This window comes from Acanthopagrus latus, chromosome 18 (genome assembly GCF_904848185.1).
Source record: "Acanthopagrus latus isolate v.2019 chromosome 18, fAcaLat1.1, whole genome shotgun sequence".
NCBI lineage: Eukaryota > Metazoa > Chordata > Actinopteri > Spariformes > Sparidae > Acanthopagrus > Acanthopagrus latus.
The window spans coordinates 26,646,422-26,710,478 of record NC_051056.1 but is presented as its reverse complement, the minus strand read 5'-3'; the positions used below and the strand labels follow the sequence as shown (position 1 = coordinate 26,710,478).

Below are 64,057 nucleotides of genomic sequence, written 5' to 3'. Positions count from 1 at the left end.
CTTATTGTCCTTTTTGATTAAAAGTCTTCTCTGATCTGCATCCTGCGTTTTGGGTCCACCCTCTGTACGTTCCTAACACCCAGGCGCTTTTGGACCGGTCTTCAGCTCTTAACTGCGCTACACAAACCTTCAGAGCGTCCTGTAGATTAAAGTGAAAAGAGGAACATTTCTTTGTGCTAACCGACTTGAACGGACTCGCTTTCACCATCTTAGCGACATTGATAACAACTTAAAATACGCCCATTCAAATAGAACTGGTACATACGAATAAATCGATCGTGAAAAGCAGTTTCATGTCATATTTCTGTTGAAACACTTATTAATATCCTTTTAAAATGAACGTACGCTTCAACAAATTCTCCCAGCTGTTTCGCTCTCTTCTTAGATTCAATTGAAAGAGGAAATCTTGGCGAAAACAGCTTTTAGCAGTAGCAGCAGGATTGAGCAGTTGACAAATGGCCTCACGTGAGGACATTTTATGACGTTCAGCTATACGTTTAATATCTATATATCACGAGTGGTGACAGGGGATGGGAAAAAAATGCAAGTTTGTACGGCAATTTTTATGCCCATGCTGTTATAGTGACACATTGGATGAGGTGTGCAGCTGGATCGGACAGACCGTTACTCAGCAGGAAGTGGACGGTAAATACGAGGGTGTGGCGGCACCTGCTGAGCGTTTTTCCCTGCCGAGCGTCACATCTCACATTTTGATTCAACCTCCGAGTGTTTTAACGATGACAATGGGAGTTTTGGGAGCACAGAGGGAGGGAGGGAGGGAGGGGAGGAGGAAGGAGGTGAGGTGGAAGAGCACACAAGCTCGACTCACTGGTGTCGATCCCGGTGCATCTTCCTCAAACACCAGCGGTCCCCTTCACTCCAGCATCGAGCGTGTGTGTGTGCAGCACGTTAGACACTCGTACGCACACACCTTCATGCTTCAGCCCCCACAGACCGGTCGCCTCCCCTCCGATAGCGTCCCCACATCTCACAGAATTATTCACTCTTGGCTTCTCGGCAGGCCCTTTGTTACCACGGCAACAAGACTCAGTGGATGTCGGTCCTGCAGCGGTCTCGAAAAGCTGCAGTTTTTTTTTTTTTTAAGGGCTCCGTGGCTTGACGTGAAAACAAAAAAAAAAAAAAAAAGTTGACCAGAGACAGAATTTTTGACGTTATTTTTAAACATTACAAGGCTTCAGAGGATGAGTTCACCCAAAAAGATGTTTATCTAACTGACCCTCATTCTGGAGCTTCACAGCAAAACCGTGTAGCAGCGTTCTCCTCGGGGTAAATTTGTACCTGTTTTAAAACGTAAAAAACAACTGAAAGAAATGTAAAATGGACCCAACCCAAGTCTGAGACTTTAACTTAATGACTTTATTCCAGATTTGATGGTTGTAATATGGTCAGCAGTTAACTTTTTATCAAGTTTTGTCTTTAAGTTTTTTAGGTGTTGGTTTTTTTTCTTTATTATCTGCTCCAGTTCGTCCAACTGCAAACAGAGAACTATGAATAGTTTATGCCTTCATATACAATTCAGCCTGTTCTTGTGAGGAGTCTTACCCCTTTAGCATAATGTTCTATAACCAGTGACGGATCAAGCGGCCCAGTTGACGGAGGGATGGAGTGTGTTTGCTTTTCTGATTCAGTTGTAGTATTCGTCTACAGTTCCAGCTAGACAACAACATTGATCATGTGTCAGCCGGAGCCCTCGGTGCCTATAGCCTCACCAAGGTAAATAATCACCAGCTGCCACCGAGGAACGGTCGGTGTCAAAAACCTGCAGACATGAGCACAGCCAGACACTTTAACAATTCATTCCAACAATACGTAACAAATCGTTCAAACTTTCATGTGAGGGTCCAATAACAACTCTGTCGATCAAAGAAGAATGGTGTTTGGACTTCATGTTGAAGGCCACATCTCAACATCACCATTACATGAGAGGCTTCCAGAACCACGAGTCCCTTCATAACTTAAGGGAACCAGAATCTACCTAAGTCTGATCTTTTTGTCTGTAAAATGTGTATGTTGGAAACCCTGAATTACAGTGGCGTTGGCCCTGTTAGCACCACTGTTGTTAGGTCTGTACGATGAACTACCATAATGCATAATGTTAGCCTGTTGGAGGAGCTAACGATTATTATAGCATAGATGGATGTTACCCTGTTGAGGAAGCTTAAAATGATGCTAGCCTGTCAGAGAAGTTAAAATCAATGATAAACTGGTAGACAAACTAATTATGTTAGCCTGTTGGAGGAGCTAACACTAAGTTTAGCCTGGTGGTGAAGCATAATTGATGTTAGCATAGATGGATGTTACCCTGTTGAGGAAGCTTACAATGATGCTAGCCTGTCAGAGAAGCTAACCTCAATGACAACCTGGTGGAGAAGCGAACATTATGTTAGCCTACTGAAGAAGCTTACAATGATATTAGCTTGTGAGAGAAGTTAACACAATGCTAGCCCGTCAGAGAAGCTAACATCAAGGATTACCTGGTGGAGAAGCTAACATTATGTTAGCCTATTGAAGAAACTTACAATGATATTAGCTTGTGGGAGAAGTTAACACAATGCTAGCCTGTCAGATAAGCTAACATCATGGATTACCTGGTGGAGAAGCTAACATTATGTTAGCTTGTTGGAGGAGCTAACACTAAGTTTAGCCTGTTGGTGAAGCGTGACTGATGTTAGCATAGATATATGTTACCCTATTGAGGAAGCTTACGATAATGCTGCCTGTTGGAGAAGCTAACGCCAATGAAAGCTTAATCGAGAAGCTTACATTGATGTTTGCCTTTTGAAGAAGCTAACACTGATTTTTGCCTGATGGTAAAGCTAACAGTGATATAAGCTTCGAGGATATGCTAACAGTGATATTAGCCAACCACTGATTCAATCCTGTTGGAGAAGCTGACATTGATTTCAGCCTGATGGAGAAGCTAACATCGATGTTGACCTGTTGGAGAAGCTAACATTGACATTAGCCTGATGGAGAAGCCGTCTTTTCTTGTCATTTACAGCAAGCTAGCTTGCCTGTGACAACCAAGAGTTTAGGAATTGCTTGCGTAATAACATTCAATAAGCTTTACAACACAATCTTTGTAGTCAGCAGCTGCTGGAGGTGAGGCTGCAGGTGGAGGTGCATGACACTACAGAAAAGAAGAGGGGTCATCAGCCTTTAGCAGTCTTGGTGGGGAGGTGAATGACCAGCAGTGGGAGATCAGATATTAGGACAGCAGGGGTGGACGGGGGGAGACCTCTCCACTGCACTCACAGTAATCACATCGCTGCAAGAGATCAGGAAAGCACTGAAAATGCCCCAGTGTTGCTGGACAGAAAGGAACCAGAAGCATGTGATGTATGGACCGTATGGTTTGAGCCAAGATGGCATCCTTGGTGGTGAAGATGTCCATTGTGGATCCTGGAGAACAGTCGGTGAGGACTGGTGAGGTCCTGACCTCATGCAGCTTTCAGCATTCAGGTCCTGAAGGTCAGAGTCCGTATGAATAAAAACTTCACCACAGTAACAACAACAAGAAAAAATACTGTTGTATCTGGAAGTTCCTGGAGAAATTAAACTTTCACAGTCAAAAAAAAATCCCATAAATCCCATAAAAGAAAAGTCAGAAAGAAATCAAGCCTCTTACAGAGAGTGAGGCTGTCAGACAGAAAGACACTGATAAATTGTTAATACCAAGGTCAATTTATTCGATTAAAATGTCTCCGCTCTGGGGTTTGAATATGCACACATTTTAGCAGGAGCTACATTTGCATCCATGTCTCGTTATCAGACTATTTATCCAAGAAGATACATCTCAGAATAGGAACAGATTGGAAAATCATATATTTTGTGAAACTCTTACTCTGAGGTCTGAGTGCAAATCAACGACAATTTCCAGAGCATACATTTTGAATATGTTTTAAATAGTACGTAGCATACGGTTGTATCATGTCCGAATGAAAGCTGACCCTCTGAAATGAGCCATAAAATGGTGTATAAATGATGTATATCAGATGTAAGAGGTCAAACTCTTTGCATGCATACTAATTCAGACCAAAAAAAAAAGTCAGGTAGAAGAATTAGCGGGCTGACAGGGTCCTGCAGGCACAGCCGTGCTTCTGACCCACCAGTGAAAACAAGCGAGATGAAGATGGAAAGGCTAACCTTAAGAGACATCACAAGCACTCATTATCATGCTGTCTTTGGCATTCTTTGAGACACGTGATATTTAACAAAGGGACTTTTCTTCGCCCCGCTTTTTAATTAGCACGGAGGAAGATGACCTTTTTGAATTGTACCGCAGCCCCGTGTCCCCTTCACAGACCAATTTTAATGTCTTTATTGGCATTATCGGCTTTAATTGTGCTCAGCTTTGCTGGATTTAAAACCAAATGTCTACATCTGAATCTGTGGATATTAGCGCCAGAGATTTACGTCAGTGCTCCACAGAAGATGGGTCGTACTGTGTCTCCTTCGTGTCCTGCAGTACATACCTTACTACGGTAGGTAGCATATGTAGCCGCATGTATTTTCACACTTACTGAAAGATTTTGCAAGTTTAACAGTCAAACTGTGGCTCCATCCAGCCTGTTGATAATCCCTGCATGATCTGCCCTGTGTCTCTTAGCTGCCGTGCAGGTACACGCTGTTCACCCAGTGTTGGAGTTTGAGCTCTGCTAAGTGAAGAAAAAGAAACAGGGATGTAATATTTAAGCTGCGTTGCCAGAGAAAGAAGAAAGTGTTGGCAGTTAACGGTTACTTCAAAACCCCGATATTTCTACAATATGTGTCGTACCACGTTCACATTACAGGTGAAGGGGATGGTGCTGCATCTCAGCGTGATATTGCTGGATATTTTTGAGGAGAACTCTTGTTTTCGTAAACCTGATCAAGTGGTTTTTGTGTCTAAACCTGACCAGTGAACTTAAAGTGCTTGTGGTGACAGAAGCTGAATGTTTTTGACTAAAGGTTGGAACATCTCCAGACACGATTGTGGTGCTCGAAACAGGAATTTTAAGCCAATACACAATGTTTTCCTCACCCTAACCAAGTGCAATATAAAACATAAAATTGCACCTGAAGAAACGTAAATTCGCAACATGAATTTAGAGAAGTAAGCTGGATGTGGTTAAGGATGATTTCTACAAACCAGCGAGTTTGGCTTCTTCTGTTCTGGATCATAAAGGATCAGCCCACCAGACCACACCAGGGGTTAATTGCACTTGACCACAGTTTGAGTTTGCTTTGTGGCATTTTTGTAAGCTTGACACCACTCGACTATTTTTAAGGAGACCTCGGGAGATTTCCAGCTGTGTTTATGGCGACCAAAACAGGCCAAACCATGATGTTTTCCTCAATCTAACCAAGCAGTATTTGCCTAACTGGAGCATAAGCACAGTGTTCTGATGAGAGAGAAATAGAAAATTGAACCTAAACAAGCATAAAGTTTCACTATGAAGTCCTGCAAAATATTCTGGCAGCTCGCTCAGAGGACCAAAAAGCCAAAATTTATTATATAAATAACTGGAGGCCTTTATGCACAAGGGTCTTTCAGAGAATTTTCTATTTTCTTAGTTGTTTGAGAGGACCAGAGGGTGTTCTGGCGAGCTGTGCTGTGTTGTTATCTCATGGAGAATACACCTGTCCTGCCTGGTCTGTGATGGCAGTGAACCAGAAGGTCCAGCAACACAGAGTCTGCAGGGACTGCTAGCCTGAAGTCAACCTGCAGGGCAAACACTGCTGTACCTGCAACAAAACGCTTCAGTATGGCTCTCGATGGAGGATGTAGACGGACGCAGTGGCTTTCCCTGGACTCAACAGACTCAAAATAACAGAAGAGAAAAAGGGATAGAGGAAGTTTATCATCAGTCGGAGGAGCTGAACTCACTGCTGCCCACCAAGACCGACCATCTGATATCATAAAACCCTTGAAAAAAGCAGCGCTGGCCACGAGGCGATCCGTGGTTAGTACAAGCCAAGGTGGGAAAAATACAAAAGGACTCAAAAATGAGCCCCTTAAGTCTGCAATGGTTAATTATTCTGTATAATATAAGTTTGCACTGCACCAAATGCCTCAAAAAAAAAAAAAAAAAACTTTCTCTATTGGGTTGCCAGATATGGAGGCAGCTGAGTCACACTGGAGTTGTCGATAAGAATTCTTCACACTGTAGTCTGGATGCAATCTGGCCAAAACGTACACACACACACACACACACACACAATAGAACAGTGAAAAGTCACAGCGACACAAATAAATTAAGCCTTTTGAACGATACGGGAGCCATTAATAAAGTGACCTTAAGAACAAAAAAAAAACAACAAAAAAACGGTGCTGGAGTGTGACTGCAGCCCTTTTGGCTACGGCTTCTTAAAATTCTGACACACCACTGAGAGAGAGCGAACCCAGCAACAGAGATAAGAGTGTTGTTTGAGTTGAAGAAGTGTTGCGTCAACCGAGCTCGTAAGATCCTCCTGGCTCTCTGCGCTCACACAGGAGGAGAAAGAGGTTTTTTTTTCTTTTTCCCCTCACTCGTTTTTTTCTTGTGATGAATATTTTCTCAGAGTAAACCAAAAATGGGCAGCATGGCCGTAAAACATAATCCCCCGAAACTAATTGAAAAGAGACATCAAACCGGCATTTTTATATGCACGCTTGCTTATGCCGAGCAAAGACGATGAATGAATTAAAAAAAAAAAAAAAACACAATCAAAGCACCAAAGTGTCGGGTGTTTGGTCTGACTGCTGGGCACGATCGATGAAAGTAATGCCTGTTTCGAGTGCAGTGAAGAACATGTTTGTCTCTATTTCCTCTCTGTGGTGAGAAACTGGGACATTTAGCTGCCTCGACTACACAAACACGCGCCTGTGCACACACACATGCATCGTCTCCCAGGGAAATGATTATTTCTCCCTCTTGGCTCACCTCTTCCCAGCCAACTCGCAGCACCGAATCAGTGTCAGAGCAGCAGAGGGAAAAAAAAAAAAGGGCTGCAAGCTGTCTGCCTCCTTTTGCTCTCTTGGGCATTCACCGTTAGTGTGAGTCGTGTCTGATGGACAGGGCAGAGAGAGAGGTGGAGAAAATCCTCTGTTTACTTTAAATAGGCCTGCGAGTAGCGCGGATCGAGGATGGAAGCAGTGTCAAGGAAGTCAGGAAGCCAAGAATCAGGGGCCCGTCCACACCGACCGACACTACTCTGTATTTATCCCACAGCTTCTTAACTACAGCTAGTCTGGACAAAGAGGTCCAAAGCTAACCGTGCTAGTGTGTTGCACCGCTAACTGAGCTAACTAGCTAAGTTAGCCCACTATTTCTTTTGAGCATGAATTCAACAGGTGCCTAATTTAATTACATATTGCACAAGAATGACATTTGTGAACATAAATCTATAGTCAATACACCTCCAATCAAGTTAAATTGATGTTTCCTTCCCATATGTCGCTCCAGCCATTGTGATGAAGTGCAAAATATAAGTCAGGAATAAAAAAGGTTGAAGTCCTCACCGACAGAAGCTCCCGTCTCCCACAGAAAGCACTGCTCCTGGAACGCCTCGTCGGGGAGTCGCACCTCGAATTTTGTGAATTTGTGAAATCACACCATATGTTCTGTTATTGCTCTGTTGTTGCTCTGTTGTTGTTGGCGGTGCTGCGTTAGGCATGTGTGAACTGACCAATCAGAGCAAACAGGGCTCAAAGTGACAGCAGCTGAAACAGGACAGTCTGACAAAACTGACGTGTTTTCTGAGCATTAAAGCACGTAAACACACTCCAGCTGTATCCCAAAATAACATCCTAACATCTCGATCGATAGAAGCAATCGTACTTGAACCTGCTCTGATTAGATTAATAGTTTCTGGCTGGTACAGATGACTTCCATCCACCATGTTGCTCCAGAACAAAGCTCGTACACATTTTATGGCGTCTTGTATGAAGAACTGCTGTCGTATCTGATTCAATTTTCAAGCCTCGGTTCTCTCTAAGAAATTCTGAACATGTTATAAAGTGAGCGACTTCTGAAAAGAAGTCTGACATAATTCTGATTGGTGCCTATTTTCTCGACAGAGGGATTGGGAAGGGACTAAGTCCTTGTTTCTCCTGTTTGCTCACAAAGGAAATGCAGTGTGCATATAGGTCTATAACCATTATCCACGTAAACCCCCCCGAGCCGCCGTCCTCCCGGCTGTAGGGCTTCTCTCAGATGTTGGAATTACAGAAATGTAGAGGCGCAGCGAGGGATTAGTGGAAATGAATCCACACAGGATTTTCTGTATAAGCATACACAGGATGAGTCTCTCAGCGCTCCTTGAAATGTAGGTTTTCCCTGCTGCGCTCTTGAAAGCATCATTTGAAGATGCGTGTTTCCTGATTGCGTTATTCAAATGAGACAAAAAGGGAAACAAACAAACGAGGATGCGGCGACTTCTGGAAAAGATGCAAGTTAGAAAAAACTTTAAATCCCGGAGTGCCTGTCTGAGCTTCTCGAGGAGAGAACCAACAATATCGGCTTCCTGGAAAACTCAACAATATTTATCCCAGTCACATTTTTTCCGATCCCCTAATTCCTCATTCCACTTCCACCACTCCGATCCTCAAATCTTGGCTTTTCATATGTCCACGCCCCCAAAACTGCAAAAACAAAAGGCTGTTGTGTCTTCGCTGAATCTCTCATGTCTTTGTTGTTTTTTGTTCTGTTTCAGTTTGTTTCTGTCTGGTCTGCCTCTCATTGTGCTGTGTTATAAACTGTCGTGTATTTCATTTGGTTTGAAACATGTATATAAGTTCGTGAGTAAAGCCTTGCACACTAACTTAGAGCAGTGTTTCTTCATTATCTGGGGATTTTGAGCCACCAGAACAGAACTCATAATGCAGTTTTTCAGTCCGAAAGCATCCAGTGCGGTTCCTGAAAAACCAGGACGGCTGATGATGGGGCTGTCAGAAGTTGCTGCTGTGTGTTCTGCACCGTTAGGACTCGGTGGCTTTTTGGCCATGTAGAAACAGTGTCAGAGCCAGCTGGTGAAAATAGAGCACGGTACCTCCACACCACTCGGATATATTCTCAATTACAGGTAACGAGAAGCGACAACCTGTCTTTCTTCACAGGTTTTGATGTTGGTTCAGTGTCTCTGGGTCTTGACTTGACTTTTGCTATATGAAAATCAGATCGAGGGCCTGCTTGAGCATCATGTTTCCGTCGATGCAGTCATGTCTCACATTCACTTCACTCTGCTCAGCATTCATGACCCTCATCAGAAACGTGACATTACCTCTCTTTTGGGTCTGAGTGCTCAGTTTCACTGATCATGAAGTTGATGTGTACCTTGATCTGCAAACATGTGTTCAAATGTAAATGTTCCCGCTGCCATTTGAAAAAACAGCCATGGATTATAAGACATGGGACCAAGATGTGTGATATTTACCTTCATACTGCTTCTTCAGAAGCTTGTGTTTACTTACGTTCATGTGAGTAAATGTAGGTTAAAGTCTGTTTATGTACCATGGGTGTCTTTTACATATAATCCATCTTATTTATAATTGTATTTTTAATGTGCAAACTAATAAACAAATTCCCCTAATGTACCGTAAATGCCACTGGAAACCCAGCCGACACAGGACTAATGCATGCGTGTGTGTAGCATTACAGGAATAGATCATTTAGCACCAGATAGACAGGACATTTGCATTAAACCTGCAGTAGAAGGCATTTAGAGTGCAAGGATATCCGTTTTTTTTACTCGCTGGGTGACATTCACAAGGTTTGCATCCATAATGCTGCGTGCAGCGAGCAGTTCCCCCTCTGTTTACACTCATATATTTAAAGGTGACATGTGTAGCATCGTCTCATTAATACATCACTGTCAAAAGAAACCAATATATCTCCCGAGGCTGCTATTTCTTCATCCCGCAGTTGTCTAGGCTACGCAGTTTCCTGGAGATGCAGGGATATTCCGATGTTTAGTCCTCTAGATACACTAGAGTAGAGTTACTTTTAATTTTCAGTATATTTTGCCTTTTGTTAATACTTCTGGACAGCCACATAAAAGCCCTGCATTTGTTATTAATAAGGTTTTATAGGTTCCTGTGCATGTAAAATGCAGAGCTGCAGTACTGGACAGTATGAGGAAATGAGCATGTACCCCCTTAAGATGTCAGTCAATCCATTGATTATTTTGCCAATTTTGTTAATCTTTAATAGATATTCAGTTTAAGGTCATAGAGGGGTAAAGAAACAAGAAAGAATAAGGCTTGAAACAGGATATTTTGACAGTTTTAGTCATACTGAATTGATCCAAATCGACAATCAGAGTAGTCTGTTGCAGCTTTTATAAAGCTGGCTCCCAAACAATCCTTTAAAGCAACAGAGGAGCGTCAACCACCACAAGGTAATAACGTGGTTGATGATCATCAAGTGTGAGAATCTTTCAAACTGTATTTGTTTAAAAAAAGAGATATTTCAATAACAAAAAAAATATCCTTGATTAATCGATTGGTTTCCTCCATGAAAACATCAGAAAATGGAGACGGTGGTGATGGTGATGTCTTCAAGTGTCCCAAAGATGTTCACTTTACTCTCAAAGTGGAGTAACGAAACAAGACAGTATTCACATTTAAGCAGCTGGAAACTGAGATATTGATTATGAAAATAGTTGGTGATTAATCGTTGCAGCTCTGATAAAAATGGACCAGAAATCAATAAAAAAAAAAAAAGCAAACAAGGAGGGGCAACAACAGCTGGACAACAGCTTCAAGCGACGAGAGAATCCTACGCACCGGAGTATTATTTTGGTGTCTGCGTTTCTGTTTTATGAGCCTGAAAGGTGAAAAGACGCCGGTGTTCTGAGGGGTCAGCAGTATTGATCGCAGGTCTTAGGCTGCTCCCTCAAAGCTCACACATCAGTTTTAGCTCTGGCACCGCTGACATTCAGCTGAAATGAGGAGGGGGGGAAAGCATGTTGATTACCCCCGAGGGAGACGGCAAGGACACGCCTTGGACATGACGACCAACAGCTTCATCAGACGTTTCTGTCTCCTCCTGCTCGTTGTTTGTTCATTAATACACAACACAGAAGTGGGTTTTTCAATTAAGTCGCAGGCAACATCATATCAGAGTCGTTAAGAGCCCGTTGGACAATGAGTATTTAATGTCCTCATTTGGGTCCGGTGGTTTACTTTATAGATTAGACAGTTTGATAGCTGGCTGTCTTTTTTTTTTGTCCCTTGTGACAGGAGACAGCAGAGTGTTTTCGTGACGGGATGCATTTGTCAAAATTCGTCACACTTTCGGGATTTTGTGCGTACAGAAAGTGCGTGGAATTTGAAGGGCTACGTTATTGGGATCTGTCAGCCTTCCCGTGTCATCGAAATAACGCACATTCTGAGGTGACATGCTGCTTTCTGGGAGAGGAAGTGAAGCGTAATGTGTCAGGAAAACGTTCTGCCTGTTTTGCGTGTCAGTCAGGGCTTGTGGATTTAGAAAAGCTCCTTATTTTGCCACAAACGTGCAGTTTTTTTGTCAGCACCAGTGAAACAATACCATTAATTAGTTACAGCGAAAGGAGATGTTAAGGAGCTGTTTTGTATATTTTTTTGGGACCATCAACAGTTTTTACATTCAACTTGCTCATTTAAGGAAGGAATCCATTTTGTTTCCATTCCATTGGATGGTGTCTATTCTATATTGTTATAATGTAATATTAATTGCTGGTAATGAATTAACAGATGTGTTTCGGACTTTCCAACGAGCTACCTGCTGCAGAAAATGGCAATTTTCTTAATAAAGATATTTTCTGGAAGATAAGTGTTGTAAAGATTCATCAGAGGTGTCTTTATGATCCTCTGCTACTACTACACTACTTTTTATTGGCCACATGTGAGCAGATTGTAAATGTGACATGAAAAATGGGACCTTCTCCGTCTTTCTCGGTTGCCTTTACAAGCCTTTGGGCGATTTTTGTTCAAGTTGCCTAACGCAGCCGGACGGTGGATTTCTACTGTGTAGGACTTGTGTTGGATTTCCTGCGACAGTGACTTTACATTCTGCTAACAGAGAGCAACAGTAGCTCATATTAGATGAGAAATGGAGCCTCCTAACACCAAAGTGTTTCAGTATGTCCGGCGTAAATTATGTGTCTGATTCAAGTTTTTCTATTTTGCAGCTGTTTGGGGCTCAACAGATGTGGGAAGCAGCGGCAGTGACAAGCAACACCCAGTCTCTTTGACGTTTGCATGCCCTCACACTCTGTTTTTTTTAAAAATCTAGTTAAGCCATCAGTATGAGGGACTTTAGTAATTATGTCACGCCACTTTCTCAGCTATCTGTGGCAATAAGTCGTCCCCTCCTGCACGTCTTTACTTGAAAAACACCATAAATCTTGTATTTCAGTCTTTCCTGCAGTACATTACGCTGTGATTTTAAGATAATACGGAACACTGGACACATAAAAAAACGTAAATCAATACAACAACAGTGGAAGGATAAAACAGAAACAAAAGGCACAGACACACACACACACACACACACACACACACACACACGTGCACACACACTCTTTTTCTCATTACCTGGGGAACCACACAATACGGCAGACTTGATTAGGATTGCCGACAAAAGGACAGTAGGCTCCAGCTGCCGCTCTGAATTCATTGTCATTAGCAGTGGAACACCAAGCCCTTTTCAAACTCATTAGTTGATAAAACAACCCTCTGATTTCCCATTAAAAAACCCATTCGTCCTCCCTCGCTGGCGATGCCTCCTCCTCCTCCTCCTCCTCCTCCTCCTCCCTCCTCACCACCACAGTCCTGCATTTCCACACCTTCACACTCCTCAGACTGGGAGAGAAATGTCTGTTTCTTTTTCTCGTAATGCATTTTTTTTTTTCCTCAAGGATTTTAGTTCAGATTCCTCCCGGATTGATCACGCATGTGTTCGGTTTCACGGCTGACAATTACAGTCACGATGATGAAAGAAAAAAGATTAAAGAAAGCTTCACAAAGAGCCACTGATGGGGACTGATTACTTATTTTGCATCTGGAGCATTTGCATCATCGCAGAACTGATTTCCACCTTTCCACATTTTGGTTTAAGTTTTTTTTTTCTCGCCCCCCCCATCTCTCTTTCCTCTCGGGATATGGAGCTGATGGGCTCTATTAAAGGCCTGAAATAGAAAAAGTAATTGTTTTTCATGCAGTTGTTCTGTGACTGGATTTTCTTTTTTGCCAAAGTAACCAACCGAAACTTGAAGCTTAAAGAGGAACACATCATTTCTGTTTCCTGGCAGAATAACAATTTATTTAAATTTAGACAAAAGGAAATACATATTTGTGCTTTGTGCAGTTTCATGAACAGCATATTTTATATACACTTATTTATAGATATATAATCTAAATTGAATGATCACCACCAATTGAATATTAATAAATATCAAAGAACCGCCCCTCCCTCCCCCTGCACCCATTGGCACCTATCGGATAAGTTAAAGGTGTAAAAAAAACCCATTATCTTGTTTTTTTCAAAAACATTCATTCGAAGATACGCAGTGTCAAAATTCAAGTCAGTATGTCTCTTCCAGCCAGGATCAACATCGACTTCTCTGAACTCTCATTATCTCAAACAAACGTCACAAACCCACAAGTACCAGCAGTGTTTTTGTCTCCGTTGTAATCCGCACGGGTCAAACCAAGACAGAAACCAGAGAGGGCAAATCACAAACAACACCAGCCTGAACCCCAGCGCAGCTTAACCTTGTCTCTCGGCTTAATCGCTCTTCGTCTGAGATCCCGAAGACGCACCTGAGCACAAAGTTTCTTAGCGACGTTTTTTTTTTTTTTTTTTTTTTTCCTTTTAAGAAGCAGATAACGCCTCTCGACACATTTCCTCATTGTAATGTAGATCTGACAGGCAGTTTTGGTTCTGAGAGAGAAGAAGAAAAAAAGAACTAGGGCAGGCGGAGAGCCTTTTACAAATTTGCATGGATGTCCTCGTGTCGCAGCACTTTATAGGTGATCCAGTAGAAGATGTTGAATATCAGGAAGCTCAAAGGGAAGACGGCTCTGGATATGGTGTCAATGCGCTTGGCCCGGTCCACGAAGCGCTTGTGGAGTACCTCTCCGTCGTACATGGTGACCGGAGGAGGAGGAGGGGGGGCGAACACGGTGGCGGCTTCCACGGCGGTTCCATCCTTGGTCTGCAGGCAGTGACCCAGTCCGTAACCCCGGAAGTAAAAACCGCGGCTCTCCCTCACCAGTTCCTCCTCCTGCGGAGTCAAGCATAGGGAAAACAGATTGGCCTCTTGCTGTCAACAAGGATTAGCTCAGAGCTTTTTCATATCTCCTCTCAGCGGCCTGTTCCCAAATGCGTCGGGGGAAGAGGAGGGGTGGCACAAAAGGGCAGCAGAGTGCAACAGAGTGAGAACAAACACAAGCGTGGGCAAACATCTGAAGAATTCAAGGATGAGGGTCTAAAAATACAGCAGATGATTTGTTCCTAATTGTGTGTAAAACAGGCGCCAGCACCAGTTTAATCCTCCCGAGTTGCCACTACAGTACATCAAGGTGACAGGAGTAACCACAAAGAGCCGACAAAGAGTTGTTCTTTTAGATATACTTGTTTTTTGTTAAAGGTTTTTTTCAAAATCCTCAACGACTCTGCAAACCATCTGACTGCACTGCAAGATTTTGGATCCGTCTCTCAACTTTATTTTCTCTCCCAGGTAGCTAGAGATTACATACAGTATGTGCTTTTGCTCTTTCGGTGCAACACAAGAAAATATCAACACATTCAATGTCTCACAATATATAAAAATAAGAACAAAATGTAGCCAATGTAGGAAACGTGGATTCGCACCTATATTTAGATTAGTTTGGGAGTACCATCAACATACAGGAAGTGGAGTTAGAAGGTGAAATAAATGACATTCATGTGATGTGAAATACGCCCTTTACAAAACATACTTTACTTAAGTTATCTGACCAACACCTAACCAAAGTGTAAACATTTGTTAACGCGAACAAGTAAGAAAGTCATAATATTTTAGATGCCTGTCAACGAGCTTTATTTTGAAAGTGTGACGGGATGTTGAATGTTACGTATCATTGGTCATGGTGCCTCTATTGAACTTGGACAAAAAAGTGCAATGGAGCGGCCATCCAAGTCAGAAACATAAATACAGATGATATCTCAGCAGTGTGGCGGCGCAGATAGTGATTTAATTACTTTTTACCTTTTTCATCAATTTTTAAGTCATGTGTTTGTTTGTGAAACATACAGTAAATACAATACAACAGTAATTTTCACTTTGTTCAGTTGATCTTTGAGATAATGTTTTTGGAGCTGACTCGTCCTGTTTTTTTTTTTGTTTTTTTTTAAAAGTGCAATTAACTGTTAAATCAGCTGCTGCAGCTGCTGGTGAGGTTTGTCATTTAAACATTTGGTTTTGTGGAGAGCGTCCACATTTTTCCGAGCAAATGCGCTGGTATGCTTTTAAGATTTCAAGATTCAGAGTTCGGACTAGCAATGGAACACACCATAACTGTTAGGGTTAGCAGAAAAAGGGACCCAAACGTAAGACACAGTGAGGCAGGCAGGTAACAGAACAAAAGGTGAGCTTAAATCAGATATAATACAAAAAAAAAAAAAAATCCAAAGTCCAAAAAGAAACCAACAGAACTGACAAAAACAAGTGGGGGGCAAAACCAAACAGAGTCAAAGAGAAATGGAGTAACCACAACGGAGAATGAGGAGGAGGAGACACTGGGGACAAAACTGGTGAATTGGGAAGACGAGGACTTAAATACACGGGTGACGACTAATTGAACACAGGAGAGCAGGAATACGGAGGGAACTCAGACAGAGAGAGGAGGAGAACATGGACCGAACACACAGGTGAAACTAATCAGGGCAGGAAGTAACACAACATGACAGAGGAGGAGGAAGTAAAACGTCTTAGTTCAGAGAAGAGAAAGAAGCTAAATACCACTTGACAAAGTTGTCTGCTGCTATAATAATGTTAAAAACACATCATATATTTTATCCTCAATGATCGCTGTGCATTCATTTTTCAGGAGAAACGAGCTGCTTACCTCTCTGATCTGAGTATCACGGCGATTATATGCAACGCACAAACGGGGGCAGAAAAAGGGACTCTCGCCTCAGATAAACTTTCCTTTAATCAATTAAGTTTTTTCCGAAGTTTCCGATGACACGACGAGGGGAAACAGAGGGCACCGTCATTAGCAGGAAGAGAGGAAATTATAATCCTGAAAGTTAATCAAAAAATTAACCTCCGTCTCTCCTTTTCAGCTCTTTTCAAAGTTGCCTATTAATAAAAAGTCATGATCTCAACCTCAACAAAAAAAAAAAAACCTGCACTTGGCATTATGCTTTGATGAATGGCGGGGGACTTTCTTTTCTTCTTTTTTTTTTTTTTTTAATACAGTGAATGAGACAGTGTTCCCGCCCTCTGAAGAGAATATTAATAGACATGCAGCTTAACTCTGACAGCCCTCTGACACTTTGAGAGATTCACTTTAGCAGGAGGAAAGTGAAGATGTGGGATCTAAATTGGATGATTAGTAGTCAGCGTGAAGTGCCCTGAAAGCTCTGATCCCTGTGTCCCCCCCTCGTCTCTTCTACCTCTGTCTGATCCTCTCTCACCGACCCTGGCAGCTCTCTGGTTCTCTGCCCAACCTCACATCTCTGTGCAGGACGGACCTGGCAGTGAGACCCCACCAGCTGCTGTCAAAGGTCCAATCCCACTAATGTATTTCGCACCTGTCTCCACCTGTCTCTCACTGTTAAAGTTCCCTGGCAGAGTATATTCATTTAGTCCTCTGAAAAAACTCTCCCTCCCTCTGATCTCTTGACGGCTCCCCTTTGCTTTCACCGTCGCCGTCGTTATAACTTCGTAACGTCTCCCTGGTTGTGTGACTAACTTTATGGTTACTAACTGTGTTGTCCCAGTGACAAATTGCACCATACAGCGGTGGGTATAGCGCAGCTTAATTATCCCTCCTACACCTTTCTAAACGATACAGTACATCACGAGCTGGAGTCTAATGGTGCGTTTCTCAAAAGATAATAGGTGCTCATCGCCGGGGCTCTCAGCGGCAGCTACACACTTTGTGATTTGTTGGCAGGAGATCAGTTGAGGCGGCGGCTCTGATTATCACATCAGGCTCTGTGGAGAATAAAGCTACTGTGGAGACGGTTGTTTTAGGGAGTGATCAGCGACGGACTGAGTTTCCTATTAGGCAGCGGTGGAACAAGTGTTCAAAGACGTATTCAGAGCCTCAGTGAAAATACTCTGCTAACAGTCCTCCATCCAAAAGCTTTCTTAAAGGGTAACTTCAGGAAATTTACACATTAAAGTATGTTTACAAGTCTTTGGGAGTGGAAAAAACCCCCACTGTAAAGCCTTTTGTGGCTACAGATGAAGCTGCGTGTAACATTATACATGTCCTCCAGTGATGTCACAGAGTAGCTAAGTTGCATTGTGGGTAAAGAAAAAGGACTGTGCTGGTATTTCTCTGCTCTTTATTTTGGTCATTTGTTTTTAAACTGTCCATAGTGAATGTCCTGCGGTGTTAGAAGAATGCAATGTTAGACCGGTGGACTGTTTTTTTTTCTTTCTTTTTTTCCCCTACATTACCCACAATGCAACGCAGCCACTGAGTGACATCACTGGAGGCAAATTATCAAGATACATTGTCACATTCTTTATTCACTTCCTTCACTCCCAGAGAACAAATTGGGGGAGTTACCCTTTAAGTAAGGTTTCTATTTTCTGGTTTGTATCTGTATGAAGCTAAATCCAAGATAAGGTTAGCTTAGCTTAGCATAAATACTATAAACTGTCCGAAGGTGACAAATGCGTGCATGTTTACACTTTTCTTTTCCTCCAGACTAAATAAAGAAGATGTAACCTGTGAATTTCTAGCTGTTTTCCCCTAGTTTAAGTCCTAATGCTAAGCTAAGCTAACTAGCGACTTGCTTCTGGCTGTGGCTTCAGTTTTTTACGGCACAGGCATGATGACTGATCTTCAATCAATATGCTCAACTCCTGTCAAGTAAGCAAATAAACTGATTTCTGAAGTCTCTAAATTTGACAGGTAGACGATTTGAAATATACAAACAAAATGTCAGCAGTGAAGGAAAGTGTCCTGTGAAAGAAGAGAACAAGAGGAGGACATATATGTTTCTTTAAAGTAGTCTTAAAAACAGCTTACACACTGGGAAAAGAATTTCAAGTTAGTAGTTAATGTTGGCACTCAGAGGCAGAAGGTTAGAACGAGGGCTGCAGTGACGGGGTGAGATCAGCACAAAGTGGGAACCGTTGTGGGAGGGAAACCGGGACACGTTCAGGTATGGAGTCAAAGTTGCATGACACAATCAGTCTGGAGGAGTGGGTGCAAGAGCAAAAATTGGGTTTTAAGGTCGGGGTGGGGTGCACACAGGGTTCAGCTATTTACCCTGGCACAGGCGCCGCAGTGCTGATTCATATTCCTGTAGGTTGAGTTGTTACCCGGGATGTCATTCACTTTCCGCAATGACTCAACACTCCCCGGCTGACTGGCAATCGCCTCCAGTGGAAAGAAAGGCAGACAAATCGCAGGAAAAAAAAGTTACTGCTCTTTATTTCACCTTTTGTCGTCAAACAAAACTTGGGTTGTCTCATTAGAGTGGAAAATATAATTAGTTTTGGACAACGTTAAGAGAATCCCCCCCGCCCTGCATCATTTAAATGAAAATCCTACCTGTGCCATGCCAGAATAATAAAGCGAATAGAGATGCAGACTTCAAAATCCAAACAACAAACTCGAGGAGACGTTCTCAGCTTTTAATTAAAGCGGCACTGCGAGTGTGATAATACAGGACATTATCTGTGCCTGTACGTTGAGGGAGCTGGCTTTTGAGGACTGCACATAAAGAATCCTCAAGGAGCCGGCTCAAGCTGTTTCTGTGAAGTCTATAAACGGAAGCTTTTATTTATCTTTTTATTTATTTTTTGATTTTGTCTTGTGTGGATATGCTCGCTATAGTTCCTTGGAAAAACACCAGAGGTAGTCGGACACAGAGCGCATTGATTAAAGCCGGTCAGTGTGGGATTTGTACACTCCATCAGACTCACAGCCTCGCTCTGGTACAACACACCGGTTCATGCGTCGATACCTCTCAGATGGATAGTTTGCGACCTCAAACTCCTCAGTGGGAGTAATTGTGCAAGTGATGTGGCCAGGGGAAGTCCTCTCCTCTACACACCATCATTTTATCTGTCCTGTATCGATGCAGGAGGGCAGACTGCCCAGTAAATCTGCCGGACTCTTCTGCCTCTTCAGGGAACTTTGCCATTGAGTCTTGGGAAGCTGCCCAGCCTGTGAGCTGTTTAATGGGATTTCTCAAGATGTCCCGTCTGTTCCTCTCGAGACAAACCTCTCGGTGTCACAAAAGGGCCTCTCACCTCTTGTAAACAACTTTATTTGTCATCTTACAAGCTGTTTGCCTTGGAAATTGTTGGGAAGTGTGTTTGGACGGCAAATGAAGCCGAGATAGACAAACAGCCATCTTTAAACCCTTGATTTGGATAAAGAAAAACTCCTTTAAACCAACATAATAAAATGACAGTATGGACATTTAGGATGACAGAATTATAGATGCACACACACATAAAAACAGATCCAGGAGGATGGTTGGAATGTCAGAAATGTTAATGAAGGTCACTAAAACATAATATTGTAAGAGCATTGCGAAAAATCTTGACACTTTATCAGAATTTTCAATATGCCGGCTTCATCTATCTGTTGAACCGATGGGTTTTTATCATTCAAGCCCAGGTGACGTTTGCGTTCATGTTTTCTCACGGCTTCACTGAGACATGACGGCACATTAACGGAGATATTTGCCACCTGGTGCACAAGAGGGAGCAGAGCAGAGGCCGGAGAGAGATAGAGGGAGAGAGGGCGTTGAGATAAAAATGTTGTGACGGCGAGGACGAGTGTTCTTTCACGGGCTGCGTCGCTGATGGATTTTAGGGTTCTTGCTGAGTGATTGGAGCCTACATCAGTGCACAATTTTCTGCCAAATTAAGAATGGTTTGGGTTATTTTACATGACAGATTTCTGTCTGTGCTGCGTTTGCTCTTCTCTCTGGCTTGAAATGGGAAAAGGGCTCAGCTGGAAAAAAGGGGGAAGCCACGCATCTCTGTGCACAAACTACGATTTAGATGAGCTCCGTGATTGTTGGCTCGTGTCACCAGGCGACTGTCGATCAAATCTGAATAATGTTTTCAGAAATGTTCGTTATGATTTTTGCCTTAGTTAGAGAAGGCTTTAATGCACGCCTTATCAGAAAGTGGTGTCAAAGAACGCTCTATCGGCTAACAATTCATCTGTATTTTAAGAGAAATGAACATCCCTTGCCTCATCCTCCGCTGTGGCAGCCTGTTCTTACTACCAACATGTCAATTATAGTCGTATAAAGAGCAAGAAAATACATCACAGTGGGTGTTTGGGGTGGTTGGGTGGGTCATTCTTAGGTTTTTTCTTCGAGGAGACTGAGGTTTGCATCCTGTGTCTGGCCAAGTTTCTTTTCTCAGCTGAAAAATGTTGTTATAACACAAAGCAAGATGTTTTCCTAAACCTAACCAAGCAGTTTTGTGGACTAAACCTAACCAAATGTTTTCTTCCCTAGACCTAATCAAGTTATTTAGTTGCCTTATTAATTACTAATTAAGCAGTAGTAGTTGTGTCCCCTAAACTGAACCAAATTGCAACCATTCGACAACGTTAATAGCGGCCCAAAGTCATAACAAGCCATGATATATGAAATGTTTGTCATCAAGCTTCATTTTGAAAGTCTAACTGTACATTGCATACAGTTTTTGTGCCTGACTTTACTGTGGAGCCCTTCACGTGCGATGTTGTTTCCAGAGTGGTGAGTAAAGAGTCATAGTTAGAAGCTTAAGGCAACTGACCAAGCTGCTGAATTCGATGAGCTGGGAGTCGGAACACGTTGCCGTTGGTGGCTGTCTGCAGAATCAGTGTTGGGTTTGTCTGTAGAAACACGGCAGTGCAACATAGTGGACCACGTGGAAGACGACTCACTCCCTCAGTAGATATAAAAGGCTCACGTGAAGGTAATGAAAGTCCTAGACACTGGACCTTTTGACTCATTCGAAGGCTGAAGTAATGTTACAGAACAGCAGTGAAAGATGCAGTTAAAGTGTGTCGGCCTGCAGATGCGTGTCAGTGTTGCGGTGTGAGGGGTTAGGGTTTCCCGGCGCTACAGGGTTGCTGTTGCTCTGTGTCAAATGCAGTGACAGAGGGGAAGGATCACAAAGGCTCTTCACAGGTCAGCGCTCACAATGGAAACGAGCTGAACTGAAATCTTCCTTATGTAATGTGACAGCCAGCTGTAGCGTGTTGATGTTGTCAGTTCCTGGATATACAGCGTCCCACAATAACAAGAGGCACAAGTCGACGTTATCGAGGCTGACAGGGACTGGAGTGTTTTCAGAATCTGCTACAAAGCAATGCTTTAGCCCGTGTTTGCGTGCGTGCGAGCGAGTGCGATTTACACTTACTATTCTTTGCTGCCGCTGCTTTTTCCTCAGCCTGATGAACTCCTTGTGCTGCCTTGAGACAAAGTTTACCGCTGCGTACTCCAGCAGGGCAGCAAACACAAACAGGAGGCATACCGCCATCCAGATGTCAATGGCCTTCACGTAGGACACCTGGGAGCAGACAAGGTCACAGAATTGTCAACAGCCGATCAATGAGGCTAATAGATAAAACGTGGGTTGCTCACAATCTACCCATTCCTCAGCTTCTGGCATGTAATGACACACATCTCCGGGACTGCCAAGATTTATAATGAGTCAGTGGGATGTGGGCAGTTGACACATAGCCGTGAGACAGGTCATGGCTAAGACTTGAGGAGAGCCCCGGCTGGGTCGTTAATGAGAGCAGATATGTCACAGCAAATCAGTAACGGCCACTGAGCAAGCATTGTGTTGAAACCTCACTCAATTGAGCAGCAGTTTGCTGACTGTTATAGATATGCACAAATTAAAGTGGGGGGCAAAACAGGAAATGACACATCAGTGGTGTACGAGCTTGTTTGTCTTATGTACAAGCACAGAGGACAACAGCATTTAACACGAGGATGGCCTGATGGTAAGCGTTCCTATTATACCATCTGAACCTGAATTCTGTCAGACTGTTTAATTAAAGAACAACCTGTAATGTATGTATGTAATCTATGACCTATTTGTAATATTTTGATTCCTCCATTTATACACACATATGGTAGATAAAGTTTTAGGAATATTATTTCATAGAAGTCCTAATATACAGTCCTATTCTGGCATTGCAAGACTTATTCACAGACTGCACATTAGTCTGGTCCCTCTCAGTTAATTATTAGCCTTAACAAGATCTACATCCAATCAGAGCAACGGAACAAGGTCTATATCCAATCAGAGCAACAAAACAAGATTTACATCCAATCAGGGCAGTGAAACACGATGACCAGATGGGATGGAAATCTTTCCGGACGGTAGGGAGATCAGACTCATCTGCAAGAGCAAACATGACATTTAACTGATCTCTCGACATCTCCACACCTCTTGTTAAGACTTTAAAAAAAGATTCTGAGAAGCATAAACCAAAAAGCAATCGTTCCTTCATTCTAAAGGGTCACACGCAATAAAGTTCGGGGAACCATTGGTTTAATCTGTGGTAAAAGTGAAATAACAACACTGCCTCTCTCCCTTATTACCACCACTAGAGTAAAACTGAGCAAGGTGCTTAACCCCCAGCTGCTCTGGTGGAGCTGCTGTGTGGCAGATAAGACTGGTTGTACTGGGCAGCTTCCAGGTGTGAATGTGTGTATGAATGTGAACCGGGCGCTTGTGACAAACAGGATTCTGGCTCTCAGTGATTATTCCCTTAAAAAACAAACTGTTTTCCTCACAGTCAAAAATGCAGTCCGAGTCCTCAGGAAGCATCAGGCAGAAGTGCCGTTTGTCAGCAGCAGTCTAACGTACGTAATCGTCCACTGAACTGTTTACTTGAACACATTTTTATTGGACGCCATGTCATGGTGACAGATTACAGTCCGTCTCTCCTCTGGTCTCGCTAACCTTCTCCTCAGGTACAGTGTCCTCACCCCACCTGGCCCCGTGTTTGTTTGCTCCCCAGTGAGTCTCTAAAAAAGTATTTGCGTCAAGCATATTCAGCATTTTGTGACCTCACGAGCCATAACAGGTCGTCCAATTCCAAACACTGCCTCCAAATGCCTCTGTCGTCCGCTTTGGTGGAGAAACGATATACATTTTACAGTCCCGGGCAGCGAAACGTGTTTGCATTTGGGTTGGCTTTGTTCGTAAATATCAGGTTTGAAAGGTAAAGGTATTTCTAAATTATGCACCACTTTTGGGGGGATATGTAAGAGCAACACATCAGAATAGCTCTCAGAAGAAGAAGAGCAACTACAAATACAGTAACAAAATATGGCTGGTGTTTTTACTGTGACCAATATTTTGCTCACTGTATCAGACTTTTTTTGTGTGTTCCACTGATTTTCAAGCAAACGGACAAACAAGAAATGTCTTAAATGGCTAACATTTTGTTTTAACGGTGGCCCCGAGGGTCAAAAGAGTGACTACTGCTACCGGTTATCAAATTACAACTCACTAAAAACTCCAATTACTTGACAAAATGCAGAATTCTGTGCTCGTGGATCTGTTTGCTCAGTAGATTGTCCATCTTCCACTACACGTAAACCATCATACATCTCGTTGACTCGTCTGTAGACCCACCTTGGGCAGCGAGGCTCTTGAACCGGAGCTCTGCGTGGTCATCGTCAGCACGGTGGTGATGCCCAGACCCACTCTGGCCGGCGCGGCGTCCATGTTTATCCAGAATGACACCCATGAGAGGATGACGATGAGGAGGGAAGGGATGTACATCTGGATCAGGTAGTAGCCCATCTGACGCTCCAGGTGGAACTTCACCTCGATGCAGGTGAATTTACCTGCAGACGTACGACAAAATACCTTCAACATCCCGACAACAACCAGCAGTGTACAGTCTTCAAGCTGTTTTAGTTGTTGTACTGATGCCTCCGGAGAAAACATCAGCCCGGGCACTCAATTACAATTTGGATTTTCAGCGTGTGGTCTCTGGTTTCTCAGCAACTTTAAGTGGAATTAATTTTGTACCTGTGTTGTAATACTTAGTGCAGTAGCCCAAATCCTTCTCCTCTTTAAGCACAAACTGGGGGAGGGTGAGATCGTCAGCCACCTGAACGGGGTTCTCAGACAGCCACTCGAAGATCAAGTCGTTCATGGTGTAACCAACTGTGAAAAGAGAACAGAGGAGACGAAGAGGAGAGAAGAAAAGACATTTAAATCAGGGGGAAACAGTGAGAAATGTGTCACTTTAGCTTAGGTTATTTTGAATAGGATAGACTTTGAATTCTCCTATTTTTTTCCCCCATAAATCTTGCACACAGTTTCACACATATCTTGGACATGATGATACATCTAATTGTTTCATCAGTGAATGCATGTTACTTCTCACATTTGCAATATTCAAAACTGACTTTGCTAAAAAAAGACAAGGATCAGATGATTTATTGCTCGTTATTAGACATACTTAGAGTCATTGCTGTTTTACTGCATATTTCCAAATATTGCCTGAAACCAAGTGCCGCCGCTGCACTGGCTGCTAAATATTCTCTTCTTGTTGCCACCATTTGCTGTGATTCTCATCCCCTTCCTCCTCCTTAACCTCATTTCTTTCCTACAACACAACCTCTAACTGGGATCTCGTTACCACAGTATAAAATCTGTCCATGAGAAACCTCGGCTAATGAGACATGGAGAGAGAGAGAGAGAGAGAGAGAGAGAGAAGACGTGGAGGACTGTGGTGATGTAATGTCACGTTTGCCCATCTGTCCAGCCACCAGCTACCCCCTGCCATCATGTTTGTCACGGTAAAGGTCACCCACCACAGCTACAGTCCTGTTGTCGCGGTTGCTTGAAGGTTACGGAATAAGGGAGGACATGAGGTGCATATCTGGCCGTGACGGTGGGAGATACTGTACTGTGTATCTACACTGAGCTGATTAGTGAATACCTACTGAGCTGTAGGCTAACAATATGGAATATCTATTCAATATCCATCTTTGCAAGATAACTCCATAATTATTTTTGCTTTCACAAAAGGGTTGCAGGGTTTTGCACTCCTCCTCACAGCTGTCTGATCATGGCTGTATTAAAAATGCATGCGACACGCTACAACAACGCAGGATTCCACACACATCCGAATAACACTGATGTCCTCTGGGACCCTTTAGGGGCCTGAGTTAAGACGACATCAATTATTCACGATGTTATAACCTTTCCTGTAATGTATGGCTGAAAAAAAAAAAACAACTCCACTAAAACACACGTATCATGTCCATGAAAATTCACTGTCATTCACACATCCCGCTCTAACAAGCACGGGGGGAATGCCGACGCTCTCCTGAGATAACGAGATCGTCTTCTTATCCTCGGCGATGCTGCAGCGAGGAGGCGATGAAACCATAATCGACACAAGTGCTAAAACTCTAACTCATGAGGAAGATCATCTGGAATATCAGAACGTGGTGAACACGTCATCGTTCACTTTAAAACGGCGCTTACCGAATGAAAGCAACGATCTTAATACAGCTGCGGTTATGCTTTAGATTCGCCGTCTTTTCTTTGCACTTACAGTGTGAGTTACAAAGTAGATTTAAGTTTATTGGACACTAATGGCTCAAGGCGAAGTGGTATAAGCTGCATATATGGAGCTTTGATGTGTCAGGGTGAGGCAGAAGAATCTTCTGGTTCTATTTATATATCTATATAAGCCCGTGGCATGAAAGGCCAGAAAAGAAGATTGGCCTTGGCTCTCTCAAACCCCAAAGATAACTCTTATATATTCTCGCTTTTCTTACTTCGAACAGACAGCGATTCCACAGCTCCAGCAGCGGCAGTAAAAACCAATGATGTCCTCTTCAAATAGCCAAGGTGATCACACCCTTGGGTGTTGTACTAGCACTTGTCAACACAAGGCCAAGTATCCTCACCAGGCCTTTAATCAGAAATGATTACATCTCTACTTATGGCTGTGTGATGTTATACCCAAACCGCTTTACAGTCTGTTTCTCCATTTCCAAACACTCCTAAAGACTCAAATTTCTTAACATATATATATATATACATTTTTATGCCCAGGCCATAACTTTATTGGATTTTTCAAAAATCTCTTGGTTCCTGTATGAATGTGTAGAGATAAATCACGCTGCCCCCTGTAAATAAGAGGCGATAACTAGTTCTCTACAAACCAATACCTCTTCTTCTTCTGTTGAATCAGATAAAGGATGTAAGTCGAGATACCAGCAGTCAGCTCCACTTATTTATTGGTGAGAAATGCTTCTGAAAAGGTGAGATGGCTTCGCGGTACGTGTGCACTTCTAGGGACAGAAGGTGGGTCACATATAATAAAAGGGACACAAAATTAAAGCTTTATTATTTATATCCTGGAAATTGGTTTCAAGAGGGCAGAAACTATCTCTGCTGAAGGCAAAGGGAGAAAATTACTCTTATTCCCCGACATTTGTATCAATATAATATTATTTTAAAAGGTTTGCAATACGTTTTGTACTTTTTTGGAGCTTTCCAGGTTAAATAAATGTGCACCCACAGTAAATGTGAACACGTAAAAGGATGGTAGCTGAGCAACTGACTGTTTATGTAGCGCCACCATCCATCCTGTGTCACTTACAGTCAAAACTCAGCACTCGAAAAAATAAAAAAAATGTGGTGTTTGATTTCAAACAGGCTTCCCATTCATGGCAAGAAATCATTGATTATTGCTCATGGTTATGCCAGCTGACCCAATAAAGGTGAATTTGGTGCCACATATTTACCAAAAATGTACAATATAAATTAATTTATGCCATCTGATTTCTTTGGGAGGTAAAACAATTTAAATGAATCATTTTATTCTCATAATAACATCAATGAAATCAATGTTTTTCTTTTGTTCACCGTTAAATTTTAGTTTAAGTTTGGGCACCTCTGGTTGAAACCCAGTCAGCTGTGGTTAACTAGCTTATTAAGCTAATGAGCAGGTTGAAAACACTGACTTTTCTGTCACTGGGGTGATACTTGCTCTGCAGTATCTAGTATCAAAGCGTTCTTATAATTATCACCAGCAGCACTTTCAAGGCTTCTGAAACGCTAAGTGGGCCAAGTAGAAATAACAATGGTGGTAGTATTCACTCAATAGTAGTCAGTAACCTAGATCTTTATGAATGAGTGATACGCTGTACAGTCGCACAAAGAACGAGGATTAGCATCTTGTTAGCATGGAAAACCACAGTTCTGGTGACGGGATGCGCTGGAAGTCATAATTCGTGTAGGGTATCACAGAGGCTGGGCATAAAGTAGACGAAGGGATCCTAAATATAAGATATGCTCCCCTGAAAAAGCTTTTTAAGTGTGAGGATTAACCAAAGTCTGTAACCCCACAACAATACTGTATTACACTTCTCTGGCATTGGAGTTCACGCTGGATTAGCCTCAGGTAACAAGCTAGTTAGCCTGCCCAACGTTTGCATTTCACATCAGGGCAGACCGACTCTTTATTATCCATTCCTTTCACTTTTGCTCTTGTCTGTCTGATTTTGGGGAGGGTACGAAAACAACATCCACATATTTTACGATACATAAATATATACCAGGTATTGCATTTACGACACCCAGCATGCACATGGCTTCAACATGCAGAGAAATCCAAAGCTTAACACGCCTGTGCGCCCGGCTGCTGTGGGGCTGTAAGCTTTGATTGGACACATCTATCAGGGGAAGGCTTTAGAGCAAATGGCCAGTTGTGCTTTTTTTTTTTTTTTTACCCCCCCCTCGGCTGCAAGATTATAGTAAACATGGATTGCTGACAGGCTTAATGGCAGCAATCGCATTTCTAAATACCATCAACATATGAGATGCAATTAGAACTGATAAGCGAACCACTTTCCACGTGGACATGTGGATATAAAGCCGATAATGACAGCAGTTCCTATCGCTCTGTGTTTATAACAAGGTTAGACACTTGACAAGCCAGGCAGAAGGTAGGAAAAACAGGGGGAGATAAAAAAAAAAAAAAGGGAAAAGTGAGACAAGAGGAAGAGGAAGAAGAGAAGAAGACTCACAGCTTTCAAGCTGCATGGTACAGGTCTGAATGTCCATTGGGAAATTCTTCAAGTCCATAGGGCAGGACAGGGTTAGAGTCAGCCTGAGACAGAGAAACAGATCGGAAGAGAGAAGAGGAGTGACAGGGGGCGTCAAAAAGCACAAAGGGGCTCGAGGAAAAAGACACCAAACACAAGGAGAACTGACGGGTTAACAGATTAAAAAAACAGTGAAATAAATCAGTGACAAGCTTTGGTTTTATTTTTATGAAACAGGAGGATTTGTACGTGTACGAAACAATAAAACTGTACAAGAAAGAGATTTTCCTCTGAAAACATTAGACTGGAGAACATATTGAGTTATAACTGAGGCATTTGATTACTCGTCGCACCGCGGTAATGGCAAAGTAATTGGTGTAGGCATCCCTGCTTTTATTTGTTTTGGTGTTCATGCATTAAGCCTGGAAGAATCCTCGAATATAAAAGAGAGAGAGAGAGAGAGAGAGGGAGCTATTTGGGAGTCCGTCTGGAGGAAAGCTGTGTAATTACCTGCTGTAATGCATCGCCAAGAGGCGAGAAAAAGAGCCGCCAGCAGTATACACACAGGCGCCCGTTTGCTACAGTGTCATGATGACACAATATCTTTTTTTTTTTTTTCCACCAGCTGGAGAACAAACTACAATTACTGATGTGATTGACTCTCCAAATATTGCCTAAATGGTGCCATGTATTTAGAGCACACAAAGATGTTTTGATCCATAATTACCAAACGTAGTTAGGAAGCAGATCCAGAGGACGCGGTAAATCAGTGGAATGTGGTGGTGATTATCTGTGTTTGCACGAGTATCAGTGCAACAGATGATTTGTGTCTCTCGCTACGTCGCAGAAAGGCTGTTGCATCTTTCAGTGAATCAAACGGGGGGATGAAATAATGAAATCCCATTAAAACGTCTACGTATTTGCGTGAGCGATAATTACGTTTTTAACTGAATTATGAAACAATATTACATTTTACATAAAAGCACCCAAGAGAGGGCTTCGATAGAGGCGTGAAATGTGTGTTTACATTTCCAAAATTAATCAGCTTAAAAGGTGGAACATGGGAACTTCTCGCAAGAAGAGATTAAAAGGCGTCATGACGTGCGTGATGTGATGAAGTCATGAAGTTGTGGTAGTGTCAACAAATATTAATTCATGTTTTTGCAACTAAAAATCTTCTGGATCAGTAAGTTTTATGTTTAAATGTAGGCAAATCTGATGAAAGCAATTCAGATTTTATAAATGTCTTTTAAATTTATGACAAAATTTCCTGTAGTGATCTATGTAGTCATTGAAGATATCAATCAAAGACATGATAATTATCAGAAATACCAATGTGGGCACGTCCGGGTAGACCTCTTAACAAGCAAACAAGTTGCCTAATTAAAACTGCTGCTAATTTTCACTGTATGTTTCAACTGTGAATAGTTCATATTATCTTTCCTCTCAGACCAGAACCTCTTGATCTGATTATATTAAAGCAGAATGAGATGCAGCCACATCTCGATCAAGCGTCTGATTTAATCCTCCAGCCAGCCGTCGCAGTAGCCGTCCCCCCATTGACTCTTATCTTTATTTACCTGATGCTGTACAGGACGCTGCCATCTTGGAAGATCCGAAGCAGCTTGTTATCGGTGGTGACCTCGTGGAAATTGGCTCCTTTCTCGTTCGCGAAGAATAAATCGGGCTTCCAGATAGAGTCCAACATGGACGGATCCAGATCGAGGGAGTCATCTGGGTATTCGCTGTACGCCAGGCGAGGGTCATTCCATTTTTGCCGTAGGAACACATTGAGCCTGTAGTCCTGTGGAAGAACCCAGGGGTAGTTAATGGAAAAATATATCCCCAGTGGAGGTTGTAGTGTAGATGGAGAGCTTCGAAGTGGCTCATACTGAAGTGTGATTCAGGTTTCTGGGAATGTTCTGCTCACTGCTGCGGACTTTCTTACTGAGCTGTTGTACTCTGTGAAACATCAAACTTTTAACAGCCTCCTTTCTTAGATGGAATATCACTGTGAAGTCCTTATACCTTCATTTATTATTTTTAAAGCATGTACAATCCATTGTGCCTGGTACAAACCAGGATCGATGGATAAACGATGTGTGTAAACAGAAGCTATGCATATGCCGACACCTACAACTTGTCTTTACACTGATTTAACTGATTTAAGTTAATTTCTCGCAATTTCCTCACATAGCTGTCGGGACTATAAATAAACACAGCCCTCTGTAATGAATGTGCTTAATGAGTTGAGAGCCGTTTCGATGCTGTTGAAGAACCTCCGCTGATGAAAAACAATCAGTTGCACTTTTTTCTTGCTGTTGTTCTCGTCGACGGGTCTGATGAGCTCAAGTGTCAACATGTAAACGGGCGTTTAAGAGCGTTTTTCTACAGACGTTTATGGAAAGTCGTGGGAGTGGAGATGATTCATTATCATGATTGCACACGTGTCAACGACTGGCACTTATAAAACAGAATCAGGCGTCGACACATTTCAGTTTCCTGCATGTGGTCCTTGAAACCAGGTCAATGGTTGATTGTAGAAAAAAAGTAAGTTTTCAGAGACAATTTCAAAAATGCATCTGTGATTAAAATTAATGTTCACCCATCCTGTCATAACGATAGATACAAGTTAATACACATGTTCAGTCTTTGTAATGGAGCCTCACTGGTTCAGGATATCGCTCTTGTGTTCATCATCTGGCTTCCCCGTGTTCATCTGATTCTTGGAAAAGTAACTGATTGAATAAGATGTTTTTACTGTTTGTTCAATTGTTGAAACCGTCACCGTGCCGCTGACGAGCAGAGGCATCGGCGATACAAGCCCGGCCAAGGACAAGAACCGAACACGGTCACTCCGGCCTGCAGCCAGAAACATGAGTAATTAATTTCGAATTCTAATCTGTGCAATTAATTCAGAATTCATCTTTAGGCACTGTGGATCGTTCCTTTCCTTTGCCTGTTCACTTCATTTATCACAATGAGGAGCACGCTTCACCAGCGTATACAATGACTTCATTAGTGTTGTCATTTCCAGGCCTGACCCGACTGGAGGTCCGACCCTCTGGGTCTCCCTCAGACACTCTTTAAACACTTCACTGCTGCGCTGTGCTGACCCAGCAGCTCTCGCACTGTAAATGCAGACTTCAGGGCCGAAGCACTCGTCCTCTCTCCTTCTCTCTCTCTCATACCCCTTTTCATTCACTTTCTCAATTTTTCATTTTAATTGCAGAGTGGACAGTTCATTATCAGCGTGTCAGTGACCCATTGGTCTCTGAAGGTTGCACCGTTACGCTCCAGGGAACACAGAAAACGAGGGAACGGCTTCAGCACTGAGCGGATTAGCAGAAGAAGTTGGTAGGAAAAGAAAGAGGATGTAGTGTTTTCAAGTTTTACACACAAATCACACGGAGATGCAACTTAACTAAACTGTCTAGGAACAAACTGAACTACGGTTCTGTGGGAGTTGAGTAGAGGCGTCTCTCTAAAACATCTGAGACATTTGAAATCTCCAGTGTCTTCTTACCATTGTTGTTTCTGTGATGGAGCCAAAGCTGTTGATGAAAATATTACAAGTGACATTCACAGGTGGACCTGAGGGAAGAAAAAAAAAAAAAAAAAACAGACTGACATGACACGTCTTCAACATCAACATAAAAAGAATATATATATATAAATATATACATATACATATATCTCCTGTGTATGAGCTTAAGAAATGAAGAAACGACTGTGACAGCATCAGTACTGCTCGTCTTTAAGACGGCACGAGGGGGAAGATTTTGTGTTTTCAAGCCTGCCACTTCAAGTTTCTTTACAGCCCAAAAAAAAAAAAAGAAAAATCGTGTTTACTGAGACCAACTTCAAAAAGACTGAAGAAAGAAGTTGAAGGAATGACAGATAACGCTGACATTGTTAAATCTGAGAGCAGGGAGGGTCACACAGACGTGTCTGCCCACATTTTGTTTGTGTGTAACCCCCCTATTTTTAAAAGTTATGCTTAAATTGTGTTTGTGTGCTTCTGCTGCGGAATTAAGTTTTGATCAACATTATGTTCCATCGACCACATGTTTAATTTGTCTTTCCTACAATTTACTGGAGGAAGCTCTCATGATGAAAAGAAAACATCACTGCTGGTTGTGTTCAGGCTTTGACTGACATGTTTACACTTATTATATAGATATTTCCTCCCCTTTTCCTTTCCGGACACGCCATGTGTAAATATAACATTATAGTCTCAACTGGAAATTACGTGACAGTGGATCTCAGTTTGAGTAATGTAACAAGAAGAGTGACAAATTACTTTTCAGAGTGATGTGTAAGAACTTTCTACCCCAACACTGATCACACACAAATGTACATTAATCCCGTTATAAACCACAGATCATCACGTTTGAAGTCATACCGAAGTTTGTGCTCTCTACTGGGTTTTCTTGAGGGCTACTGCGATGGTCTTCCTCGGTGTGCACTGTACCTTTGAAGTTGGGTCTGATGCGGGCATCATATCCTGACGTCTTCCCCATGAGCTTGTCCAGGAAGTCTGAAGGCGACAGCTGAGGTCCTGCCCTGCCGGGGGGCTTTATCTCCTCCTTACAGGAGCTCAGTCTGACATTACCCGGGGAAGGGAGAGAAGGAGGGAACAAATGCAAAGAGAAAGAAAAAGAGAGGAAGATTTGAGAAACAGCAGTGGAGGAGTGTGTATGTATAAGAGGTAGCAGCGGGGGTGGTGGGGGGAAAAAAAATAATGAGAATCAGAATAAGAAGCCAACAGCCATCGCCAAGTCAGTCATCAGCAGAAAATACCCAGCGGTGGATGAGGAAATTATGGTGAAAAATGATGAGTGAATGGCTTGCCTCAGCTGGCAACTAAAAGCTTATCCATCTCACATCATGTCTGAGACTTATTGTGGTTGTTAGGCCGTAACTACAGAGAAGCAAAACAGACTCAGAGGTAAACTTGTCCCTCTCCTGTGCCTCCCACTGCTCCTGGCTTAGCAGGGGTAAGGCTTGACAGATTGATGGCTCAATTGTAATGCTATGAATGTCACACCGGGGAGAGGAAAGAGTTGATACAAGCTCCAGTGAGGCTCAGGCAGCCACTGACAGGAATAACCAACAGGCCCGAGATAAAGGAACCGGAGGAAGGGACACGGAGAAAATCTTAAAGAAAAGGCGAAGAAAGACCGGAGGAAACAGGGAACAGGCGCTTGGCGGCAGGAAACAGGGTTGGTAATGGATTTGATTTCCAGCCGGGCTCCTGCTGTAACACAGCTGATTGCATCCCGTGCTTGTGGTACAATTGTTAACAGTTCACGATCTGTCATGATCTGAAACTCTGGAGTACAAGACAGCGGGTTCAATCCCCTCCGAGGCACAGCTTTACTGATGCATGAGTGTGTGTAGCCAGCCACTGATCCACCAATCTTACGGACTCTTCGCTGTATTTAGACTCACGTACGTTGCATCGGCAAAGAGCTACAGGATCCAGGATGTTTTCAGGACTTCAGGAGCTTGTAATAGCTTGTAATTAAGCCACAGTGATGGCTATAATTCTGACTCCTTCACTGTACTGTAATTAGAAAGCTTCGGTTACATGTGCTATTGCATGTTGCAGTAAAATATGCATAAATAGGTCTCAGGGCCCACCAGCTAATCACACAATATTATCCTCCGGGTGAACAGGCACTGCCATTTGGATATAATCAGTGGCCCTGATCCCATTAACTGAGCAAAGACCTCCACGTCCCTGCACTGCTACTCAGCTCGAGTTTGTCTCCATTACTGTTTCAGCAACAATACTTTTCAGAGGGTTGACTCTCAAGGTAGTTTCAGCCCTTCGTTGTTTGCTCTCACTCAGATTCTTCTCTGTCACACCCGCAGCTGAAGTGTCCTTGCTCACTTCTTGATTCGTCGATGATTCCCAGACTTCACAAGGAAACCAGCATGTTGTCAATATCTCAGTGTTCTCAATAGACAGCACCGTCCTTCGATGTCCAGATTTGAATGAATGCAGCCATCGGGATATCGATCGAGGACTTATTCCTTGATCGATGTAAAGTCTGCTGTTGGCGAGGCTGTAATTTGTGTCGGGACCACCTCTTGTTTGCTAATTTCTGATCCACCACCACTATTGTTGAGGTTTGGTTTGGTTTAGGTAAAGGTTGGAGGGAAACAAATGGCGGTCATGGTTGAAAGAACACAATTTTGATTGTTTGAATGAAGCAAGATGCTGCCATGTGTTGAAATCGTGCTCCAAATGACGGACAAAGACGATCGCAACTGACCAGTCCAAAGTTCGTCCCCCTGTTTTTAAGTCAGACAACAAGAAACATGGCGACACCCGGTTAGCTGCCCATTTAGCCGCAGCTTTTGCGAGTCCGAGAAGAAACTATGGCAACAGGATAGAAGGATGTATTCACGGTGTTACGTTTCATGAACATGCCGGAACAGTCATTCCAGCACCTGTTTCTGATTTGCAATTTCAGCGTGCTGCAGAGCCGTGGACACGTAGGGAGGTCCAAATAATTCATCATCATAAAGCAACACATTTCATTCCTGACCATTCAATAGCTTCCATCCCTGGAGTCACGCTGCTGGAACTGTATGGCTCAATCTAACACAAGGACCCAGCACCATTGTTGATTTTCCCAGTGGAGCTGTGCACACATCTCAGCCTCTTCTTACATTATAAAGCTCAACTCTCACTGGTCCCCTGACTCCACTCCGATGCTTCTGGCGAAGGTCCACTCTGTACTGTTGCTGATTTTACAGTATATTGGTACCCTTTCATCCTTCTCTCTCTCTCTCCCCCTCTTGCTTTCTCTCACACAACCTCTGTTACAGACTCTCACAGGTACACTGGGAGATTTATAGTCAGCCTAAGAGTAAGCCATTGATAAAAAAGAAAAAAAAAAAAGAAAAGTAAGTCTCTGTTGTTCTTGTTTTTACGGATATAAACAAAACAATAAAACATCCTGTTGGGTCTCAAGTGTGATTTGCTCTGACAGGTGGTCACAAGCCTTCAGAGGCGAATGATGGTGACAATAAACTGGAGTTTTCAGGAAACACTGATGCAAGCGGAAAGAGTCTCGAACACAACTGAACGTACCGGCGAGAGATTTGTGAATGTTGTTTTGACATAGCCGGCTGATCTAAACGGGGTTGAAACAGTCAGAGTCCTCAGTCTTACCGAGACACAGCAAGGTTCATTTCTTACCTCTACGCTGTGTACAGAGGAGGACTTGAAGTCAAACACCTCCTCTACAGATTCTAGTGAAACGCAGCCTGGATGAGTCATTTCCACTTATTGATGTTCATAAACAGCGAAGACACAACAGTATGACATCCCTCCGCTGTGTTTCTGTGACGCTTCAGAAACCGGTTCTGTCCTGTTTATATAACAAACAGTGACTCCACTGGTTTCTGATTGTAAGAAAATGAACCTCCTGCCCACTTGATTTATAACCTCAGTAAATGGCTTCATATGATTTTATTGTCTTAGTTGCTAGTTTTGAAGTCTTTGTTGATACAGCATGATGTTCATTTTGTACACTGTGTTTGTTTTTAGGGTGTTGACAACTCGTTACCATGGTGAGTCTTCAGGTACTCAATCAGACCTGTCTCGTCCAGATATGGTCACTTCTGGCTGTGTCATGATTTGGGCTTATTGCTATTTCCCGTTTTATATTTATGTCATATTTTACTTCCTGTATGTATCTTTTTCCCACCTGTCTGTTCCTTGCTCCTGCCTTTTGCTCCTAGGATGTACTCCATGTTCTTGCTTGTGTTCTCTTTTGCTTTCTGGTTTGTTATTAGTTTTTTCTGTACTTCACTTTTGTTGTTTCTTGGACTCTTATTAGCCTTGTTGTTACCTGCCCCCTTTTGATTTTTTGGAACACATTTAATCAAATACAGAGACAACTGGCATTTATTATTTTATGTATTATCAGAGGTTTCTGTTCATCAGAAAAATCCAGCATTTCTTCTCATAACCACTTAAAGAACAAACCGATTCTTGCTTTGGGAATAAGGATTAGTTTTCTTGTAATCGTAGTTGAAACACACTCTTCTTCGTGAGCTCTCCTGCTGAACTTCTCACCCCATGATGCTGCAGGATCTCTGCCTTCCCTCTGGGCCAGCATCACATCTCCATCATCCCTTATGCATTTCAAAGCGGATGCCTTAGCAGTGCTTCAGTATTGGCTAAAACACATGACAGACAGGGTGAAAGGAGAAACAGCTGATGTCTGCTTTTTACAAGCATGTCAGAAGATTTTGATCTTCCTGGCACAAACATGTCCGCAGCGATGAGTCTCGACAGGTTTTTAAAGTCTCCGCAGTCGGGGAAAAACAGAATCCCTACCAAAAACTGGTCTTCACTGGAAAACACTATCTGGTTTTAATGTAATATTATCCAACTGTATTCAGATGTTAAGTCCTTAGGAGGTTAATGTACTGTTCAACAAGTCACTTTAAAATGATATCCACCGTTTCTGGTGACTATAAAACTACAAGTGTAACTGCGAGTGCCGCCTCAGAACCCTTCAAAGCTAAATTGGTTCTTTGTCTGAATGATTCAATCATTAAGATGCTCTTTGCTGACATTTAATGAGCCTGACCTTCTGCTTCCCTCTACGTCCCTTTTCATCTGAGCGTCCGTGCCAGACTGCTGTCGAGAATACGTAACAACCCTCCTTTTCCCCCTCCTTCCATTACAGAGCAAGTTTTAGCTGTCATTCTTCTTGTTAGCAAGTGACTTTATTTTGGCGGTGAAAGCAAAGCTGAATCAAAGCTGAAATGCAGCCGTAAATACACACACGCACACTTTGAAATACTAGAAACGCACAAGTGGTCATATAAATATGGAATTCAAGCAGCTTCTGAGAAATGATTAAGTCTTTCTTTGAAATGTCGGTACGCCAGCCAGGGCTCCAGTGCACCTTTTTTTTTTGCTTTAATTAACTTTGTCGTAAACATGGTTTTAATCTCAACAACCTTTTCTGGATATAAACCCGCGAAGTGATCACACAGACTTCAAAATTCAAAGGCTATTCCAGATGTTGTTTGTTCTACAGCTGCAGTTGTTCTTCACCCTGTGCTCACATAACTCAAACGAAGCGCAGCTATGAGAGGGGAAACGCTGTTATGACAAACAGCAGATCGACCATGTGAATCCACTGCATGTGCAACTCATCTGAAGAAGAGACGCTGCATCTGATTACCGTTCCACCCCAACAGGCCTTAAGCAAAACTTCCACTCAGCCATTAATTCTAATCAAAGTGTGTGTACACATGACGAATGGCATGTCATCATTTTCTGCTAACATGGATGCATGGGCCAGTGTTGGACATGGTCGCCTTGGTTTCCAGATTTTCTCACATTTTTTTGCTTTCTTTCTTAGCCACACTCTTTATAACAGGCGTTAATTCAAAATCGTTTCATGGTTCCCAATCAGCACCGTCCATGTGTTCAGCTCAACCCTTTCCATGACAAAATGCGTTTGAAATATGAGTGTGGTTGGGGCAAGATCTGGGTTATGGAAGATAGACTAAGATGAGACTGTGGTTAAAGGACACAACCGTCCACCCAGGAAGAAACAACAGCATCAGTCGTTAACCTGAGGCGCCAGATGGTTTGTGACGCAGAACCATCTGAGAAGTCATCCATGGAAAGTGTTCGCAAAAGGGAAAGTGCTCTCAACAATACTTGACAGGTGATCTGTCTATCACAGGCACAATAAATACTCTCCTGTTCTGATGTCATCTATCATATAGCAGGTTTTAACTTGCTGAAGAGCTACCAGTAGCTCTCTTTAGGATGCTGACTGGTCCAAACAACTGTGGTTTTGCACATAACTTGAAAGCCTGACGAAACAGAGTCATGCACTATCTCATCAAATTAGCTGCCTTGCAATGTACATTTATAGTGTATTCATAGTGTGTTATGACAGGAGCAAAGGAAGAACTCTTGAGATGGATGAGTCAAGAAAATATCTGACTTTAAAGGTCCAATATAACATAGCTGATGGTTGAGTATTGACATTTTGGGCTGGTAAGTTGGGCCGGCCACCAAACTAAAGTATATTTGACAAGTTGGGAATGACACTAAATAGTAACCAACTCGCAAACTGGACGAGATCTCTGTTCCTCTCCTGTTTCCAACCAGCGGTCAGTGCCGACAAAGGTCCCGTAACATTAACAAAGTCATAATTTCATCCCAAATGTAGATGTTTTGCCACCTTTTAACTCAAACGATGATCCTTACCAAACCAAACAAAGCTGTCTCTTTGCCTAAACCACGCCCAATAACAGCAAAGTCAGATCAGAAGATGCCTCTCTGTATCTTTCTAGATTGCAAACAACTCATTTTGTTGCCTTCCTTCCAGGCTCACAACATAAAAGGACAAATCCTGCATTTAAATGTCCAAAATGGTTCTAATTCCTTTGGGATATGAGGATGCTGGAGCTAATGTTTGAGGTGCATGTTGAGTTCCTCTTATGTTATTAGGCTGCAGAGGGATCCTGTAAAACCAACTTTAACTGCTGACCATTCAAAACTTTCCCTGGAAAGTAGAAAAATCCTGTAAATGTTCTCTGAAGCTAAACATTTCTGTGACAGAAGCTCAGACTAGGACAGAAAGGGCGGCGCGTTTCGGGAAATATTTCCAGTGTGCTGCATCATTTAATCACAGGAAATATATTAACCATTCCCAGTAAAAGAGAAAGAAGCCGGAGCTGTCACTTTGTAAACAGAACGTAAAGCTCAAAGGTGTGAGGACATAAACGGACTGGGCAGAAAGGACGTAGGGAGGGCAAAGTCAGCAAGAGACCAACATGCATTTACATCGGTAAAATTCCCCGCTTCCTTATTTTCTCTTACAACTTAAAGCCTATACTACAAATATGGTTTGACACAAATGTTAAATACTTGTCCTCAGATGAATGTTACATAAACTGTAGCTAATAAACAAAACTGGTTGAGTGGTTTTCCCTCAAGAACAACAAGGATCACTTCCTCTCCGTGTTATCTTCTTATCACGCACGTTTGAATCCTCGTTGAGCTTCAGATTTGGAGGTAATGGATCAAAATGATCACTAATTAGACGGGATGGGATTCTGTTAACTGCGTTTTCATTACAAAGCTGGTGATCGGGTCACAAAGCCCATCATATCACAGTATGGCTGTTCCCTGGTTTCCTATGGAGGGGAGCACTGGGGGATATCAGGGCCATTAGACATCCATGCATGAGCATAGGAACTTCTTTTTTTTTAGTGCCATTAGTGAAATGGGGAACAGAACAAAACTGCTCTCGCCGCCTGTTCAGACACATTGCTCTCATTTCCTACTCTTCAAATAGCCCTCGACGTCCACTTGAGCCTCAGATATTGCGCCCGCTGAAGGGCTCTCGCTCTGAGGTTGAACGCAGGGCTCTCAGACAATCAGAACAACTTTCTTTCATGCGAATTGACTCATCCCAGTGACAGGACTTGGATTAAAATACTTCCAACCACAGACTGCTTCATGATCATAACATGGCATGTCATTTTTTTTCCCCTTTGCCTTTAATGACCTGTGTAGCCCTCATCTTCACTCTACAGCCTCTGATGGCCCATGGGCTACTGCTGGCCGTCCTTTTTTTTTGATCAATAGGCTCATTGGGAATGGGATTTGAAGCACACTGCAATTTACCCTCGCACATTTATCTTCCATGACATGACCACTGCCACTCCCGCACAGTGACACCTTGAGGTATGGACACGTGGATGCAGGAGAAACCTTCTCACTAACCGGCTGAAGAAGGGAACACATCTGGATGTTTGGTGTAAAAGCGGAGACATTGATCATAACTTGCCCTTTGTGAGGATGGATGAAATACACCCTGACATACTGGGACACACTTTATGTGCATCAACAAGAAGACAGAGGAGAATTAAATAAATTCTGCGTAGATTTGGTATTCAGTACAGAGGTTCCCTTTGCAAGGCAGATTACTAGAAATGACTCCATCAGGGTTTATGATGTCACAGGGAAAAAAAACCTACAGGGCAAACATGCATAATCAATCCACAGTGGATGGATCATAAGATGGATGGATGTGAAATGACTCCTGAATTTTTCACACAGTTCATTTTTGCATATGATTTCCATCTGAAGAACAATCTGTCGTTATGCGGGAAGAGGCCGCTGATTTACCGTCTACAGTTTACAAGAAAGACAATGGGGCTGCATTCTGCTTTACTGCTTTTCTTCCAGATGCGGATGCTGACCTTCCATATCTCTGCTTTTAAAACAATACATCGAATAAAAAGACCAAAACCCAACAATGCACATTGTTCTGTCTCTCAATACCGTCAGGCTTTGCTAAATCCCTAAAAAGAAAAAGAACATATTGACACATATTGAAAAAAAACCCCTGTGTTGGTTTGTTTGTTGGATTGTCAGCAGGATGACACAAAAAAACGACTGAACCAATTTCAACGGGTCTTGGATGGAGGATGGATCTCGACCCAGAATAGACTCCATTAACCTTTGGCGCTGGTCCGGACAAAGGGATGAATTCAGAGGGAACAATGTGTGGATCTTAATGAAGGACATGGCTGACTGGTCTATAATATGTCGTAGATATGTTTTATTTAATATTGGATCGGGCTTGATTGAACCAACACAGTGCCATTCTAGTTTGGCAATATATTGGTAATACATGGTTATATAAAATAAAAAAACGTATTGTTTTAACATATTTTGCTTATATATTACACGACATACAGAAAAATACATTTAAAACTGTATGAAAAATGGCAACAACTGGTGTTTGTCAATATAAAAAGATAAAATGTATATAATGTAATAATATTTTATATTTCACAACTTTAAATATATATTTCAATCCACATTACGATGACCCTAATCTCAAACAAAAGCTCCGTATATCATGTTAATATATAACTACAAGGTAGATTCATTGTCATAACACTGTTTAATTGACACAAATAATAAAGAAAACCTAGAATTTTAATGTACTAGATCTACATATATGGAGTTCTATTAGGAATATATACTTATATTTTTAAAAAAAACACTGGACACTGTGGATTTTAGCCACTGTTGGTCAAATAATAAAGGGTCCATTGTTAGGGTCTGTTTCCAGCTGCAGATTCGGTGCTCTTAAAAGTATTTATAGCAGCGATGCAGTGTTTGTGGAATCGATTCAAGATAAATTACAGCACCCACGTTCACTGTAATGAAAGGAACATGTCAGCTACTGAAGCAGAGAGGCTCATTAATGTGTTTTCATTAGCTTCTGTAAAAAAAAACAATGGAGGTCCACGGTCGCACACGGGAACACAATTTCAGGGTTTGGCGACACTTGTCAGTAGGATCAGTTCACTGCTGGTTTTGGTCTTTTCATGTAGACACATTTAGAATATCACCGCTGGTTTATATGCTGAGGAAAAATAAAAATATTACCATATTAGTATTGTTACACACCAGAGTATATGTTGGGATCTAAAGGGTTATACAGACAGTTGGAGGATTTAAATATTGGCAGAGGACTTGTTCCCGTTAGATAGCACGTTTTTTTTACTGCGCTCGCTTTAAATTCCATCCTTATCTTTGAACTATTTCTATTCTCAGCGTTATCTTTGATCTTTTGTTTAGTTGTAAAGCATAATTAGTTCAGCCATGAGCCAAATCTAGTGGTAGAATCTACTCCTTATTCAAGTATATTTAAGTATAAGTCTCGATGCAAACCCCGGAGTTTTAATGATTCTGATTAATCCACGCTAACCTCGAGTGAATCGCGCCCCTGCACCCCTCACGCGCACTAATTTGTAATGCAATCTTTAATCTTGTGGGAGTGAGGCTTGACGTCTCTGGAGCACCAGGCAGAAATGATGTTTGTGGGCTCACGGGCGCCACGCTAATGACGAGGGCACAACGAGCTGCTGCTTGACGACAGATTTACGTTCATGACGGCCCGTTTTCTATATGGACTCCAACCACAACCGCCCCGGGCTTTTCCCCACGCAGCCAGAACTAATCCGCTGCACTGGTGCATTCCCATCCACTCACTTAAATCTCACATTTGTGTGTAATACTGCATAATATCCTTCTCTTTCTGATTGAATTCTGTTTATGAATACTGCATGATTAAAACTAGTGCTACACTTTCTCCAGCTACTAACTGCTACATCTGCTGTTAAGATGTCTTGGCATCATGACTTGTTCAGCCCACACACATTATCAAGCAAACGCTTTTTGTTGGAGCTCATCGAAAAAAAATATTGGGGATATTCAGTTTTAGACACAGATATGTGTTTAAGAGCAAAGAGGACGCTCCGGTTATGCTTATTTAAGATTATACTCATCCTATATTTTAATCTGATAATGTTTTGTGCTTTTACATCTAATATTTTAGATGCACCTCAATCCTGGGAATGTAAATGCAGCCCCTTAGTAGAGTTTTGTATATCAGTGTTCACTCTTATGCCACACACACCATATAAACAGACACTGAAGATGGACTGGGATGCCATTGCTTTGTACATTTAACTCTGTGAAAACATGCCGGTGCCACCACCATGACTCAAACGTTTAAAACACTCCCAGCGAAGCGGCGTGATGAAAACTCTCTCATGAAACAGAATCACTCAGTTGTTTTCTACACCACTTGAGTAAAAGCTGATAACGATGGTCAAAAGCTTCCCACCTCTCTGTGATGTAACTTTCACAAGCTGCAAAGATTTGAAGAAACAAGGCACAGAAACCCATCGCTCAGGGGAACGAGCAGCTTCATTGTGCACTGGTTTGATAATATGCAACACACGATCAGCAACTATGCCATTGTTGGACAATAATAATAAGCAGATGGGTATTTTACAGTAACAACTTGACTTTGTTCTGGTGGCTTTTTGCTGGTTAGAGTTTGGCAAGTTCAAATAATACTCACCAAAAACAAAGATGCCAGAGTTTAACAAAAAAAGACCCTTCAGGGGTTCAACAGCAAACAACAAAAGATAGAAATGTCAGTTTGTTACGAAGTCAGGTTTCTCAAATCTGTCCAGAGTGAACCCTCTTCCCAGAAAAATCAATAAAGGATCTCTGAAAAAAAGAAAATCTTCTCAGAGCTTCTTCGTCTTCACTGTCTTCATGCACACCAGGGGTGTAAAGTTTCATCATGATACCACTGAGATTTTGATTTCAGCCTCGATCACAATAAGAGGCCTGCAAACGATATTACACGACAACATCTGGCTATTTCACATAATCAGCTACAGAAGAAAGGATGTGCATTAGACGAAAGTTGTGATTCATTTTCGATTTGTGACCAACAAATGTATATTCTTAGCCGAACCCTAAAGTCATCTGTGACATTTGAATTAACGGTGACGCAGGCCCCATTTTCCAACTGACCATCAGCATCAAATAATGAAGGAAAATACATACAAGTGTTCAGCAGTTACTTCCCGTTAGCTCTCCCCCAAACGTAAATCAAACAAACACCAGGTTTCCAACAAAGGCAGCTTAAAAGGAAATCTCTGTGATAAGCCTGGAGACCTGACCCCCCCGAGGGAGATGAATCTAGTGTAGAGCATCCTGAGTCCTACCCATCCTCCAGATGTCTCTCCGAGCCCCTCTGTATTCAGGCCACCTTTTTTCCACGTCTGAGATCTGATATCAGTGCGAATTGCCTCCTGTCAGTCTCCGTGAAGCAGATCTAGCAGGATTTCTGATAGAGAGAAGGGACGATACCGACTGCAGGAGATTGCTTTGATGTGTCTGCTCGGGGGGCTCGAGGTGCACCTCGCCGTTGTCCTCTTACAGTAGTCGGCTCCTCCGCCGCAACCAGCTTTGGGTTTGTTTTGTCACGTGTCTCGACACAGTAAAGGGTTGAAATAATCACCTGCTTTGTTCTCTATCGGATCAAACGGGACATGTGGTGCATCTAGATTCATGCAAATGGAACAAAGCCGACATGTACACACACACACACACACACACTCTTCCTGGTTTCTTTAAAAGGTGTCAGAACTGACGCACGCCAATTTACGCTGTCCTGTCCACCGCGATCAAAGCTGAGTGTTTGTCTCTCTCATCCTCTCCGTGTACTGTAGTCAAGGTAATGAAATGCAGTGATGAGAGAAGTTGGACTGCGTTGCAAACTAACTGGGAAGGTAATTGCACAGCATAATGAAGCACTACGCTGTGTGTGTGTGTGTGTGTGTTTCAGCAGTGAATTCACATGTCGGGCTCTGCACCCCCCTCACCCTTCACATCCTCCTCTACTTTTAAACACCTCTGGGAAAATCTCTCTCCAGCTGGATTCACACGGAGGTGGAAACAGTCTGTGTTGTCCACCTCCATGTGAATCCACATGTAATTAGAAGGCTGCTTGACTGCGGTGATTAATGTCTTCCATTTGCTATGTGCACCAATATGAATATGGATAAAGGTGTCAGCTGCCATCAGTAGCAATATAAATCATATCTTCTGATGGAATATGCTTATTTTTTCCCTGTTATCTGCAGGTAATATCCAGCTATCATAAGCTGCGTGCTCAGCGATGGTGTTTTCCCTTCTTGGTTAGCTCTCCATCGCTCTGACTTTCATCGGGCTACTCCCTCATGGTTATTAACTGCTAACGCTTGCTGCTTATGGAGGAAGTAAGGTTAGGTGGCTTTTTCATTTTGCCCCCCCGGGGGGAAACCAAAGCGCAACTCAAAGCTCGTACATTAAAAGAGAGACGTGAAATAAAGCCAAGGGGCCCAGAAGTCGGCGTGCACTCGGTCCCAGTTATGCTCCACCTGTGCTTTAGAACCGAGGAATAAAAGCAACTGGGGTTTAGCTGTCAATCCGTACAGTGAAGTGAGGTTTCAGCCCGGCAGAAGTAAAAGCAGACAGTCTTACAGAAAATGGTCTCAACAAAAAAACAAAAACAAAACACACACACGCATAAGAAGACAGCCACTGCACTCTGCATGACCCATATTTTGGAAACGACAGCGAGGACGGAGGAAGTTGTAGGCATAGCCGCCGGCCTGTTTCGCTTGATCAAGCTGCTGGCTGGAACCAACAGAGTCATGACAAAGCCACCATGGAGCTGGGTCTACCAGGGATTTTCTGAATCATACCCACAAAGGGAAACAACCTGACAATGCTTTGCGAAATGCTATTTCACTCATGCTGCTCATGTAGAGTTTCTCTATGTGTGAATGCAGAAGTTGGTTTGGACTCTTTGATGACGACGACGACGTGACTGTTCGGATGCAAAGATGCGAAGCTTGTTTCATCTTTAACCAAATCCCCAAAATAAACTGTTATTTCCTGCAGCTATTGTCACTTTTGCAAACGTTACAAATCACTGCAAAGCAAAGCAGAGTCCCTGTCAAGATCATTACTGAGAGAGAGAAAAAAAAAAAATCCCCATCGAGGTGGTTTTTCAAAATGCACTGCTTTCTGCTTCCCGCCGTGAAAACCCTGTGCTGGTTTTTTTGTAATTATTCCAACCTCAGAGAAAGTAAAGAAGCATTAATTTGTAACTTAAAAACAAAAAAACAAACTTTGGTCAAATCATGAAATCTTTTATGTAAATGCAAAATCTTTTCTAACGAGCTACCACACGCCAACAGCGCTTTGATTTACAACAGCTGGAGATTTTTGAAGTGAGCGCAGCGATCCGTCCACTGAGCATCCAGAAACTCCAAGTGAGGTTCTTTAAATATTGAACAGCAAACACCAGTTAACCCTTTTTTTTCCCCTAAAATACACAGAATTCAGTTTTTTGGGGAATTAAATTAATTTGCTCAAATGTTCTTCCCAGGTGGATCATTTTATTACTACATACGGTCGGCCTACAGTTCACGTAGTTCCTTAAAAAAGTGTCGATATCTGCCTCTAAAACAGAGAGAGATTTTCTGGGGTATGGACAGAAATGGCCGACCTCAGCGCTCCCTGGCCATCATTTCCAGGTAGACTTACGGAAAGAAGTGAGGCAGAGTGGAGACAACAAGAGGTGCAAGCGAGACAAGAGGCAAACGCCGAATTAAAGGGGAAAGTCTTGCACCAACAGGAGTGAAGTTTGGTGCATGTCTCCTCCATTTTCGGCACATAAGTGGGAGAATTTACCAACTGGGAGCACACTGGGAGAAAGGGTGAAAAGCGTGGGCAGGTACGAGTGTCTATGACCTTATTTTAACCAACACAAGTTATCTGCTATCTGAAATAAAGCTCCAAAAAACCGCCTCGCCTCCACCGCTAAGCCCTACCCTTCCAATCCTTTCCTACAGAGGGAGACTTCAACCACCACCGCCCACTTGTAACTTCATTTTGAGTGACAGGGAGCGCTTGAAAACGAGGGGTAGGGGTGAAAATGGTGGAATGGGATTGAGCCAAAGTATAAATGAGTGGCAGGAACTCCCAGCACAAGGGGGAAACATAACAGTTATGATGGCAATTCAGGTGTTATTGGCAATAAGGTTATGATAGCAAGCCCACAAAGATGACAGTCGGAGTGAATCAGGAGAGAAGGGGAGGCCTGATTCAATCCTTTTTATTCAGCTGAAAACTCAGCCGAATCCACTGGGTGATGTCGAAACTCTTTAAGATTCTTGACCTTGGCAGCAGTTGAGATTCTTTTGTGAAAAAATGTAAGAAGAGAATCTCAAGTAATAGAAAGAAAATGGTACGCTTGTTAGCAAATCTCAGGCAGGCGGCGGGAGTGCAGTGAGCGTCAGGTGTAAACTGAGAGATATTTGAAGGGGGGTGTTTTCTATATTTAGACTTTGTATTCATCAGTAAATGTTTTTCAGACTTTCCACCGGTAGAGTCTTGTACACAATCACCCATTTATTGGAAACATCCCTCGTCCCGAAGAGAAACACAGGATTTGACACATTATTTCAGGGAACAATGACGGCGTCTTGCGGGGACGTACAGACAAAACGGAGAGAGTCTCAACGGTCAAACAGCTGAAGCGAGAGAAAGAAAACATTGAGGACTCACGCTACGTCTGTTCAACACGATAAAGAGACGCGTCTCCAGCGCTGCTGTTGTGGATGGATAAGATGCTCTGAGACTGGAGTGTATGGCCCCAGATAACCGCGAACAAAGTATGACCAAGACGTGACAGATACAGAAACACGCGGAAATCTTAAAAGTCTGACATCCGAGTTACATCCCTACGAAGAGGCGTGATAAAATATCAGAGCACACTCGACACTGTGTCTCATTTCAGGGTCTGCATACTTCGGAGGACGCATTTGAAGGCCAATTACGTCACAATGCCGCACGAAGGCTTCTCCAGATGCTCCAGATGCTCCAGATGCTCCTACTTTTCCCTCTTTTTGGAGGATGCACCGCTACTATCCTTAGAAAAAAAGAAAATGCCGACATCGCGGGCTGTAGATCGTCGCTTTCGTGGGCCTGGGCGGCAGAAATTGTGACGTAATGGTAAAACATCTGGTGATGCAACCTGTAACTGCTCCAAAGACTATCTGTCTCCAAAGACTGTCACATTTAACAAGAGCTGACGTGGTTAACAAGGTCTCTCTGAAGGACTCACCTTTGAAGACTGCAAAGGCCGAGTCCTTCGAAGGATGCAGACCCTGAATTTAAACAAAGTATCTGCAGTCTGTACTCAGTGTCACTGTGACTTTAAAATCCGGTGTCATATAAACCGGCTACTGAAATATTATCTGGATTACCTTGGAGCGACCATTTCGTCTCTTTACCCAAAACAAAAACACAAGTGACCACCGAAGCCGTCTTCTTTCACCTGTCCTACATGTGGCACTAACAATGTGTCCAAAACTGGTTAAACTTCACGACAGTGCATTATTACACATTAACTGTTACTGTTAATTAATAAAACACCAGCTTAAGCACTAACATGATCTCAGCAGCTAATGACTAACGTGAATCTGTCCTTTCAGGAGGAGGACAAATGCCCGGCAGCCCATTGATTGAATCAAGAGAAGGGGGAAGAGTTAATTAAAGGCTCGGGATACGATCTAACAGACTGCCATGCTGTGATAAATATGTCTCAGGCTACGTTCGGAGTCTGAAACTTGACATTTTGTGCCAAGCCTGCCGCACTGGGTAATATGTTTAGTGTCCTCCTTCCAGCCTCCTAATTAAAATGAGGATGTATGCTTCCCCCCCTCCAGACATTCGCTCGTGTGTTGAACCATTTCATAAGAAGCTACTAAATGAGTGCATTTGCAAATTGAAAGGCCTCGGACAAGATAGTTTGTCAAACGAGGAGGATAAGTGATCGATGGGAATCGCGCACATGGGAACCAAATTTTTTTCGCGACGATCTGCGCAATCTTAAAATGGAAAAGTCTTGTCTATGTGCACGAATGCTAATGGTTAAATGTCAGAAATGTTTTTATAAAAGGAACCACCAAAAATATAAAGTGGGTCCATACAGCTCGTCTGGCACAGTCCAAGTCTCTGGAAGCCTTGAGATCCCAAACTGATCAGAAAAGACTTTACTTACACTTAACACATGAATGAGCTAGTTAACCAACTTCAGATGGCTCAGCAGCTACAGTTAAGATTTTCATTTCAAAAGGGTGCAAATAACTTATTTTCAAATCAGTTTGGGATCTCTGGCCTTCTGGAGACCTGGATGATGCTGGACGAGTTGTGTTGATCTATTACAGATGCCCATGTAATTTATCTGTTTAGGAAAATCCTTCGACAGCGACTGCATTCTCCCTTTTGGGTGAATTTATCCTTTAAATGGTGTTCTTCCTATAAAAAAGGATAACTTAAGCCTTTCTCAGTTCTAGGCATCCACAGAGACATTGATCAGTTGCTCCAGTGACAGATACTGAGACGATAAGACAGACAGTGAGACTCTGAGGAGCTGGAACGTCTCTACACAGCAACTAACCGGTTCCCGCAGCGCTACTGGTTAGAAACTGCAAACAGCAATTATGAGAAAACATCCTTGCTAGAGTTAAAGTCAAGGCTGCATCCCTTTTTCAAAAAGCACTCTCTCTACGAAGCTGTGCACCAGCGCGACCAAAAATATCCTTGGGCTTAGCAAAAAACACCTTGTTGAGTTCCTCCTAACAGAGAACTTGGTTCAGCTACTGTCAAGTTTTTTTCCTTTTCTACTCGAGCACGCCGTGATATTATTAACACTGCATTTCACCTGTCAAGGACAACTAGCCATCTCGCTAATGTGAGGAGAAAAGTCTGCCAGTGATCCATAGGTCAGAGCACCAGGGATTTGTGGAAGCACATCTGATCCGCGGTGTTTTACCCTTGAAGCTCAGTTTATAAAGCGCAGTCACCTGCGAGCCACTTATGGCAAACAGCCACCTCACATCACAAAGTGTCAGATAATGGACCCACACAGTTCTGTATGTCCAACCATCAGCACAGAGCTATTTCTATGGAGACTGATGATTGGATCTCCTGCTGTTTGTGTCAATGCGGTGAAGATCTGATTGTAACGCCGCTCCTGCTCGCACACAAAACAACCCATTGTTGCCAACGCATCCGTCGTTTGATTCTTTCTATGGTGTGTGAGAGCTCATCCGTCGTGTGGGAGGAATTACACAGACTCCTGCATTGTCTCCCAACATGGACCGCTCTCATTTCACGCTCCCGGAGAGAAGAGACCCTCTTTTACTGCCATTGTGTTGTTGTTGTTTTTTTTAACGAACACAGCTGTAATCCCCATCAGCAGCACCCTCCACCCCCTTTACCGCACGACAAATCACGCCTCGCTGGTCATGTGTGACCTCGGGAGGACGAGGAACGATTTGTTGGTGGTTTTGGCTTTTTTATCCGGGCCTCGGTTTACTTATACGAGCGACCCGGGTGCTGCTGAGCCATCTCGACACAGAGGCTGTTTCTGAATCAATGGGCTGTTACAGTACGGTGAATGAAAAGATTCCACCTGTCCTGAGATACTGAACATCGTTTTGGACAAGGTGGTTCAGTAAAGTTTGGCTGCTGGCACTATAAGAGGTCAGATAAATATGAAACAGCAATATAGAATATACATTTATAGATTAGGTTAAAGGCCAACAGGGATTCATCAGAAGTAGTAGCCAGAAGTAAAAAAGCTAACGGCACCACACAGATCACATGACTTCAACATCAATGCCACAAACAGTATCCCTGCTCACGTTATCCAATCAGGACAGAGAACTCCATAAATTGAGAGCAGGATCCTCTCAGTAGTTGCTGTGACTCGCGATTACCACTGAGCATTTGCGAGTTGATGTAGAGGGGAGGGAGGGGATTGCTAAAACAATGACACAACTTACGGCAGCTTCAAGTAAGAAAGTAAATTTCTTCTCTGGCGTCCAGTTGAGCCACATGTTAGCAACCAGCCTTTTTTGAATACATGTAAAAGTTTCAGAATTCACACACTGGTGGGATATTTACTGACGTACTTAACGCAGTAGGAAGAAACACAATCTCGCATTTCAGGCATCAAATCGAAAACCTATTAAGAAAATTAATTGACATGAAATGGAAGATATCCAAGTTATTTCATGGATTTAGGACTTTTATTCCTGCAGCACTGTGTGCAATTAAAAACACTGAGATTATGAAGTCTCCCATCCCTGCATGTAACCTTTAAATCAGTCCAAGAATGAAATGATTTTTTTCAATGTTTTATGTCAAAATTCATCAATAACAAATAGAAATACATTTGTTTCAATTAATTAAATGACGGACGGCGTTAATGAAGTCTTGATATGATTTTCTTTACCTGCTACATTTCTTCTCCATTTCCTCTACTTTAACACTGATTTTTAAACATTCAACGATTAATTCACGACACTGAAGCACACACACACATTTTTTCCCCCAAAATGACTACAATTAGAGCCTGTGGGTTTGTCTGAGGTGTAAATTTAACTCCGAGTTAATGATTAATAAATGCAGTATGCTTTACGACTGTAACGTCTTAGCCTGCAGTATTTGGCTGATAAATTACAGGCCCCTGTAATTACTGATTGATTGCGGGGCGGTCATTCTTAATGGTTCAGTTAATGCGATTTTGATTCAATTACAAAGAGCTTCAGTGCGACTTCACTGCTCACTGTTTCTTTTTGTCTGACCATAAATTACCAGGACTTGTTTTTTTTTCTGTGGACCGGGCTTCCCCCGCTTTCACCCGGAGAGGGAAAGTTTAATCGTCATGGACTGTACGGTCAGACATAATGACATGATGGAGGGGTTCGTAACGTTTCCCCCCACTTCATGTTCCCTAATGGCAGAGAACATAATGACCTACAGCGGAGACCCTCAGCCAAAGTGCTGCTCGATTCAATAAGTGGCCATTTTAATCTAACCGGGGCCACAGAAGAGTGGAGAGGGCCGGCAGATTGCATTACCTCACTGCCGTGTCACATAGTTTGTTGCCGGGATATTGGCGAGACTCAAGAGGACGCTGATGTGTGCAGAGAGTGAAAGAGAGTTGGAACAATCGCACCCTGCACAACATTAACTCCACCTCCGCTGCCTGTCTGTACTTCTGCACTGTAATTCTTCTCTTAACTGCAATAATTAAGCTTTCTGGCCACAAGCTGTCAACACAAAAACATTAGTGAGGAATATTGGGATGTGAGTGAATGGCCGGTATGCTTGTGCACGGATAAAGATTTCGAACCTCTTACTAACATTTTTAAGGAAAAGAGACACACTCTGAACGTGATTTGTCAACGTAAAAATATTATCAATACGACCTTTTGCTGCTAAATCATCCTCTCTGGTCATAAGCTAGTCACTATAACTGTATGTCAGCAGTCTGATGCAAGACAAGTTTAGCAAACAGTGAGTTTATCAGAGCGTTTCAACTTTGAGGAGCTCTGTGGAGCTTCTGTATCGTCCTGGAAGAGTCAGCTACTGTTCTGGTTGTGGAACAGAGAGAGGCATCTGAGACGAGGCGTTCAAGTGACGTCCATAAAGTCACACCCTTAAACAAATTATCCACAGGCTCAGGCTTCTGTCTGAGAGAGACAAATCATTACCACAGAGCTCCTTTTAAAACAGCTGTGCTAGAAAATGGTGCTTGTCAGAATGAACCAAAAGAGTTATGAGCTATAAAACGAACACTGAGCTGAAAGATGCTAAAAAGTTTGTGAGCTTCAGAGTCGGGAGATAATTCTCCGCGGGTCTCTGACTCTGAGTGACCCTTTTCGCATTATTACATCAGAATTAATCCATTAAGTAGCTTTAATTTGGTGTAATTTTTTGCCAAAGCAAAGACAAACATCCCTCTTGTTCCTTATCCTAACGCTCTTGTTTGTCGTCGTGTAAACCTGCTTGCATTGCACCTTGCAGGCCAACACTTTATTTGACCTGCGGCACGACTTTCTATCCTGAGTTGTGTGTGCAGGAAGCACAACACACACTGGAGCTGAACCTCTGTGAATGCATGCCTGAAAAGGTTTTAGTGGTTCCCCTGCATGAGCAGTGGACAATGCTGCGTTTTAATGCTCTCCGAGCTTTGGCATTAGCCGGGCTACATTTCCACAGAGATTAAAAAAAGTTTACCCTGAGCTGACGGCCATCAGTTACACTTCATGATGCATTTATCATTCTGTGGCTGAGGGGTTTTGATTTCAGCTGGCTGTGGGGAGATGTCGCAAAACACATGCTTTTTAAATGTGGGCAAGGAAACAAGCAGGGAGAGAGACACCCAGGCTGAAAAACAACAATTACACAAAGATGTGAAAGAGTATGGCCTTTACAGTGAGGGTGTGACTCCACTTTGATTGACATATTTCACCTTGAGGACACAAGTGCTGTTTTTATCCCCCCGGCATCAGCGTCTCGGTGAAAATGACTCTCTTACGGTGCGCTCAGGGAGGCTGTTATGCACATTTCATATACGAGAAACAGAGAAAGGTCATATGTGGTTTGATTGAAACGGGCTGAAAAAAAAAAACCCCCATCACTCACATCTCTCAGCTGGGGGGTGGGTGTGTCAGCCCGACTCTGAAGGCGCCAGCTTTCACTGCTAGCGACCGTCAGTAAGCTGTCACCTCCACCGTATATCCAAACACGGATTTAATGTCCACTGAAGGAAACGGCCAGATCTGTGTCAGACGCCGCTTTCTTGTCGGGCGGGATTTTTATTTATTTATTTTTTTAGTCCGTGTGCTCAACAACTCTCCTTTTTTTTGTATTATAAGTTTCTCATGACAAATATTTATAATGAGAAGGATCGTTAATTAGGTTTGCTTGAAGTTAGTGGTTTTTTTTTTCATTTTTGCTTGCAGAGCCACTTACGAGGCGAAATTAAAGCAGTCGTTCGACAAAAAAATAAATCCAGAAATTCCTCTGAGATCGAGCAGAATAAATAACGACTCGCTCTGAAGTTTTGAGAAGCTACAATTAAACCTTCAGAATGCCCTCGGTGGAATTTAAAGCTTACCAGCCACAAAAAAGAAAAAAAAAGAAAGAAAAGATAAACTCCTTGTTTGTCTTTGGATGAATCTTCCTTTGTGTTTCATTGATAAGTACACCTCTACTGGTGTTCCTCACGGTGGCTGTGGAGAGCGAACCGTCTGCTCGACTCTCGCCTCCAGCTCGGCTCTCATTTTTTAGTCATTAACTCACGTAAACATCCCATCTGTCCTCCTTTCACGCTTCCTTTTCGTCAGCGCTTCTCGCTGCTCCCGCCTGCGTTTCAGACAAGTGTGTGGGGATTTCCTGTGCTTTCGGAAAAAGGATACGAGGGCCCCAAAAAGTGTCTGTGACACTCGACAACTCAAGGTGAAATCTCAGTAACGTTCAACACCTTTTTTTTTTTTTAACACTCATCTGGAGAAAAAACTAATTAAACCCTTCATGTTTATTCTTATCCATCCATTGTTTCACCTCTTTGTTATCTGCAGCTACATGTGACACCGCTTAAAGTCGAAACTTATGAAAAATGTTTCTTCTTCTTCTCATTCAGAAACAACTCATGGGAGATTCTGTTACCCGTGTTTTCACATGCAAATCTTTTTCTAAGGGACGAGCCACGTCCTCAATTCCTTGTGGACTGTGAAACATTTAAAAAGGAAGGCACGCAATGTTTGCTTTACTCTTCCCTCGACGGCTGACTAGCCTCCAGATATTACATTGCTATTGCACATACTTCCGTCCCGGCTGGGAATACCATCAGAATTTAATTAAAATCTATCACAACAACGATTGTGCCCTTGTGCTGAAGAACCAAGCTTTTGGACGTTTGGACCTGCTAAACTTGTGTTTACTTGTGTTTCCACCACTGTTTATTCCATTTCCAAGAAAAGGCCTTGAGGACAACACTGCATTTAATGAGAGAAATTTGTCAAACATTTTGTCTTAACTAGGGATGTAAACGGACAAACGGGGAGAAATTTGTAACTGGTTACGTATGTTGGTCTACGGGTCAATTTACATGCAAACGTACACTCTGGTAAGAGCTTTTCTAGAAGCAGTTTGAGGTTAAAGTGAAGGTGGCTAAGACGATCTCATGCTAGCACAGCACTAGCATAGCAACAAAATATGGTTTGGGGATTAAGACCAGCTGTGCAAGACGAGCGTCCTCCATCAGAGAAGCTCACTGAGTAAACTGAGCGCAAATAAGAAAGTGCCGCTTATATTCCAGATCAATTAGCTTGTTTTCCTCTTTCTTAATAAATAACAGTTATACTAGTTTCAGGTGTAAAGCTAACAAAAGCTAAATTAACCAGAAGTGACATCCCTAGTCGTAACCTTACAGCCTTTATTCATGGTGAACTACAGCGGTTGGGCGAGCTAACCGGCTAAGATGCTATCCAGTTATGACCATGCCAGCGCAGTCTCCAAATTACCTGCCAATTTGTTCTGTTTTCTTTCATTCTGAATGAACTTCATTCACTAAAGTTTCATTCACAGTGGCAGCAGGGCTCTCTGAGCTACTGAGCTCGCCAACTGTCAGTTAGCTGTCAAGCTTGCCAGCTGTCAGTTAGCTCTGTCGCTAACGGGTCAGATCACAGAGACACAGTGTCAGAAAACACATTTGGACCATCGACTCTCGTCTCATAACTGTCTGCAAGCCATTTACTGGTTTGTGGTGCAGACAGCGGAGCGGTTTAAAAATCCAGCTAATGAGCTTCAACGGTTTCTACTTTATTTAGACACTTCTGTTCCGCGACCCGTTAAAGGTCAGTGCCGCCATGTATCACAAAGGTTGAACTTGACACGAAAAATTTGCATGGGTTTACTTTGTCCCTTCATTTCTGTCTCCTTGTGTTTGTGTCTGGTGTGTTTTCTGTGGTGCCTTCTGCTCCGGCGTCCCTTGTGCTCCTGCTTTTCCCTCCACACCTGCATCTGCATCAGCGTCATTAGCCCTGTTCCCAGATATCTTTCCCAGCCCATCAGCTCCTCTCCTGCTCCCTCTCCTTCACATCATTCCCCTCACCTGCACCCCACCCGTCAGATTAGTTTGTATTTAAGTCCTGTCATCGGTTAAGTTTCAGTTTGCCTGGTCCTGATATTCATTTGGGGAGTGAAGTTCTGCCGACTTGTACCATTTGTTCATCTGTGCTTAAAATGAAAAGTTGGTGTTCAGGCACGAAGGTTAACTTTGTTCAAGGACGGTTGTCCTATGAGACATCATTTGGTACAAAATGTTACCACCCATTCCTCTTCACGCTGACCAGACCTGATCCCAAACCTTCCTCACCTCGCTGAACTTCACACCCCTCCGACATGCAGTTTTAAAAAGCTGTACAGAAATCTGGGAAAAAAAAAAAAAAACTCCAACAGGGAGCAAAATGAGGCGTCTAATTTCCACTGATGTAACACGTGATTTGGATCCTCAGACGGCTCGTCATTTCCACCAACTGTTACTGGAAAGAAATGCATTGTTTGTTAGAAGACGCTGCTCACCAGAGTTAACAGCAAACAGGGACGTGAAACTGGAAATAATGAGCTCTCAGCCTTAAGCACAGACTTCTGTGGAAGGGAGCGAGCTGAGGAGAGCAGAAAGGCTTTGTTCTCCGATTCTGAAATCTGACATTTTTAAGTTGATCGTTTAGAAAGCTGAACATTTATTAGACAAAACTGCAGCAACAGTGGGAGGCATCTCAGTGGCGTACGCGTCTACTTAATTGGGCGTCTCTGGGGGAAACAAGAAACCTGCCACCAAACAACAAAATGGGCTCAAATGCAAATCTGCTTTGTCCTTTTAGAAGTGTTTGTACTTTAAGGTTAGATTTTCCAGTCAGCACAGCAACGGTACATTAAAAAAAAAATCCACAAATTGAGGAACTTCTCAGTGAAGTGGGAAAAACTTTTCCACTTATGAGAGTCAGAGTGTCTAAATATCATAATTCTGCTACAGAAACTTTCTGAAGACGTCTTTAAGTGAAGCAATTATATTCTTGAATTAAGTCATTACCGTTAAGAGGGAAGATGGTGTGTCCCCCCCAACAAATCCAGCTCTCTCACACACTATGAAGTGGACGCCCACTAACCAGGCGGATGAGGGCCCGGTTCCATCGGGTGACGGTGGGACTTTATCTCCCGATTCTTCCAGATCTGACTCATCATCTCTCACTGACCGGTGGCAAGGACAGCAGGGTTTCCTTGATGTGATTCTCTGCCCTTCACTTCAATGCATTCACCACGCTTCACTCTCGATTTGCCAATGAACAGATACGCATCAGATGACCGGAGGACGCGGGAACGGCGGCGCAGTTTGTGTGCGTCCGCCGTTGTGGTCTACGTGTACTGAGGAAGTCAGCGTGTGTGATGGTTTGGTTTTGAGCCGGATGCAACATCTTGCAGCAGAGTGAACAAAAGTCACGTCTGAGGGAGACAGAGCATCAGGAACAAAAATCGAAACAAAGTGCTGCTCGACACCCTGCCGTGAACCCCGCTTGCTAATGACACCACACACCAGATGGGAGAGTTTGCAAAGCAGAGTTAAGTATACGATACGTCAAGTGTCTTTAGAGTCCCCGACTGAGAGTTGAGAACCTCGACTGGGGCGCCAACACACGGAAATGTGCTGGTAGCAGATACTGAAAAACCATCACGTAGAGAGGGGAAGCTGGCGCTGAATGATTGGTCTGATTCATTATCTTCATAGAGTTAAATAAAATGTGTTGCCATCCATCAGTTATAGCAAACAAAAATATCAAACATTTGCTGATTTCAGCTCCTTAAATTAAAGGGTTTGCTGCCTTTCTTTGGGTTTTGGACTGTTTGTTGGACAAAATAATGTTTTGTTGACTCAACAACTGATCATGTAAATATGCATTAGTTGCAGCCCTGATTTTTTTTTTTTTTTTGTTGACTTACTTTTTGATCAGATATTTCCAGACGTTTATTTAGTAAAACAATTGCCTCACAAGCCAACTGTCACTGGATGACTAGAGACAAACACTATCATTCTCTCGGTGGATTATCCTTCCACGCTAAAAACACACCAAAGTATGCTGCGGTCCAGTCAACCTTGGTTGGAATTTCCTCGTTGAAATTTCCAACTTCCAACCTTTAAGCGTTCCAGTTGCACAAATGCCAAAAGTTAAGAAAAAAACCTCAGCTGACCGGAGCAAAGCGACTTGTCACATGGCAACAGATTCCATCAAATATTTTATTTTAGGATACTCTGTACAAGGAAACTTCCAGTGTTTCCTTCTGCTCCTTTGTGACGTCAGGTTTGGTGGATTTGCTAGTTTAAAGTAGAAATTTCAACTTCCAGTGGCGATCCATTGTTTTATACGAGCAGGAAATCAGAAACTTAATTGCACAGGTGCCTCATCCTACTGTGTAATGAGCGCTAACCTTGATGTCGCCCTCTACTGACCTGGAGTGAAACTTGATGTTGGGAAACTACCAAAACTTCCCAAAATCATTTTGTGAAGTGAACACATGATTAGTTTGACCAACAAGCGAATGATGACAGCCAGCCAGTGCAACTCATCACTTAAGACATAAAAAAACAAACTATTTACTGCTGTAAATGTTGTAATTTAAACACATCTTGTATTAGATTTCTACCCAAAAGAACCGGCTGAGAAAAACCACACATGCAACTCAACTGGGTGGCAGGAGAAAGATTCAGGAGAGCAGATTGTTGGTTTGATTTCAAGCTCAAACAGACCTGAAGTGTTGCAACAACACACACACACACACACACACACACACACACAGGTCTCCTAACCCCTCAGCCATCACCGTCTCACACTCTGATATGAACTTCATTCAATCCGCCTCTCGTTGCTGTTTCTCATTTCCTCGTGTCGACGACCATCCAGTCCGAGACCTATCATCCCGACCCAGCTTGTGCTCTACTTTACATTCATCTCTTCCAGCACTTCCTGTCTCTCTCTCTCTCTCTCTCTCTCTCTCACAGACACCATCCTCTCTCGCTCTCTTTCACTCTCTTCATCTCATCTCCTCCTTACTATCAGAAACCATTTCTCTCCATCTCACAGCGCCGTCCTCCACTTTACTAATCTACTCGCCGCCTCGAGCTAAATGAATCACCCTCTCAGATTCCTTGTACGCGTTTCTCTTCATCCCGGTTTGCTAAATTCCCATTTTCCTCCCTCTTCCCCATCAGATTCTGCCTGTCTTTTTTCTTTTTTTTTCTCTTACACCTGCCCTCCTCAACCCCTGCCTACATGGTGAGCAGAGAGTGTGGTTCAGGGGAGAGCAGAACATTTTCTCAGAGGAGGTGCTGTCAGTCGACTGCTCTCCAGGCTAAGAGCTGCTCTCCTCGCCCCTGGGTTCACCGAGTCGCGGCTCTGTTCTGCTCCGGGATTATGCAGATCTTAATTCCCCGTCCCGCTCATACCTGAGGTTGGCAGGGCATGAAATAGGGAAAGTGTTCGCTGCAAATAAAAGTTTTCGCCACCGAGGGGGATAGAGAGGGGAGGGGAGGAAGAGAGGATGGAAGGAAGGAAGGAAGGAAAGGGAGCGTGGTGGCTGGTTGATGTTCTGAGGGAGGGAGGAAAAAGAGACATGAGGTTTAGTGGGAGGACAAGCAGAGAGAATAAAGAGGGGAAGGACAGACAGACGGACGGACGGACGGACGGATGGACGGATGGATGGAGGGAGGGAGGTGGGTTTTCTGTTTTCTTGACTGGAGCTTGTCTCCCTTCTATCTTCCAATAATTAATCCCTGAACATTTACTGGCATGTATGACATCTGAGACCTCTTTGCTCACATGTTGTTGGTAAATTGTTAATCGCGTCATGAATATGACATCACACACTGGAGTCTCTGACGTTTCACTTTAAACCTCCCTCCCCTCCTTCTCCTCCTCCTCCTCCCTCCAAAAGCCACCTTATAAATCTGCGATCCAAGCGGGAGATCCACAGGTAGTTTTGCCACCAAGGGAAGGTTTTCTCTCGGCAGCAAGACAACGAGGTTTGATATCTGATTGTGTTTTTGGTGGCAGCCTTGTTTGCATGAAGGCTGACTGACAAACTGGATTTCTTGATTTCAAAGTTGGTGACGACGGATGAGCGTTTTGCTCCGTGCGTAAAAATGCTGGATTTTTCTTTTCTTTTTTTCGTGAAATCATTCCCACGTCCCCCTTCCTCTCCCTCTCTCTCTCTCTCGCATGCACAGCACTGAAATGCCTTTATTTAGTCGTTCATCTCAATCTTATTAAACGCTGGCAAAGCCCCCCTGACAAATCAATGGTTACTTGAAGGAAGCTTAACCTCCCCTCGCCTCAAAAAACAAACCGCGCGTAATTGTCATGAAAGCTGCGTGAAAAACCAAACGCAGGAAAGTCCAAAGAAATGACATGACGTGAAGTGCGAGTCGACTGCACTGGACTAAAAGTTCAAGTCAAAGCAGCTGATGAGAGAAAACAAGTCGCACACACACACACACACACGCAAACACGCAAACACGCACAGAGGAGAGTCATAATAAATGCCAGTGCGCGCCTCACCTGATAAAGCCTCCTTGGAAAAAGCAGAAAGACAAGACATACAGAATCCGAATGACCTGTGGGAGCATCCTCTGGCTCAGAAATATCTCCTCAGTCCCGCTGAATAAAACTCGCAGTGAAAGAAAGAAACAAAGAAAGAAAAAAAAAGAGGCAAATTTTCGGGAAATAATCAGCAAATCCACAGAGCAGCGTGCGAGACTGGGCTGGAGGAGGAAGGCATCGTCTCTCTCTCTCTCTCTCTCTCTCTCTCTCTCTCTCTCTCTCTCTCTCTCTCAGTGATCCGAGCTCGTCTTTGGGGAAACTTCTCCCCCTCCCACCAAGTCCAGGGGGCTGCACACACACATCCACACAGCAGCGAGCAAGCAAGCAAGCAAGCAAGCAAGCAAGCAAGCTGGGCTTCTCTGCTTCAGGCGCGACTGGACGGCACTGGTCAGTGGAAGGAGGCAGGCAGTGTGTGTGTGTGTGTGTGTGTGTGTGTGTGTGTGTGTTGGAGGTTGTTTGGAAAGGGGAGTGTCGCGTGTTTGCGTCTCAGTGTGTGTGTGTGTGTGTGTGTGTGTGTGTGTGTGTTGTTCTCATATATTTCCCCCTCTCACTCCCAAAAATTAGGGGGAAAAAAGGGGTGTTGAAGATTTAAAGGAACAGCAGCTTTTGTTTTGAAGGCTGCCTCGTGTCTAATTGGGGGTTAATCAGGGTGGAAGGATGACTGTGAGAGTTGAATGCATTCTGGAGTGAAACAGTCAGTGATGGGAGGAGGAGACGTAATGTTGGAGGAGGAGGAGGAGGAGGAGGTCTGGAGTGAGTTCATGTGTAGACGATAGAGAAGAGGGTGAAAATGGTGCTGGAAAGTTTGAGATCCTTTTTGTGGATGGAGCTCAGTATCTCTAAATGAATCTCAACTCTGGACTTTTGGGGGTTCTTGAGTGTTTTTTGCCTGTTTTTACCTCTCAGTCTACTAGAGTCATGCCCATCATTTCTCTTCTCATGAGAGTTGGGCTCCATCTCCCTCCCCCTCCACCCCACCGATCAAGAGAATAAATCTCCCTGTCGATCAAACACCTGCTGGACGTCTTCTCAGACACGCGGCGTCTCAGGTTGTACATCAGCGTATCTGCACCTTCAGGATCCATTAAAGCGTCCGCGTGTTGGAGATCACAGGGCAGTCGCGCGATGTGATCACATCACTCACACGGGGTCTGACCGACAAATTGCTTCTGTTGCAGTCGTCCGTCTCCCCGAGTGGCTTCCCCTCCCAGCAGATCCAGTGTTTTTCTCCGAGGCGTGCAGAGGTGTCACTCTTCTCGGCTCTCTTTATGCGGGAAAACACGGCAGATTAACCTTCACCTCGTGCAATTACTCAATCTCCTTGTTCCCCCTTCACCGAAGCGTGGGTATTAAAGATGCATTGGGGTTTCTCTGTTCTTATGAAGGACTGGAACATCATAAGCCTCTTTGGCTTTTCAGTCTGATAATTCGTTTTTTATTAATATGAATGAAACGCTGCTTTTGTGTTCGGCGCCGCCATACGAGCTGGCAGGCAGACTTTATTGTAGCGGCAGTCGAGACATTTGAAATGTTATATTTATTGAGAGAGTTTATTAGAAGTGCACACTCTGACACCGGTGTCACCTTCTGCTCCCCCCCCCCCCCGTCCCTGCCTTCGTGCATTTATTTTTATTTTTTGCCGGCAGTAGAAACCTGAGAGGCCGACTCAAACAGGCAGGACGGCGGACAGAGTGAGCAGATGTGGTGGAGGAACGGAGGAAATTAAAAGATGAGCTCTTCTGCTTTTGGCAGCTGAACGTTTGTTGCTGCTTTACTGAGACGGTTGGCGAGCAGCGGAGCTCCAACATGAGCGCTGACATCTGAGGCCAGAGAGGGTGTCACCCACTAACAGACCACCGTCAGCCAGACAGACTGTAGGAAGTGAGGCAGCGCTCATCGCATGAGGAGGAATATTAATGTCACGGCACCCATCAGCTGGTTGAGTTTGTACTGTTGTTGTTGAGAATACGTTCGTCTTGTCTTTCAAAACTAGGACTGTCCCCATTTTCCAAAGTCATGACTGGAATCAACAGATCGTTGGTTTTAATGCCTCCTTTATAAAAAGAGATTGTTTATTACGACTATAACTTGACTTTATCTCAGTGCCATTTTTGTAGGTTAGCACAGGTTCGTCGTAAGTTCAAATAATATTCACCAAAAAAAAAAAAAAGAAAAAGAAGATTCTTGTGTTCAACCAAAAAGATCACAACAGCAAAACATTAATTTGGTTTCTTGCAAAGTTTGGTTCCCTCAAATCCGCCCTGAGTGAACCCTCTTCCCAAAGAAATCAATAAAGGAGCTCTGAAAAGAAACATCTCTGTTACTGTAAGTGCAGGGCGTCAAAGAAATAACATACAGGGAAAAACTATGATGAATCAAATTAAAGGCTCATATCGAAATCGTGACTCCAGTGATATTTACAGACTCGCCCGTCTGTTCATTAATGTACAGAAGATGCAGATCTTTGAAAGAACATTCAAAATTTTCCAGGGAAATAAGCTTATGTGTGATCTTGCAGAGAGTTAGATTAGATTAGAAGACACTCATTCAACATCTGCTCAGTGATGCTGCATTCAAGTGCTCCTCTGATGGTCCCACATCACAAGCTTGGAAGCCGTTCCTCCGACTTCGGTGTGTTCATGTGCATCATGCTGGAATGTTGGAGCAACATGGATACTGAAGAAAAAGAAATCTGAGTGACAAGGGAGCACAAATGAAGCGATAAAATGACCATGAAGTATGACTTTTGGGACAGTTTCTGCCATGTTTCAGCATCATGTGACATCAACTCGGCAACACGTGCACCAAAATTTACTCTGACTTGTCAAGTTTGTTGATCAGACTGGAGAGGGCACCCAAGTGAAGTTTCGGCTCATAATCTCCTCGTCTTTTTACACATTTAGATTTTTTTTATGGGATCAAAACCAACCAGATGTGCAGTACCAAATGTAAAATATATACATAGTCTCATGTTATATTACACAGGAGTAAACAAGGTGCATTTGTTGGTGAGTATTTTCTGCAGCACAGTAACTCACAGTCGGTGTGTTACAGCAGCAGGACGGAGTTTGTGAAGCCGACACACGGTAAACAACAGTGCCCATATTCCCGGTAATGACGGAACATGTCAGCTGGTGAGAACCACGTGGCTCATTACTGTGTTTTTGTCTTTTAACGCTGGAGATCTGCGTTGCATCAAAGCGATATCTTGTTAGTAGGATCGACTCATCGCAGGTTTTGATCTTTTCATGGCGTCTCTTGTTGATACAGAAAAATATTGAGTACTTTTTTTAAAAACCTTTTCACTTTGTAATATAGTCCAAGTCGTACATTTTGGACTAAAATGTGCTTTTTCACTCTGCAACATGAAGATAAACAAGGAGAAAATAAGCCAGTGATAAGCCACCTATGTGATATGTGGAGTAAATGCTGAAATGTCAACCCTTTTATCTTGCGTGTCACGCCGTAACCTCTCACCCTGCCCTGATCTCAGCTTCGTAGATTAATGGATGGCATCGCCACGAAAAGGTCAGAGTCCGTCCGCGGTGATCACTCTGGCCTTTTTCCCCCCTTTCACCCCGACGTCCGAACAGAAAGCGTTATTCGACCGACCCTACCTTAATATAACCAGGAGCCCTGGCTGTGTTTAATGCGTGGACACATACCAAACGTGACCTTTAACACAGTAACCTAAGGAGACGTGTGTTGGAGATGACACGACGTCTCGCTTCTTTACTTGCCGTCTGTAAAGAATGAAAGAATGAGCCCGTGATTTAGACTAAATTATCTGTGGAATACTGTGTCCACTGGCCGTCCATTATGTTGTCATGATGTCCAGCATTCTCACA

General features: G+C 43.1%; 1 protein-coding gene across 2 annotated transcripts; it reads right to left on the bottom strand.

Annotated features, from left to right (window-relative positions):
- Positions 1 to 13,401: 13,401 nt before the first annotated feature.
- On the bottom strand, positions 13,402 to 60,370 carry glra4a (glycine receptor, alpha 4a). Of its 2 annotated transcripts, XM_037077206.1 has the most exons (10): positions 60,168 to 60,358; positions 32,662 to 32,861; positions 31,783 to 31,850; positions 29,837 to 30,060; positions 28,239 to 28,321; positions 24,214 to 24,351; positions 23,812 to 24,026; positions 21,568 to 21,723; positions 18,464 to 18,574; positions 13,402 to 14,250 (listed from the first exon to the last, which is right to left on the bottom strand). In XM_037077206.1, the coding sequence occupies exons 1-10, from the start codon at positions 60,233 to 60,235 to the stop codon at positions 13,954 to 13,956; spliced, it is 1,560 nt and encodes a 519-aa protein (XP_036933101.1). In that variant the 5' UTR covers positions 60,236 to 60,358; the 3' UTR covers positions 13,402 to 13,953. The 2 variants fall into 2 exon arrangements, with proteins under 2 accessions (XP_036933101.1, XP_036933100.1); XM_037077205.1 differs by lacking the exon at positions 18,464 to 18,574 and having other exon boundaries at positions 21,574 to 21,723; positions 32,731 to 32,861; positions 60,168 to 60,370.
- Between the last annotated feature and the right edge of the window lie 3,687 nt (positions 60,371 to 64,057).

Coding starts and splice junctions, on each gene's coding strand:
- glra4a (XM_037077206.1), bottom strand. CDS start 60,235: ATGCTCCCACAGGTCATTCGGATTCTGTATGTCTTGTCTTTCTGCTTT. Junction 31,851..32,661: donor AGTAGAGAGCACAAACTTCG/GTATGACTTCAA, acceptor TTCTTCCCTCAG/GTCCACCTGTGAATGTCACT. Junction 30,061..31,782: donor CCATCACAGAAACAACAATG/GTAAGAAGACAC, acceptor GTTCTTCCACAG/GACTACAGGCTCAATGTGTT.